This window comes from Sturnus vulgaris, chromosome 37 (genome assembly GCF_052056855.1).
Source record: "Sturnus vulgaris isolate bStuVul1 chromosome 37, bStuVul1.hap1, whole genome shotgun sequence".
Lineage (NCBI taxonomy): Eukaryota > Metazoa > Chordata > Aves > Passeriformes > Sturnidae > Sturnus > Sturnus vulgaris.
Genome location: NC_142279.1, coordinates 1246 through 71172, shown reverse-complemented (window position 1 = coordinate 71172; position 69927 = coordinate 1246). Strand labels below are relative to the sequence as shown.

General features: G+C 49.9%; 4 long non-coding RNA genes across 5 annotated transcripts; 3 read left to right on the top strand and 1 right to left on the bottom strand.

The window, feature by feature from the left end:
- The first annotated feature begins 3631 nt into the window (after positions 1–3631).
- Positions 3632–5958, top strand: LOC148220464 (uncharacterized). Its single transcript, XR_015798768.1, has 3 exons — positions 3632–4052; positions 5125–5271; positions 5526–5958. It is a non-coding gene; the product is annotated as an uncharacterized LOC148220464 (long non-coding RNA).
- Positions 5959–18464: 12506 nt separating this feature from the next.
- LOC148220463 (uncharacterized) lies at positions 18465–19031 on the top strand. The gene is made up of 3 exons (XR_015798777.1): positions 18465–18604; positions 18697–18761; positions 18837–19031. It is a non-coding gene; the product is annotated as an uncharacterized LOC148220463 (long non-coding RNA).
- A 3806-nt stretch (positions 19032–22837) lies between these two features.
- On the top strand, positions 22838–24022 carry LOC148220462 (uncharacterized). Its single transcript, XR_015798788.1, has 5 exons — positions 22838–23238; positions 23317–23358; positions 23446–23595; positions 23688–23752; positions 23828–24022. It is a non-coding gene; the product is annotated as an uncharacterized LOC148220462 (long non-coding RNA).
- A 26527-nt stretch (positions 24023–50549) lies between these two features.
- Positions 50550–58247, bottom strand: LOC148220461 (uncharacterized). Of its 2 annotated transcripts, none has more exons than XR_015798778.1 (4): positions 58029–58247; positions 53691–53919; positions 51245–51363; positions 50550–50701 (listed from the first exon to the last, which is right to left on the bottom strand). It is a non-coding gene; the product is annotated as an uncharacterized LOC148220461 (long non-coding RNA). The 2 variants fall into 2 exon arrangements; XR_015798779.1 differs by lacking the exon at positions 58029–58247 and adding an exon at positions 54688–54773.
- Between the last annotated feature and the right edge of the window lie 11680 nt (positions 58248–69927).

The window sequence follows — 69927 nt, the reverse complement described above, 5'->3', positions numbered from 1 at the left end:
CGGGCAAGCCTGGTAAGCCGAGGGGGCGCCCCGAAGTGGGGGGGGCCCGCGCCGGGCCAGCTGGGGGGGGGCGGGCCACGGGGCTGGGCAAGCCGAAGGGGCGGTCCCTGGGGCTGAACAAGATGGGGGGGCGGGCCTCGGCGCTGGGCAAGCCAGGCAATCCGAGGGGACGCTCCGGGTTGGTCATGCCGGGCAAGCCGAAGCGGGGGGGCTCCGGGCTGGGCAAGCCCCGCGGGGGCTCCGGGCTGGTCATGCCAGGCAAGCCGGGGGGAGCCCCGGGCCGGGCAAGCCTGGTAAGCCGAGGGGGCGCCCCGAAGTGGGGGGGGCCCGCGCCGGGCCAGCTGGGGGGGGGCGGGCCACGGGGCTGGGCAAGCCGAAGGGGCGGTCCCTGGGGCTGAACAAGACGGGGGGGCGGGCCTCGGCGCTGGGCAAGCCAGGCAATCCGAGGGGACGCTCCGGGCTGGTCATGCCGGGCAAGCCGAAGGGGGGGAGCTCCGGGCTGGTCATGCCAGGCAAGCCGAGGGGGAGCCCCGGGCCGGGCAAGCCTGGTAAGCCGAGGGGGCGCCGAAGTAGTGGGGCCCCGCGCCGGGCCAGCTGGGGGGGGGCGGGCCCCGGGGCTGGGCAAGACGGGGGGGCGGGCCTCGGCGCTGGGCAAGCCAGGCAATCCGAGGGGACGCTCCGGGTTGGTCATGCCGGGCAAGCCGAAGCGGGGGGGCTCCGGGCTGGGCAAGCCCCGCGGGGGCTCCGGGCTGGTCATGCCAGGCAAGCCGGGGGGAGCCCCGGGCCGGGCAAGCCTGGTAAGCCGAGGGGGCGCCCCGAAGTGGGGGGGGCCCGCGCCGGGCCAGCTGGGGGGGGGCGGGCCACGGGGCTGGGCAAGCCGAAGGGGCGGTCCCTGGGGCTGAACAAGACGGGGGGGCGGGCCTCGGCGCTGGGCAAGCCAGGCAATCCGAGGGGACGCTCCGGGTTGGTCATGCCGGGCAAGCCGAAGCGGGGGGGCTCCGGGCTGGGCAAGCCCCGCGGGGGCTCCGGGCTGGTCATGCCAGGCAAGCCGGGGGGAGCCCCGGGCCGGGCAAGCCTGGTAAGCCGAGGGGGCGCCCCGAAGTGGGGGGGGCCCGCGCCGGGCCAGCTGGGGGGGGGCGGGCCACGGGGCTGGGCAAGCCGAAGGGGCGGTCCCTGGGGCTGAACAAGACGGGGGGGCGGGCCTCGGCGCTGGGCAAGCCAGGCAATCCGAGGGGACGCTCCGGGTTGGTCATGCCGGGCAAGCCGAAGCGGGGGGGCTCCGGGCTGGGCAAGCCCCGCGGGGGCTCCGGGCTGGTCATGCCAGGCAAGCCGGGGGGAGCCCCGGGCCGGGCAAGCCTGGTAAGCCGAGGGGGCGCCCCGAAGTGGGGGGGGCCCGCGCCGGGCCAGCTGGGGGGGGGCGGGCCACGGGGCTGGGCAAGCCGAAGGGGCGGTCCCTGGGGCTGAACAAGACGGGGGGGGCGGGCCTCGGCGCTGGGCAAGCCAGGCAATCCGAGGGGACGCTCCGGGCTGGTCATGCCGGGCAAGCCGAAGGGGGGGAGCTCCGGGCTGGTCATGCCAGGCAAGCCGAGGGGGAGCCCCGGGCCGGGCAAGCCTGGTAAGCCGAGGGGGCGCCGAAGTAGTGGGGCCCCGCGCCGGGCCAGCTGGGGGGGGGCGGGCCCCGGGGCTGGGCAAGACGGGGGGGCGGGCCTCGGCGCTGGGCAAGCCAGGCAATCCGAGGGGACGCTCCGGGTTGGTCATGCCGGGCAAGCCGAAGCGGGGGGGCTCCGGGCTGGGCAAGCCCCGCGGGGGCTCCGGGCTGGTCATGCCAGGCAAGCCGGGGGGAGCCCCGGGCCGGGCAAGCCTGGTAAGCCGAGGGGGCGCCCCGAAGTGGGGGGGGCCCGCGCCGGGCCAGCTGGGGGGGGGCGGGCCACGGGGCTGGGCAAGCCGAAGGGGCGGTCCCTGGGGCTGAACAAGACGGGGGGGCGGGCCTCGGCGCTGGGCAAGCCAGGCAATCCGAGGGGACGGTCCGGGCTGGTCATGCAAGGCAAGCCGAAGGGTGGGGGGGCCCCCGTCCAGGCAAGCCGGGGGGGGGCCCTGTCCGGGCAAGCCGGGGGGGGGGGGGCTCCGGGCAGGACTTGCCAGGCAAGCAGGGCGGGGGGCCCGGTCCGGGCATTCCTAAGGGGTTTCCCCGGGCCGGGGAAGCCGGGGCGGGGGGCCCCGGGGGGGGCAAGGCGGGGGGGGAGAGCCCCAGGCCGGGCATGCCGGGTGGGGGGGGAGGTAGCCCGGGTTCGGGCAAGCCGATGGGGCGGTCCCTGGGGCTGGGCAAGACGGGGGGCAGGCCTCGGGGCTGGGCAAGCCGGGATGGGGGTCCCCAGGCTTGGCTACACGAATGGGCGGCGGGGGGACGGTCCCGGGCCGGGCATGCTGGGGGGGGACGGTCCCAGGCTGGGCAAGGCGGGGGCGGGGGACGGTCCTGGGCCGGGCAAGGCGGGGGCATGGCCCGGCCCCTCAGTGTCCTACCCGGAGCCGGCCCCCGGGTGACACTGTGGCTTTGCAGGGCTGGAGAACTTGGTGTCCGTCGCCAAGACGCTGCCGTTGCCCCACGTGTACGATGTCGTGGAAGGACACGTGAAAATTTCTGTGGAATGTGCTGAGATATTCAAACTTCTCAATGCAGAAAGGAAGCCTGAAAGTGAAATAAGTTGCATATGGGGGTTGTAATTCAGGGACTAGCAGCTGCAATCCCAACAATCTCACGCTGGAGAAGAACCAAGAAAAGGTCGCCAAGGAATGGGCACAGCCCCCAAGGCTGCCAGAGCTCCAGGAGCGTTTGGACAATACCCTCAGGGGTGCCCAGGGTGGGATTGTTGGGGTGTCTGTGCAGGGCCGATTGTTGGACTGGATGATCTTTGTGGGTCCTTTCCAGCTCAGAAAATTCAGCGGTTCTGTGAATAAATGCTTTGTGGTGTAAATAACTCTTAATAATCTAATATGGTTTTGGGTTTGTGGTTTTTTTTTTTGTTGTTGTTTTTTTTTCCTGGAAGTAGCAGTGGCAGAAGCACCTACCAAGTGCCAGATGCTCTTTTCTGTTTGTGGGTGTTACTGGCTTTAGTGACACACACAACCAATAGTCCTGTGTAAATCAGGCTGTTAGGGTTCTTGAAGTGTTATCAAAATACCTTTTAGGAAATAAGGAGATCAATAGAAGCAGTTAAAAAAGCAAAACTAAAGTAAGCTAGTGAAAGTAAATGTTTTTAGATACCTCTCTTATACATCAGTATTCCTCAGATGCCATTGGTAAAGTTGACCTCATTTTTCTCATTTCAGCTGGGCACGATTAGTCCTCATCAGAATATGATGAATGAACAAAGAGTTCAACAGCTTTTCACTGTGAATGCTGGTGCAGCATTGCTAACTGCTTGCAATGTAGTATGGCATTGCATGTCTTTTTAACCATCACTTGCTGTTCTTTGCCTTTCAGTATTGTTTCTGTCTGTGTCATGTTCAGTGACAGCCTTTGCTCAATATCCTATTGCTGACAGGGGCTGATGTTTGTAATGGGCACAGCCCCGGTGCTGTACGGTTTCTGGATTCTTCTGGAAGGAATTAATTATGAGACTGGAACAGCCCCAATGTTTTCTTCCAGCATATTTCATTTTTTTCCTCCACTTGGGAGCAACCATCACTTGAAGCATTGGTTTCTTGAAACTACATGCTCTCAGAAGTGATCTTTTCCAAGAGGAAGCATTAATTTGGGAGAGAATCTAGAAGTTAATGTCACTTTCATATGTGGAAGCTTTCCTCTTGGAGGGGGGTTATTCTTTTTATTAATGGCGGTTGTTACTGTTTGCTCAGGTAATAATTTCAAGTCAGATATTAACTTACTTTTCTGTCCTGCAGATGCTGTTAATCTTTCAAGCTCTGGAAGCCATTTTACTGAGGACAGCCAGCGACCTCTCACATTTTTCTGTTGTGGGAATGAACATTGTCAAAAAGTTGATTAATTCCTATGTGAAACTGATCTATGCTGCTTTGTATTCTGAAAATTGCAAGTAAGTCTTCTTGGTGACCTGGTGGAGGATCTCTGCCAATTGGTCTGGAGGGACTGGACATCGCAAAATTCATCTTGACTTATTGCTAATAATCTCCTTTTATTTAATAATCCTTTTCCACTTGTCATAAAATAATTGCCTGTGGCAGTCTTTGGAAAGTGGAAGCTCTGATACATCAGACAATCCAGTGCTGTAGGATACTTTCCTGAAGCTGTGGTTTTCATCAGTTGGGCCTGTCCTAGTGAGAGGTTTAAGGTAGTATCTCCAGCAAATTCTATGGAACAGAATGAACTGCTCTCAGGGAAAAGCTGAATTATTTCGTAAAGTATATTTTCGGGATAAACCAGAGCTAATCTATAGTATTCAGAAAGGACGTTTTAGGGCGGAATCTGAGGTGATTTCTGAGGGACAGAATGAAGTTGTCGCAGGGGAAAGCTGAGTTACTGTGCAGTGGATTTTGTGGGCTTCAAGATGAGGTATCCTGTGTTTCACTGAGGGAGAAGCAGGAGCTGTGAATTGTGCTGAGGGCCATGGGGACACCGAGGGAGATGCAGGTGCCGCGAGTGAGGTTCGGGTGTCTTGAGGAACACGGAGGGGCCAAGTGTCTGAGCGAGTGTGGCTGAGCGAGAGGGAGGTGCCTGACTGCGTGTGTGCTGGGTGACCTCCCTGTAAGCAGGGCTGGGTCTTTGCTTTGCTGCCCTTGGCCTTTTGCCACTGTTGCTGCTTTGACTGGCTGGAGAGCGGGGCGACCCTATAAAAGGACAGTGAGAGCCCCAGTGTGTGCAGGCCAGGGGGGAAATGGAGCTCCCCCAGGCCACCCTGTAAGCAGGGCAGGGCCTTTTGCCCACGGCCCTTGGCTTTGTGCCTTGGCCATCCCTGAAGCCCCTCAGCATTTTTAGGCCTTTATGGCCTCCCTGCAGCCCCCCTGGGGCAGGCGTGAAGCTTTGGTCTCCTGCTCAGCGGAGGCAGGGCCCCCACAGGCCCTGTGAGCAGTGACAAAAGCAGTTATCTGTGTTTAAGGTCTGAGTTTCTGGTGCAACACTGAGCATCCATTACTGTTGGTTTGTTTTAGGCTTGGACTTGTATAAAGGTGAGACTCCCCCCTCACCAATGGGCCAAGAGAGATGGTTTCCTGCAGTCCTGAGAACTTAGGAAGTATTCCAGGAGTCTGTGATGAAGCCTTGATCTTTTCCTGTTTGGACATGCCATTCAGGAAGAGGTGAGTAGCTATGGTGATTTGAGGAGGTAAGGTGGATTGGTGTGGGTCCACTCATGGTTGAGCAATGCCACATCACCTTGTCCCCCCCTCAGCCACGCATAGCCTGTGATGACGGTGTCAGGCTCTGCGTGTGGCCGAATCCTGTGGCCCGAGGGCGCAGGCATTTTCAGGAGATGGTGAGCATCAAAATTGTCAGGTTTTGGGTGATGGTGCTCCTGAGATAATGCACTAATATTTTATTTCATTAATTGCAGTTGACATCAGTGACAGCAGCGCTTTGAGAGCACGGAATTGTCAGAGGATGAGATGGCCTTCCTTCACACCTGCCATGGGCTCACATCCCCTGATGTCCGTGAGATAAGTGGAGGGCTTCCACCCACAGGGGGGATGGAAGTGGGATGTGGGGTCAGGACTCTTTGGACGGGGTTTTTGAGTCAGGTTTGGAGACGAGGATGTCTAAGCTGAGTCCCCTTTGGACATATGTAGTGTAGATCTGAAGATGCTGAGGTGCACAGGGCAGAGCGGCCCTGGTGTTTGTTGTGTCATTTGTCTATCGTGCAGTGTGTGTCTCGTGTGGCATGTCTTTTCCCTTTGCCCTTCAAGGTTCTTTTTGGAAACTCTGACATCATTCTTAGCATCTCTCATTGCTGCTTTCCTCTGCCTGGCACTGCTACAATCAAACCTTTGACCCAAGGGATTGGACAGGTATTAGAATCTGACTGGATGCTTCTCAAGAGAGATGAGATGTCTTTTTTAAAGGTCTTGTTCTGTGCACTGGAGAGATGCCTTGTACTGGATTAGGACTTGCAGGAGTGTGAAGATAGGTAGAGGATTCTGAGCGTAGGGGGTCTCGGGCATCCATCCTTTTGGGTCTTGGAATGAATCGTCCTGTTAGCGTCTTGTTCCTGCCGGCTTCTCTGAGCCTCATCAGGTCAGCGTCACTCTCATCTCGGCCGTGCCCTTCCTCGTTCTCTCGGTTCTTGCAGTCGCTCTTCTGAATGAGTTTTGTCTTGCTGTTGCGTCCCCTTGTTTGTCATCCCCTGTGTCAGAGGCGTTTGCGTGTCTGGCCTGGGATCGTTCTGCCCTGCTGCGCAGTGTGGGAGTGGGGGTAAAAGCATAAATGCTGGGGACTTGAAATTTGTAATGCAGAGTATATTTGGATTCTGGATGGTTTTCCTAGGTAGAAACAAGGCCTCTGGAGCTGTGCAGGGCTTTAACCTTTGTCATAACTTCCTTTCAGATGCAGATGGTTTAAATCAGAAGCAGAGCGCCCCATTGTGGGTGAGGGGGTTGCCCCAAGCAGGTCGGTGACTGTTTGTCCTCGTCGGGGAAGCATAAGTGGTGGCTGTGTTACAGCACTGTTCTTTCTCTTTATTTTTAGGAAGTGATGGTGGATATCAGCTGTCAGGTGGAAGTGGGCAAGGTGAGCAGTGACAGAAGCAGTTATTTGTGGTAAAGGTCTCAATTTCTGGTGCAAGTCTAAGCGTCCGTTACTGTTGGTGTGTTTTAGGCATTGCACTTTTATTAAGGTGAGACCCCTCCTCGCTAAGAAAAGTGGTTTTGCACTGTCCTGAGAACTCGGGAAGTATTCCAGGAGCCTGTGATGAAGCCTTGACCTTTTCCTGTTTGGAGATGCCATCCAGGTAACCTTCAGGAATAGGTAAGGAGCTGTGGTGAGTTGGGGAGGTAGGGTGGAGTAGTGTGGGTGCACTCAAGTTTGAGCAATGTCGCATCACCTTGTCCCCCCCTCAGCCACGCATACCCTGTGATGACGGCGTCAGGCTCTGCGTGTGGCCCTCCAGTGTTGTCAGGAGATGGTGAGCGGCAGAATTGTCATGTTTTGGCTGATGGTGCTGCTCAGATCATACACTGATGGTTGATTTCATTTATAGCGGCTGACATGAGTGACAGCAGCCTGGTGAGAACATGAAATTGCAGAGGATGAGGTGGCCTCCCTTTACAACTGCCGTGGGTTCGCATCTTCGGACGTCGGAGAGATAAGTCGAGGGCTTCCGCCCACAGGGAGGATGAAAGCGGGATGTGGATTCGGGACTCTGCGGGAGGGATTTTTGAGCCAGCTTTGGAGATGGGGGTGTCCAAGATGTGTGCCCTTTGGCCATATAAAGGGTAAGTCCTGTAATGCTGACGTGCGCAGGGCAGAGCGGCCCTGGTGTCTGTCGTGTCATTTGTCTATCGTGCAGTGTGTGTCTTTAGTGTGTCTTGTGTGGCATGTCTTTTGCCTTTGTCCTTCGAGGGGCTTATTGGGACCTCTAGCATCATTCTTAGCATCTGTATTCCCACCTTTCCTGTCCCTGCGCCGGTGCCATCAAACCTTTGAGTCGGGAGCTAGGACAGGCATCAGAATCTCATCTCTCTTTAGAAGCATCCAGTCAGAAGTGTTTTACTGTCTTATTCTGAGCTGCCATTGACAGCTGTGCACTGCAGAGATCCATTTTTAGTGGAGTAGGACTTGCAGGAGTGTGAAGATAGGTACTGGATTCTGAGCATAGGGTTCTCGTGCATCCATCTTTGCGGTTCTTGGAATGAATCGTCCTGTTAGCGTCTTGTTCCTGCCGGCTTCTCTGAGCCTCATCAGGTCAGCGTCGCTCTCATCTCGACCGTGTCCTTCCTCGTTCTCTCCGTGCTTGCAGTCGCTCTTCTGAATGAGTTTTGTCTTGCTGTTGCGTCCCCTTGTTTGTCATCCCCTGTGTCAGAGGCGTTTGCGTGTCTGGCCTGGGATCGTTCTGCCCTGCTGCGCAGTGTGGGAGTGGGGGTAAAAGCATAAATGCTGGGGACTTGAAATTTGTAATGCAGAGTATATTTGGATTCTGGATGGTTTTCCTAGGTAGAAACAAGGCCTCTGGAGCTGTGCAGGGCTTTAACCTTTGTCATAACTTCCTTTCAGATGCAGATGGTTTAAATCAGAAGCAGAGCGCCCCATTGTGGGTGAGGGGGTTGCCCCAAGCAGGTCGGTGACTGTTTGTCCTCGCCGGGGAAGCATAAGTGGTGGCTGTGTTACAGCACTGTTCTTTCTCTTTATTTTTAGGAAGTGATGGTGGATATCAGCTGTCAGGTGGAAGTGGGCAAGGTGAGCAGTGACAGAAGCAGTTATTTGTGGTAAAGGTCTCAATTTCTGGTGCAAGTCTAAGCGTCCGTTACTGTTGGTGTGTTTTAGGCATTGCACTTTTATTAAGGTGAGACCCCTCCTCGCTAAGAAAAGTGGTTTTGCACTGTCCTGAGAACTCGGGAAGTATTCCAGGAGCCTGTGATGAAGCCTTGACCTTTTCCTGTTTGGAGATGCCATCCAGGTAACCTTCAGGAATAGGTAAGGAGCTGTGGTGAGTTGGGGAGGTAGGGTGGAGTAGTGTGGGTGCACTCAAGTTTGAGCAATGTCGCATCACCTTGTCCCCCCCTCAGCCACGCATACCCTGTGATGACGGCGTCAGGCTCTGCGTGTGGCCGAAGCGTGTGGCCCGAGGGTGCTGGCATTGTCAGGAGATGGTGAGCATCAAAATTGTCGTGTTTAGGCCGATGGTGCTGCTGTGATCATGCATTGATTTCCTTTATTGCAACTGCCATCCATGACAGCAGCGCTTTGAGAGCGCAGAATTGCCAGAGGACGAGGCAGCCTACCTTCGCACCTGCTGTGGGTTCGCATCCCCACACGTCCGAGAGATAAGTGAAGGGCTTCCACGCACAGGGGGGATGGAAGTTGGATATGGGGTCAAGACCCTGCGGGAGGGATTTTTGAGTCATGTTTGGAGCCGAGGACGTCCAGGCTGTGTCCCCTTGGACCATTTCAGGTGTCGGTTTGAGGATGCCGAGGTGCACAGGGCAGAGCGGTCCTGGTGTTTGTCGTGTCACTTGTCTATCGTGCTCTGTGTATCTTTAGTGTGTCTCGTGTGGCATGTCTTTTCCCTTTGCCCTTCAAGGTTCTTTCTGGAAACTCTGGCGTCATTCTTGCCATCTCTGATTGCTTCCTTCCTCAGCCTGGCACCGGTACCCTCAAACCTTTGATTCAGGAGCTTGGACAGGCATCGTTATCTGATTGGATGCGTCTCAAGAGAGATGAGATGTCTTTTTTAAGGTCTTGTTCTCTGCGCTGCAGAGATCGATTTTCAGTGGAGTAGGACTTGCAGGAGTGTGAAGATAGGTAGAGGATTCTGAGCGTAGGATTCTCAGGCATCCATCTTTGCGGTTCTTGGAATGAATCGTCCTGTTAACGTCTTGTTCCTGCCGGCTTCTCTGAGCCTCATCAGGTCAGCGTCGCTCTCATCTCGACCGTGTCCTTCCTCGTTCTCTCCGTGCTTGCAGTCGCTCTTCTGAATGAGTTTTGTCTTGCTGTTGCGTCCCCTTGTTTGTCATCCCCTGTGTCAGAGGCGTTTGCGTGTCTGGCCTGGGATCGTTCTGCCCTGCTGCGCAGTGTGGGAGTGGGGGTAAAAGCATAAATGCTGTGGACTTGAAATTTGTAATGCAGAGTATATTTGGATTCTGGATGGTTTTCCTAGGTAGAAACAAGGCCTCTGGAGCTGTGCAGGGCTTTAACCTTTGTCATAACTTCCTTTCAGATGCAGATGGTTTAAATCAGAAGCAGAGCGCCCCATTGTGGGTGAGGGGGTTGCCCCAAGCAGGTCGGTGACTGTTTGTCCTCGTCGGGGAAGCATAAGTGGTGGCTGTGTTACAGCACTGTTCTTTCTCTTTATTTTTAGGAAGTGATGGTGGATATCAGCTGTCAGGTGGAAGTGGGCAAGGTGAGCAGTGACAGAAGCAGTTATTTGTGGTAAAGGTCTCAATTTCTGGTGCAAGTCTAAGCGTCCGTTACTGTTGGTGTGTTTTAGGCATTGCACTTTTATTAAGGTGAGACCCCTCCTCGCTAAGAAAAGTGGTTTTGCACTGTCCTGAGAACTCGGGAAGTATTCCAGGAGCCTGTGATGAAGCCTTGACCTTTTCCTGTTTGGAGATGCCATCCAGGTAACCTTCAGGAATAGGTAAGGAGCTGTGGTGAGTTGGGGAGGTAGGGTGGAGTAGTGTGGGTGCACTCAAGTTTGAGCAATGTCGCATCACCTTGTCCCCCCCTCAGCCACGCATACCCTGTGATGACGGCGTCAGGCTCTGCGTGTGGCCGAAGCGTGTGGCCCGAGGGTGCTGGCATTGTCAGGAGATGGTGAGCATCAAAATTGTCGTGTTTAGGCCGATGGTGCTGCTGTGATCATGCATTGATTTCCTTTATTGCAACTGCCATCCATGACAGCAGCGCTTTGAGAGCGCAGAATTGCCAGAGGACGAGGCAGCCTACCTTCGCACCTGCTGTGGGTTCGCATCCCCACACGTCCGAGAGATAAGTGAAGGGCTTCCACGCACAGGGGGGATGGAAGTTGGATATGGGGTCAAGACCCTGCGGGAGGGATTTTTGAGTCATGTTTGGAGCCGAGGACGTCCAGGCTGTGTCCCCTTGGACCATTTCAGGTGTCGGTTTGAGGATGCCGAGGTGCACAGGGCAGAGCGGTCCTGGTGTTTGTCGTGTCACTTGTCTATCGTGCTCTGTGTATCTTTAGTGTGTCTCGTGTGGCATGTCTTTTCCCTTTGCCCTTCAAGGTTCTTTCTGGAAACTCTGGCGTCATTCTTGCCATCTCTGATTGCTTCCTTCCTCAGCCTGGCACCGGTACCCTCAAACCTTTGATTCAGGAGCTTGGACAGGCATCGTTATCTGATTGGATGCGTCTCAAGAGAGATGAGATGTCTTTTTTAAGGTCTTGTTCTCTGCGCTGCAGAGATCGATTTTCAGTGGAGTAGGACTTGCAGGAGTGTGAAGATAGGTAGAGGATTCTGAGCGTAGGATTCTCAGGCATCCATCTTTGCGGTTCTTGGAATGAATCGTCCTGTTAGCGTCTTGTTCCTGCCGGCTTCTCTGAGCCTCATCAGGTCAGCGTCGCTCTCATCTCGACCGTGTCCTTCCTCGTTCTCTCCGTGCTTGCAGTCGCTCTTCTGAATGAGTTTTGTCTTGCTGTTGCGTCCCCTTGTTTGTCATCCCCTGTGTCAGAGGCGTTTGCGTGTCTGGCCTGGGATCGTTCTGCCCTGCTGCGCAGTGTGGGAGTGGGGGTAAAAGCATAAATGCTGGGGACTTGAAATTTGTAATGCAGAGTATATTTGGATTCTGGATGGTTTTCCTAGGTAGAAACAAGGCCTCTGGAGCTGTGCAGGGCTTTAACCTTTGTCATAACTTCCTTTCAGATGCAGATGGTTTAAATCAGAAGCAGAGCGCCCCATTGTGGGTGAGGGGGTTGCCCCAAGCAGGTCGGTGACTGTTTGTCCTCGCCGGGGAAGCATAAGTGGTGGCTGTGTTACAGCACTGTTCTTTCTCTTTATTTTTAGGAAGTGATGGTGGATATCAGCTGTCAGGTGGAAGTGGGCAAGGTGAGCAGTGACAGAAGCAGTTATTTGTGGTAAAGGTCTCAATTTCTGGTGCAAGTCTAAGCGTCCGTTACTGTTGGTGTGTTTTAGGCATTGCACTTTTATTAAGGTGAGACCCCTCCTCGCTAAGAAAAGTGGTTTTGCACTGTCCTGAGAACTCGGGAAGTATTCCAGGAGCCTGTGATGAAGCCTTGACCTTTTCCTGTTTGGAGATGCCATCCAGGTAACCTTCAGGAATAGGTAAGGAGCTGTGGTGAGTTGGGGAGGTAGGGTGGAGTAGTGTGGGTGCACTCAAGTTTGAGCAATGTCGCATCACCTTGTCCCCCCCTCAGCCACGCATACCCTGTGATGACGGCGTCAGGCTCTGCGTGTGGCCGAAGCGTGCGGCCCTCCAGTGTTGTCAGGAGATGGTGAGCGGCAGAATTGTCATGTTTTGGCTGATGGTGCTGCTCAGATCATACACTGATGGTTGATTTCATTTATAGCGGCTGACATGAGTGACAGCAGCCTGGTGAGAACATGAAATTGCAGAGGATGAGGTGGCCTCCCTTTACAACTGCCGTGGGTTCGCATCTTCGGACGTCGGAGAGATAAGTCGAGGGCTTCCGCCCACAGGGAGGATGAAAGCGGGATGTGGATTCGGGACTCTGCGGGAGGGATTTTTGAGCCAGCTTTGGAGATGGGGGTGTCCAAGATGTGTGCCCTTTGGCCATATAAAGGGTAAGTCCTGTAATGCTGACGTGCGCAGGGCAGAGCGGCCCTGGTGTCTGTCGTGTCATTTGTCTATCGTGCAGTGTGTGTCTTTAGTGTGTCTTGTGTGGCATGTCTTTTGCCTTTGTCCTTCGAGGGGCTTATTGGGACCTCTAGCATCATTCTTAGCATCTGTATTCCCACCTTTCCTGTCCCTGCGCCGGTGCCATCAAACCTTTGAGTCGGGAGCTAGGACAGGCATCAGAATCTCATCTCTCTTTAGAAGCATCCAATCAGAAGTGTTTTACTGTCTTATTCTGAGCTGCCATTGACAGCTGTGCACTGCAGAGATCCATTTTTAGTGGAGTAGGACTTGCAGGAGTGTGAAGATAGGTAGTGGATTCTGAGCGTAGGGTTCTCGTGCATCCATCTTTGCGGTTCTTGGAATGAATCGCCCTGTTAGCGTCTTGTTCCTGCCGGCTTCTCTGAGCCTCATCAGGTCAGCGTCGCTCTCATCTCGACCGTGTCCTTCCTCGTTCTCTCCGTGCTTGCAGTCGCTCTTCTGAATGAGTTTTCTCTTGCTGTTGCGTCCCCTTGTTTGTCATCCCCTGTGTCAGAGGCGTTTGCGTGTCTGGCCTGGGATCGTTCTGCCCTGCTGCGCAGTGTGGGAGTGGGGGTAAAAGCATAAATGCTGGGGACTTGAAATTTGTAATGCAGAGTATATTTGGATTCTGGATGGTTTTCCTAGGTAGAAACAAGGCCTCTGGAGCTGTGCAGGGCTTTAACCTTTGTCATAACTTCCTTTCAGATGCAGATGGTTTAAATCAGAAGCAGAGCGCCCCATTGTGGGTGAGGGGGTTGCCCCAAGCAGGTCGGTGACTGTTTGTCCTCGTCGGGGAAGCATAAGTGGTGGCTGTGTTACAGCACTGTTCTTTCTCTTTATTTTTAGGAAGTGATGGTGGATATCAGCTGTCAGGTGGAAGTGGGCAAGGTGAGCAGTGACAGAAGCAGTTATTTGTGGTAAAGGTCTCAATTTCTGGTGCAAGTCTAAGCGTCCGTTACTGTTGGTGTGTTTTAGGCATTGCACTTTTATTAAGGTGAGACCCCTCCTCGCTAAGAAAAGTGGTTTTGCACTGTCCTGAGAACTCGGGAAGTATTCCAGGAGCCTGTGATGAAGCCTTGACCTTTTCCTGTTTGGAGATGCCATCCAGGTAACCTTCAGGAATAGGTAAGGAGCTGTGGTGAGTTGGGGAGGTAGGGTGGAGTAGTGTGGGTGCACTCAAGTTTGAGCAATGTCGCATCACCTTGTCCCCCCCTCAGCCACGCATACCCTGTGATGACGGCGTCAGGCTCTGCGTGTGGCCGAAGCGTGTGGCCCGAGGGTGCTGGCATTGTCAGGAGATGGTGAGCATCAAAATTGTCGTGTTTAGGCCGATGGTGCTGCTGTGATCATGCATTGATTTCCTTTATTGCAACTGCCATCCATGACAGCAGCGCTTTGAGAGCGCAGAATTGCCAGAGGACGAGGCAGCCTACCTTCGCACCTGCTGTGGGTTCGCATCCCCACACGTCCGAGAGATAAGTGAAGGGCTTCCACGCACAGGGGGGATGGAAGTTGGATATGGGGTCAAGACCCTGCGGGAGGGATTTTTGAGTCATGTTTGGAGCCGAGGACGTCCAGGCTGTGTCCCCTTGGACCATTTCAGGTGTCGGTTTGAGGATGCCGAGGTGCACAGGGCAGAGCGGTCCTGGTGTTTGTCGTGTCACTTGTCTATCGTGCTCTGTGTATCTTTAGTGTGTCTCGTGTGGCATGTCTTTTCCCTTTGCCCTTCAAGGTTCTTTCTGGAAACTCTGGCGTCATTCTTGCCATCTCTGATTGCTTCCTTCCTCAGCCTGGCACCGGTACCCTCAAACCTTTGATTCAGGAGCTTGGACAGGCATCGTTATCTGATTGGATGCGTCTCAAGAGAGATGAGATGTCTTTTTTAAGGTCTTGTTCTCTGCGCTGCAGAGATCGATTTTCAGTGGAGTAGGACTTGCAGGAGTGTGAAGATAGGTAGAGGATTCTGAGCGTAGGATTCTCAGGCATCCATCTTTGCGGTTCTTGGAATGAATCGTCCTGTTAGCGTCTTGTTCCTGCCGGCTTCTCTGAGCCTCATCAGGTCAGCGTCGCTCTCATCTCGACCGTGTCCTTCCTCGTTCTCTCCGTGCTTGCAGTCGCTCTTCTGAATGAGTTTTGTCTTGCTGTTGCGTCCCCTTGTTTGTCATCCCCTGTGTCAGAGGCGTTTGCGTGTCTGGCCTGGGATCGTTCTGCCCTGCTGCGCAGTGTGGGAGTGGGGGTAAAAGCATAAATGCTGGGGACTTGAAATTTGTAATGCAGAGTATATTTGGATTCTGGATGGTTTTCCTAGGTAGAAACAAGGCCTCTGGAGCTGTGCAGGGCTTTAACCTTTGTCATAACTTCCTTTCAGATGCAGATGGTTTAAATCAGAAGCAGAGCGCCCCATTGTGGGTGAGGGGGTTGCCCCAAGCAGGTCGGTGACTGTTTGTCCTCGCCGGGGAAGCATAAGTGGTGGCTGTGTTACAGCACTGTTCTTTCTCTTTATTTTTAGGAAGTGATGGTGGATATCAGCTGTCAGGTGGAAGTGGGCAAGGTGAGCAGTGACAGAAGCAGTTATTTGTGGTAAAGGTCTCAATTTCTGGTGCAAGTCTAAGCGTCCGTTACTGTTGGTGTGTTTTAGGCATTGCACTTTTATTAAGGTGAGACCCCTCCTCGCTAAGAAAAGTGGTTTTGCACTGTCCTGAGAACTCGGGAAGTATTCCAGGAGCCTGTGATGAAGCCTTGACCTTTTCCTGTTTGGAGATGCCATCCAGGTAACCTTCAGGAATAGGTAAGGAGCTGTGGTGAGTTGGGGAGGTAAGGTGGAGTAGTGTGGGTGCACTCAAGTTTGAGCAATGTCGCATCACCTTGTCCCCCCCTCAGCCACGCATACCCTGTGATGACGGCGTCAGGCTCTGCGTGTGGCCGAAGCGTGCGGCCCTCCAGTGTTGTCAGGAGATGGTGAGCGGCAGAATTGTCATGTTTTGGCTGATGGTGCTGCTCAGATCATACACTGATGGTTGATTTCATTTATAGCGGCTGACATGAGTGACAGCAGCCTGGTGAGAACATGAAATTGCAGAGGATGAGGTGGCCTCCCTTTACAACTGCCGTGGGTTCGCATCTTCGGACGTCGGAGAGATAAGTCGAGGGCTTCCGCCCACAGGGAGGATGAAAGCGGGATGTGGATTCGGGACTCTGCGGGAGGGATTTTTGAGCCAGCTTTGGAGATGGGGGTGTCCAAGATGTGTGCCCTTTGGCCATATAAAGGGTAAGTCCTGTAATGCTGACGTGCGCAGGGCAGAGCGGCCCTGGTGTCTGTCGTGTCATTTGTCTATCGTGCAGTGTGTGTCTTTAGTGTGTCTTGTGTGGCATGTCTTTTGCCTTTGTCCTTCGAGGGGCTTATTGGGACCTCTAGCATCATTCTTAGCATCTGTATTCCCACCTTTCCTGTCCCTGCGCCGGTGCCATCAAACCTTTGAGTCGGGAGCTAGGACAGGCATCAGAATCTCATCTCTCTTTAGAAGCATCCAATCAGAAGTGTTTTACTGTCTTATTCTGAGCTGCCATTGACAGCTGTGCACTGCAGAGATCCATTTTTAGTGGAGTAGGACTTGCAGGAGTGTGAAGATAGGTAGTGGATTCTGAGCGTAGGGTTCTCGTGCATCCATCTTTGCGGTTCTTGGAATGAATCGCCCTGTTAGCGTCTTGTTCCTGCCGGCTTCTCTGAGCCTCATCAGGTCAGCGTCGCTCTCATCTCGACCGTGTCCTTCCTCGTTCTCTCCGTGCTTGCAGTCGCTCTTCTGAATGAGTTTTCTCTTGCTGTTGCGTCCCCTTGTTTGTCATCCCCTGTGTCAGAGGCGTTTGCGTGTCTGGCCTGGGATCGTTCTGCCCTGCTGCGCAGTGTGGGAGTGGGGGTAAAAGCATAAATGCTGGGGACTTGAAATTTGTAATGCAGAGTATATTTGGATTCTGGATGGTTTTCCTAGGTAGAAACAAGGCCTCTGGAGCTGTGCAGGGCTTTAACCTTTGTCATAACTTCCTTTCAGATGCAGATGGTTTAAATCAGAAGCAGAGCGCCCCATTGTGGGTGAGGGGGTTGCCCCAAGCAGGTCGGTGACTGTTTGTCCTCGTCGGGGAAGCATAAGTGGTGGCTGTGTTACAGCACTGTTCTTTCTCTTTATTTTTAGGAAGTGATGGTGGATATCAGCTGTCAGGTGGAAGTGGGCAAGGTGAGCAGTGACAGAAGCAGTTATTTGTGGTAAAGGTCTCAATTTCTGGTGCAAGTCTAAGCGTCCGTTACTGTTGGTGTGTTTTAGGCATTGCACTTTTATTAAGGTGAGACCCCTCCTCGCTAAGAAAAGTGGTTTTGCACTGTCCTGAGAACTCGGGAAGTATTCCAGGAGCCTGTGATGAAGCCTTGACCTTTTCCTGTTTGGAGATGCCATCCAGGTAACCTTCAGGAATAGGTAAGGAGCTGTGGTGAGTTGGGGAGGTAGGGTGGAGTAGTGTGGGTGCACTCAAGTTTGAGCAATGTCGCATCACCTTGTCCCCCCCTCAGCCACGCATACCCTGTGATGACGGCGTCAGGCTCTGCGTGTGGCCGAAGCGTGTGGCCCGAGGGTGCTGGCATTGTCAGGAGATGGTGAGCATCAAAATTGTCGTGTTTAGGCCGATGGTGCTGCTGAGATCATGCATTGATTTCCTTTATTGCAACTGCCATCCATGACAGCAGCGCTTTGAGAGCGCAGAATTGCCAGAGGACGAGGCAGCCTACCTTCGCACCTGCTGTGGGTTCGCATCCCCACACGTCCGAGAGATAAGTGAAGGGCTTCCACGCACAGGGGGGATGGAAGTTGGATATGGGGTCAAGACCCTGCGGGAGGGATTTTTGAGTCATGTTTGGAGCCGAGGACGTCCAGGCTGTGTCCCCTTGGACCATTTCAGGTGTCGGTTTGAGGATGCCGAGGTGCACAGGGCAGAGCGGTCCTGGTGTTTGTCGTGTCACTTGTCTATCGTGCTCTGTGTATCTTTAGTGTGTCTCGTGTGGCATGTCTTTTCCCTTTGCCCTTCAAGGTTCTTTCTGGAAACTCTGGCGTCATTCTTGCCATCTCTGATTGCTTCCTTCCTCAGCCTGGCACCGGTACCCTCAAACCTTTGATTCAGGAGCTTGGACAGGCATCGTTATCTGATTGGATGCGTCTCAAGAGAGATGAGATGTCTTTTTTAAGGTCTTGTTCTCTGCGCTGCAGAGATCGATTTTCAGTGGAGTAGGACTTGCAGGAGTGTGAAGATAGGTAGAGGATTCTGAGCGTAGGATTCTCAGGCATCCATCTTTGCGGTTCTTGGAATGAATCGTCCTGTTAGCGTCTTGTTCCTGCCGGCTTCTCTGAGCCTCATCAGGTCAGCGTCGCTCTCATCTCGACCGTGTCCTTCCTCGTTCTCTCCGTGCTTGCAGTCGCTCTTCTGAATGAGTTTTCTCTTGCTGTTGCGTCCCCTTGTTTGTCATCCCCTGTGTCAGAGGCGTTTGCGTGTCTGGCCTGGGATCGTTCTGCCCTGCTGCGCAGTGTGGGAGTGGGGGTAAAAGCATAAATGCTGGGGACTTGAAATTTGTAATGCAGAGTATATTTGGATTCTGGATGGTTTTCCTAGGTAGAAACAAGGCCTCTGGAGCTGTGCAGGGCTTTAACCTTTGTCATAACTTCCTTTCAGATGCAGATGGTTTAAATCAGAAGCAGAGCGCCCCATTGTGGGTGAGGGGGTTGCCCCAAGCAGGTCGGTGACTGTTTGTCCTCGTCGGGGAAGCATAAGTGGTGGCTGTGTTACAGCACTGTTCTTTCTCTTTATTTTTAGGAAGTGATGCTGGATATCAGCTGTCAGGTGGAAGTGGGCAAGGTGAGCAGTGACAGAAGCAGTTATTTGTGGTAAAGGTCTCAATTTCTGGTGCAAGTCTAAGCGTCCGTTACTGTTGGTGTGTTTTAGGCATTGCACTTTTATTAAGGTGAGACCCCTCCTCGCTAAGAAAAGTGGTTTTGCACTGTCCTGAGAACTCGGGAAGTATTCCAGGAGCCTGTGATGAAGCCTTGACCTTTTCCTGTTTGGAGATGCCATCCAGGTGACCTTCAGGAATAGGTAAGGAGCTGTGGTGAGTTGGGGAGGTAGGGTGGAGTAGTGTGGGTGCACTCAAGTTTGAGCAATGTCGCATCACCTTGTCCCCCCCTCAGCCACGCATACCCTGTGATGACGGCGTCAGGCTCTGCGTGTGGCCCTCCAGTGTTGTCAGGAGATGGTGAGCGGCAGAATTGTCATGTTTTGGCTGATGGTGCTGCTCAGATCATACACTGATGGTTGATTTCATTTATAGCGGCTGACATGAGTGACAGCAGCCTGGTGAGAACATGAAATTGCAGAGGATGAGGTGGCCTCCCTTTACAACTGCCGTGGGTTCGCATCTTCGGACGTCGGAGAGATAAGTCGAGGGCTTCCGCCCACAGGGAGGATGAAAGCGGGATGTGGATTCGGGACTCTGCGGGAGGGATTTTTGAGCCAGCTTTGGAGATGGGGGTGTCCAAGATGTGTGCCCTTTGGCCATATAAAGGGTAAGTCCTGTAATGCTGACGTGCGCAGGGCAGAGCGGCCCTGGTGTCTGTCGTGTCATTTGTCTATCGTGCAGTGTGTGTCTTTAGTGTGTCTTGTGTGGCATGTCTTTTGCCTTTGTCCTTCGAGGGGCTTATTGGGACCTCTAGCATCATTCTTAGCATCTGTATTCCCACCTTTCCTGTCCCTGCGCCGGTGCCATCAAACCTTTGAGTCGGGAGCTAGGACAGGCATCAGAATCTCATCTCTCTTTAGAAGCATCCAATCAGAAGTGTTTTACTGTCTTATTCTGAGCTGCCATTGACAGCTGTGCACTGCAGAGATCCATTTTTAGTGGAGTAGGACTTGCAGGAGTGTGAAGATAGGTAGTGGATTCTGAGCGTAGGGTTCTCGTGCATCCATCTTTGCGGTTCTTGGAATGAATCGTCCTGTTAGCGTCTTGTTCCTGCCGGCTTCTCTGAGCCTCATCAGGTCAGCGTCGCTCTCATCTCGACCGTGTCCTTCCTCGTTCTCTCCGTGCTTGCAGTCGCTCTTCTGAATGAGTTTTCTCTTGCTGTTGCGTCCCCTTGTTTGTCATCCCCTGTGTCAGAGGCGTTTGCGTGTCTGGCCTGGGATCGTTCTGCCCTGCTGCGCAGTGTGGGAGTGGGGGTAAAAGCATAAATGCTGGGGACTTGAAATTTGTAATGCAGAGTATATTTGGATTCTGGATGGTTTTCCTAGGTAGAAACAAGGCCTCTGGAGCTGTGCAGGGCTTTAACCTTTGTCATAACTTCCTTTCAGATGCAGATGGTTTAAATCAGAAGCAGAGCGCCCCATTGTGGGTGAGGGGGTTGCCCCAAGCAGGTCGGTGACTGTTTGTCCTCGTCGGGGAAGCATAAGTGGTGGCTGTGTTACAGCACTGTTCTTTCTCTTTATTTTTAGGAAGTGATGGTGGATATCAGCTGTCAGGTGGAAGTGGGCAAGGTGAGCAGTGACAGAAGCAGTTATTTGTGGTAAAGGTCTCAATTTCTGGTGCAAGTCTAAGCGTCCGTTACTGTTGGTGTGTTTTAGGCATTGCACTTTTATTAAGGTGAGACCCCTCCTCGCTAAGAAAAGTGGTTTTGCACTGTCCTGAGAACTCGGGAAGTATTCCAGGAGCCTGTGATGAAGCCTTGACCTTTTCCTGTTTGGAGATGCCATCCAGGTAACCTTCAGGAATAGGTAAGGAGCTGTGGTGAGTTGGGGAGGTAGGGTGGAGTAGTGTGGGCGCACTCAAGTTTGAGCAATGTCGCATCACCTTGTCCCCCCCTCAGCCACGCATACCCTGTGATGACGGCGTCAGGCTCTGCGTGTGGCCGAAGCGTGTGGCCCGAGGGTGCGGGCATTGTCAGGAGATGGTGAGCATCAAAATTGTCGTGTTTAGGCCGATGGTGCTGCTGTGATCATGCATTGATTTCCTTTATTGCAACTGCCATCCATGACAGCAGCGCTTTGAGAGCGCAGAATTGCCAGAGGACGAGGCAGCCTACCTTCGCACCTGCTGTGGGTTCGCATCCCCACACGTCCGAGAGATAAGTGAAGGGCTTCCACGCACAGGGGGGATGGAAGTTGGATATGGGGTCAAGACCCTGCGGGAGGGATTTTTGAGTCATGTTTGGAGCCGAGGACGTCCAGGCTGTGTCCCCTTGGACCATTTCAGGTGTCGGTTTGAGGATGCCGAGGTGCACAGGGCAGAGCGGTCCTGGTGTTTGTTGTGTCACTTGTCTATCGTGCTCTGTGTATCTTTAGTGTGTCTCGTGTGGCATGTCTTTTCCCTTTGCCCTTCAAGGTTCTTTCTGGAAACTCTGGCGTCATTCTTGCCATCTCTGATTGCTTCCTTCCTCAGCCTGGCACCGGTACCCTCAAACCTTTGATTCAGGAGCTTGGACAGGCATCGTTATCTGATTGGATGCGTCTCAAGAGAGATGAGATGTCTTTTTTAAGGTCTTGTTCTCTGCGCTGCAGAGATCGATTTTCAGTGGAGTAGGACTTGCAGGAGTGTGAAGATAGGTAGAGGATTCTGAGCGTAGGATTCTCAGGCATCCATCTTTGCGGTTCTTGGAATGAATCGTCCTGTTAGCGTCTTGTTCCTGCCGGCTTCTCTGAGCCTCATCAGGTCAGCGTCGCTCTCATCTCGACCGTGTCCTTCCTCGTTCTCTCCGTGCTTGCAGTCGCTCTTCTGAATGAGTTTTCTCTTGCTGTTGCGTCCCCTTGTTTGTCATCCCCTGTGTCAGAGGCGTTTGCGTGTCTGGCCTGGGATCGTTCTGCCCTGCTGCGCAGTGTGGGAGTGGGGGTAAAAGCATAAATGCTGGGGACTTGAAATTTGTAATGCAGAGTATATTTGGATTCTGGATGGTTTTCCTAGGTAGAAACAAGGCCTCTGGAGCTGTGCAGGGCTTTAACCTTTGTCATAACTTCCTTTCAGATGCAGATGGTTTAAATCAGAAGCAGAGCGCCCCATTGTGGGTGAGGGGGTTGCCCCAAGCAGGTCGGTGACTGTTTGTCCTCGCCGGGGAAGCATAAGTGGTGGCTGTGTTACAGCACTGTTCTTTCTCTTTATTTTTAGGAAGTGATGGTGGATATCAGCTGTCAGGTGGAAGTGGGCAAGGTGAGCAGTGACAGAAGCAGTTATTTGTGGTAAAGGTCTCAATTTCTGGTGCAAGTCTAAGCGTCCGTTACTGTTGGTGTGTTTTAGGCATTGCACTTTTATTAAGGTGAGACCCCTCCTCGCTAAGAAAAGTGGTTTTGCACTGTCCTGAGAACTCGGGAAGTATTCCAGGAGCCTGTGATGAAGCCTTGACCTTTTCCTGTTTGGAGATGCCATCCAGGTAACCTTCAGGAATAGGTAAGGAGCTGTGGTGAGTTGGGGAGGTAGGGTGGAGTAGTGTGGGTGCACTCAAGTTTGAGCAATGTCGCATCACCTTGTCCCCCCCTCAGCCACGCATACCCTGTGATGACGGCGTCAGGCTCTGCGTGTGGCCGAAGCGTGTGGCCCGAGGGTGCTGGCATTGTCAGGAGATGGTGAGCATCAAAATTGTCGTGTTTAGGCCGATGGTGCTGCTGAGATCATGCATTGATTTCCTTTATTGCAACTGCCATCCATGACAGCAGCGCTTTGAGAGCGCAGAATTGCCAGAGGACGAGGCAGCCTACCTTCGCACCTGCTGTGGGTTCGCATCCCCACACGTCCGAGAGATAAGTGAAGGGCTTCCACGCACAGGGGGGATGGAAGTTGGATATGGGGTCAAGACCCTGCGGGAGGGATTTTTGAGTCATGTTTGGAGCCGAGGACGTCCAGGCTGTGTCCCCTTGGACCATTTCAGGTGTCGGTTTGAGGATGCCGAGGTGCACAGGGCAGAGCGGTCCTGGTGTTTGTCGTGTCACTTGTCTATCGTGCTCTGTGTATCTTTAGTGTGTCTCGTGTGGCATGTCTTTTCCCTTTGCCCTTCAAGGTTCTTTCTGGAAACTCTGGCGTCATTCTTGCCATCTCTGATTGCTTCCTTCCTCAGCCTGGCACCGGTACCCTCAAACCTTTGATTCAGGAGCTTGGACAGGCATCGTTATCTGATTGGATGCGTCTCAAGAGAGATGAGATGTCTTTTTTAAGGTCTTGTTCTCTGCGCTGCAGAGATCGATTTTCAGTGGAGTAGGACTTGCAGGAGTGTGAAGATAGGTAGAGGATTCTGAGCGTAGGATTCTCAGGCATCCATCTTTGCGGTTCTTGGAATGAATCGTCCTGTTAGCGTCTTGTTCCTGCCGGCTTCTCTGAGCCTCATCAGGTCAGCGTCGCTCTCATCTCGACCGTGTCCTTCCTCGTTCTCTCCGTGCTTGCAGTCGCTCTTCTGAATGAGTTTTCTCTTGCTGTTGCGTCCCCTTGTTTGTCATCCCCTGTGTCAGAGGCGTTTGCGTGTCTGGCCTGGGATCGTTCTGCCCTGCTGCGCAGTGTGGGAGTGGGGGTAAAAGCATAAATGCTGGGGACTTGAAATTTGTAATGCAGAGTATATTTGGATTCTGGATGGTTTTCCTAGGTAGAAACAAGGCCTCTGGAGCTGTGCAGGGCTTTAACCTTTGTCATAACTTCCTTTCAGATGCAGATGGTTTAAATCAGAAGCAGAGCGCCCCATTGTGGGTGAGGGGGTTGCCCCAAGCAGGTCGGTGACTGTTTGTCCTCGCCGGGGAAGCATAAGTGGTGGCTGTGTTACAGCACTGTTCTTTCTCTTTATTTTTAGGAAGTGATGGTGGATATCAGCTGTCAGGTGGAAGTGGGCAAGGTGAGCAGTGACAGAAGCAGTTATTTGTGGTAAAGGTCTCAATTTCTGGTGCAAGTCTAAGCGTCCGTTACTGTTGGTGTGTTTTAGGCATTGCACTTTTATTAAGGTGAGACCCCTCCTCGCTAAGAAAAGTGGTTTTGCACTGTCCTGAGAACTCGGGAAGTATTCCAGGAGCCTGTGATGAAGCCTTGACCTTTTCCTGTTTGGAGATGCCATCCAGGTGACCTTCAGGAATAGGTAAGGAGCTGTGGTGAGTTGGGGAGGTAGGGTGGAGTAGTGTGGGTGCACTCAAGTTTGAGCAATGTCGCATCACCTTGTCCCCCCCTCAGCCACGCATACCCTGTGATGACGGCGTCAGGCTCTGCGTGTGGCCCTCCAGTGTTGTCAGGAGATGGTGAGCGGCAGAATTGTCATGTTTTGGCTGATGGTGCTGCTCAGATCATACACTGATGGTTGATTTCATTTATAGCGGCTGACATGAGTGACAGCAGCCTGGTGAGAACATGAAATTGCAGAGGATGAGGTGGCCTCCCTTTACAACTGCCGTGGGTTCGCATCTTCGGACGTCGGAGAGATAAGTCGAGGGCTTCCGCCCACAGGGAGGATGAAAGCGGGATGTGGATTCGGGACTCTGCGGGAGGGATTTTTGAGCCAGCTTTGGAGATGGGGGTGTCCAAGATGTGTGCCCTTTGGCCATATAAAGGGTAAGTCCTGTAATGCTGACGTGCGCAGGGCAGAGCGGCCCTGGTGTCTGTCGTGTCATTTGTCTATCGTGCAGTGTGTGTCTTTAGTGTGTCTTGTGTGGCATGTCTTTTGCCTTTGTCCTTCGAGGGGCTTATTGGGACCTCTAGCATCATTCTTAGCATCTGTATTCCCACCTTTCCTGTCCCTGCGCCGGTGCCATCAAACCTTTGAGTCGGGAGCTAGGACAGGCATCAGAATCTCATCTCTCTTTAGAAGCATCCAATCAGAAGTGTTTTACTGTCTTATTCTGAGCTGCCATTGACAGCTGTGCACTGCAGAGATCCATTTTTAGTGGAGTAGGACTTGCAGGAGTGTGAAGATAGGTAGTGGATTCTGAGCGTAGGGTTCTCGTGCATCCATCTTTGCGGTTCTTGGAATGAATCGTCCTGTTAGCGTCTTGTTCCTGCCGGCTTCTCTGAGCCTCATCAGGTCAGCGTCGCTCTCATCTCGACCGTGTCCTTCCTCGTTCTCTCCGTGCTTGCAGTCGCTCTTCTGAATGAGTTTTCTCTTGCTGTTGCGTCCCCTTGTTTGTCATCCCCTGTGTCAGAGGCGTTTGCGTGTCTGGCCTGGGATCGTTCTGCCCTGCTGCGCAGTGTGGGAGTGGGGGTAAAAGCATAAATGCTGGGGACTTGAAATTTGTAATGCAGAGTATATTTGGATTCTGGATGGTTTTCCTAGGTAGAAACAAGGCCTCTGGAGCTGTGCAGGGCTTTAACCTTTGTCATAACTTCCTTTCAGATGCAGATGGTTTAAATCAGAAGCAGAGCGCCCCATTGTGGGTGAGGGGGTTGCCCCAAGCAGGTCGGTGACTGTTTGTCCTCGTCGGGGAAGCATAAGTGGTGGCTGTGTTACAGCACTGTTCTTTCTCTTTATTTTTAGGAAGTGATGGTGGATATCAGCTGTCAGGTGGAAGTGGGCAAGGTGAGCAGTGACAGAAGCAGTTATTTGTGGTAAAGGTCTCAATTTCTGGTGCAAGTCTAAGCGTCCGTTACTGTTGGTGTGTTTTAGGCATTGCACTTTTATTAAGGTGAGACCCCTCCTCGCTAAGAAAAGTGGTTTTGCACTGTCCTGAGAACTCGGGAAGTATTCCAGGAGCCTGTGATGAAGCCTTGACCTTTTCCTGTTTGGAGATGCCATCCAGGTAACCTTCAGGAATAGGTAAGGAGCTGTGGTGAGTTGGGGAGGTAGGGTGGAGTAGTGTGGGCGCACTCAAGTTTGAGCAATGTCGCATCACCTTGTCCCCCCCTCAGCCACGCATACCCTGTGATGACGGCGTCAGGCTCTGCGTGTGGCCGAAGCGTGTGGCCCGAGGGTGCGGGCATTGTCAGGAGATGGTGAGCATCAAAATTGTCGTGTTTAGGCCGATGGTGCTGCTGTGATCATGCATTGATTTCCTTTATTGCAACTGCCATCCATGACAGCAGCGCTTTGAGAGCGCAGAATTGCCAGAGGACGAGGCAGCCTACCTTCGCACCTGCTGTGGGTTCGCATCCCCACACGTCCGAGAGATAAGTGAAGGGCTTCCACGCACAGGGGGGATGGAAGTTGGATATGGGGTCAAGACCCTGCGGGAGGGATTTTTGAGTCATGTTTGGAGCCGAGGACGTCCAGGCTGTGTCCCCTTGGACCATTTCAGGTGTCGGTTTGAGGATGCCGAGGTGCACAGGGCAGAGCGGTCCTGGTGTTTGTTGTGTCACTTGTCTATCGTGCTCTGTGTATCTTTAGTGTGTCTCGTGTGGCATGTCTTTTCCCTTTGCCCTTCAAGGTTCTTTCTGGAAACTCTGGCGTCATTCTTGCCATCTCTGATTGCTTCCTTCCTCAGCCTGGCACCGGTACCCTCAAACCTTTGATTCAGGAGCTTGGACAGGCATCGTTATCTGATTGGATGCGTCTCAAGAGAGATGAGATGTCTTTTTTAAGGTCTTGTTCTCTGCGCTGCAGAGATCGATTTTCAGTGGAGTAGGACTTGCAGGAGTGTGAAGATAGGTAGAGGATTCTGAGCGTAGGATTCTCAGGCATCCATCTTTGCGGTTCTTGGAATGAATCGTCCTGTTAGCGTCTTGTTCCTGCCGGCTTCTCTGAGCCTCATCAGGTCAGCGTCGCTCTCATCTCGACCGTGTCCTTCCTCGTTCTCTCCGTGCTTGCAGTCGCTCTTCTGAATGAGTTTTCTCTTGCTGTTGCGTCCCCTTGTTTGTCATCCCCTGTGTCAGAGGCGTTTTTGTGTCTGGCCTGGGGCTGCTCTTCCCTGCTGCGCAGTGTGCGTGTAAAAGGCTCAGTCCCGGGGACTTGAAAGTTATAATGCAGTCTGTAGTAGGATTCTGGATGGTTTTCCTAGGTTGACATAAGTTTTCTGGTGGTGCTATGTTGGCCTGCAGTGCTTTGACTTTTGTCCTGACTTCCTTTCAGCTGCAGATGATTAAATCCCGACGCAGAAGGTGAGTAAAATATGAGAAGAGTGAGGACGGACGAGATCTGAGGCGAGGCCAAGGTCCAAGAGGCATCAGCACCAAAGTCGTCGGCATCCTGTAGGAGGCTCATTACCTTCCCGTCATCCCAATGCAGACCATTAGAATGGATATAGAATTTGCAGCGGCTAAAAGGTTACTCCTCAGCATACTCACTAAGAGAGGAGAGGAGATGAAAAAGGCTTGGGAAAGCTCATTATCTGGTCAAGAGAAAATTGTTTTTTTAAATACTCCACTGTGTTGTTTATGGAAGATGAGTGGAGTGAGCTAGGGGACCGTTTGTGGGATTAAACAATTATTGGCAAGGGCACGGAGACTCTTTGTTTTGGGAGTACATGGGGAACGATTATAAACACTTGGAGAGATGAAAGCTGAATCCAAGTTTCCAGCTGCTCCTGTGCAAGCTATGTCATAACAATACACAGGGTTATCATCTCCTGTGCTGTCTCGGTTAGGCTGCCTCAGTGCATTTTTTGGGATAGGGAGCGTACAGCCAGTAAATGGAATAAGGGGAAAACAATGGAGCTCTGTTGCAGAAGTGTTAAAAACCCAAGCAAGCGTAATCTTTAAGTCTAATGCAGTAACGGAGCAAAAAGCAGAGTTATCTGCTCCGATAGCCAATGTGGAAATAAAACGGGATAAGAAAGGAGTTGCAGCCGGACTGTCAGAAGTAGGGTCTCAGAAAGAACACGGAGAGTCAGGTAGCCTGCCGAAGTCCCAGGTAAGTAAAGAACAGGGAGAGACACCTTGCCAGCCGAAGTTATATCCTGCTATCCCTCTGTCTGCTCCTCTGTGTGGTCCAGAATTAATACCCCTTCCTGGAAGAGGATGTTGATAGGGAAAAAGAAGAGGAGCAACTTACACCTGAAGAAAGAAAATTGGTTAAATCCTTTACTCCTCCAATGGAAAAGTTATAACGTCAAGTTGAACAATTAACACATCAAATGGAAAGTTGCAACACAGGGCACAAACAAAACATAACTGCCTGCCCAGAACAGCGCAGTCCTCCTACACAGTCAGTTCAGCAATTACTGCAGATGCTACGACCAGAGCCGTCAGCACCTTCAATGCAAATCCTTCCACCTCCGTATCTAGGCCCAATCCCAGGCCCAGCAGGTGCCGAAGAACATTCTGCAAAAATATCATCAGGAAACGACGGTCAGGAATAGTTTGCAATGCAATCATTGAAGGAGAGCGGCAACCAGCTGAAGCTTTAGCTTGCGCAATTCTGTATGATCAACAAGCTCCTAGGTACGAACAACATCATTGGAAAATTTTGCAACAAACCAAACAAACTATGACAGAACATGGAATTAGATCTGAGGCTGCCAGAACTACACAGGACCGCATTTTCACCGCCAATGTAAATTCACCTCACGATTGTCGGCAAATAGCACGATTACTATTGACACCATCTCAACACGTCATACAGGTAAAGGAGCGGACCAGATCGGCAGTCACCGAAGCTCGTAGACCTAGGGATCCAAATGACATCCTAAATGCACTAAATCCAGATATGCTCACCGGATCAGGGGTATTTAGTAACTGACGTTCAACTTAATTGAACGCATTGGGAACACATCATTTATCTGCACGTTTAGCCAGACAGGCTTTTAATGTCGTTCCAGATTCTCAACCACGTACTCTTTATTCAGCTGTTCAACAAGGAATAACAGAACCTTTATACCAATTTTATTCATCGCTTATGGGCAGCTTGAAGCAATCAGAATGATTTAACCGACAAGGCGTGACAAAAAACATTCAAGTTAGTGGCATTTGAAAAGGCTATTTCCAAAACAAAACCTTTGTTGATTACTTTGGGTAAAGATGCTGATGTAACAGAAACGATCTACTGTAGCAGATACGGCTACTAGAGCATCTCAGTCCCAACAAGGACAAGTTGTCGCCAATGCCGTAGCAGAGGCCATAAAACCAGCCACAAATTTACTTGCTGCTGCAGTAAGCAAAATAGGCCAAACACCAAAGTCAGGACCTTCAAAGACACGAGGCGCATGTTAGCGATGTGGGGCAAAGGGACATTTCAAAAAGACATGCCAAGCGTCAGTACGGTGCGATAGATGTCAAAAAGGCAACCGTTCCGCAGCCGCCCGTCGGTCTGCAAAAAACGGATTACAAAGCACAAAGAGCCGCCGTGCGGTGACACAAGCAGTCGGCCCAACGCTGTCCAACAACTTGACCCACCAGCGACCACAGCGAGCTTGGCAATCGATTCAGCAGCAGCAGTAGCCGTTACTCTTATCAATCAAACTGCGTGTCAAATTCCAACAGGTGTCACCAGAGCAATATACGCCTCAGACAGCGCACTTGCGGCATTATTAACTGGAAAATCTTCTGCTGGACTTGCAGGACTCATCGTCCTCCCAGGTGTAATCGATGCTGACTACACCAGAGAGATTCAAGTGCGTGCCTACACTTTATCACCACCACTTCCTATTTCCAAGGCAACCAGAATTGCACAATTGATTCTATATTTAACAATTCCTACATAAGGGCCATCTTCTGAACTCCACCACAGAGAGGAATTAAAGGCTTCGGATCCACTGGAGACACAGTAGTAAATTTAGTACAGCAAATGAAACAGAGACCAATGGTGAAAGCAACCTTACGATCTGGCATGGTTCAAAAAGAAGTCACCGTTATGCTAGATACAGGAGCTGATGTTAGCATCATTTACAAAGAACGCTGGCCCAAAGATTGGTTTCTTCAAGAAACTGTGCATGCAGTACAAGGCGTAATAGGGAATCCTATACCATAGGGAAGTGTCCATGCCATAGAAGTGAGATTTCCCGAAGGGCAAACAGCCACACAACGCCCATATGTCACGTCTTTACTTGGAAATTTAGGAGGCCTAATCGGTCGAGATGCATTAAATCAGCTAGGAGCAACTCTCACGTCGCCCGCAGCCTCTCAGTCGCCTTTTTAGTTGCAGCCGCTGCCGTTCTGCCGCCAACCCCAAAAATACAATGGAAAAACCATAGACCAGTATGGGTTGAGCAGCGGACCTTGTCCAAAGAGCGGCCGAAAATAGCCCACGAATTAGCGAAAGAACAGTTATAAGCCAAACATAGACAACATTCCATTAGTCTGCGGAACGCTCCCATTTTTTATTCCTAACAAATCAGGCAAATGGCGACGGTTACACGATCTCCAAAAAGCGAACGACCAGCCGTGTCCCATGGGAGCATTACAACCAGGAATGCTTACTCCAACTATGTTGCTTCAGAATTGGCATCTCTTGATTATTCACCTCAAAGACCATTTTTCACTATACGCTTGCGAAAGGATGATACAGTGTGATTTGCATTCACTTTATCAGCAATAAATAAAGCAAGTCCTTCACAAGGATATGAACGTGTACTACTTCCACCTGGCATGAAAGTCTTCCTACTATGTGTCAAACGTTTGTTCATTGGACATTAGAGCCTATCTGTCATAAATTTGCACAATTATTTATCGTTACATGGATGATATCCTGCTATGTCAATAAGAACCCTTTACTAATGATACTTTACAGTACATTATCACTCAGCTGTTGTCAAAAAGTTTATTAATTGCACCAGAAAAGATACAACCTACATGGTGCTACGTACAACTACTATTGCAACACTTCACCATGCTCAGAAATTAATTGGAGATTCGCAGCGGTTTAGAATTGTCGCAGGGATCCTCAACGATGAGATATCAAGTCTTACAAGTCTGCTTAAAGTGCGGACCCAAATAATCCAATCTGTCTTTCTCCTGAATGACGCGATTGCCTTAACAAGCTGAGTCAGCGTCCAGTGTCATCTGTCGCAGGTCATCCATTGTCAGATGTGCCATTAGATGTTCCTATTTTCAACCATGCCGATGCTCTATTTGCTATCTCATACCAGCGGCCTGCTTGATATTAAGAAAAAGGGGAGACCATCCTACGGGAGATTGTGCCAAGCAAACACAATCACGGGAACGACCACGCGGCCGGCAAAATCAACAGAAAGGCAAGGAGCAACAAAATCAGATAACGATTCTGGAACTGGCCTTTCCACCACATACGCTGCCCGTGAGCATTTGGCAAAGAACAGAGGTAATAGAACATCTCATTAGGAAAGCATGGGAACGGGGGCTCGACATCACCTGTACAGAGGCGGAACATATCAGTCTACCATTAAAAACTGAACTGTTTGAGTTCATGTTGAGATGCTCAGAGACCCTACAAATAGCTCTCCTAGACTACGCTGGCCACGTGCATAACAGACAACCATCCGATGCGCGATTACAAGTAATAGCAAGACAGCAATTGTTACAGCAACCAAAGGTAAAGACACAACCTGTCAAAGGTATTACGGTATACACAGATGCAGGAAGGAGAACAAAAAAGGCAGCACTTACCTGGAAAGAAAAATCGGGATGGAAAGTACATGTCCTGAACGATTTTATGGGAAAATTGTACAGCAGTTAAATTTAGCCAACAATCCCGATTTTGGATTCTACAGTACGAAACACGGCCATGAGGTGCCATAACTGTATACAGGTTCGATGAGGGACTCAGCAATTAATTTACAGGTTATTGTGACATCATCACCTTGCATTACCAGGAAAGAAGGAAGAACATTGTGTTTCTCAACCAACACCAGGGGAGCGCTTACACCACGGTGTGCAATTAGTGCGGTCAACGTTGGTTTTTCACAGCGTTTATTTTGAACCTATAGGTTAGACCTTTCAAGCCGGACCCATCTGCTGTGTCATTCTGACAGCATGTTACATAGGTTGGTCTAGTTAAAGTCAAGTTATACCAACAGTCAGAAAGTTTGTCCACACAAAGCTTTCTAATTTCCACATTGTTGGTGATGGGTTCCAAGGCATAATTATCAACCTGTTCCTGGTGACAATACAGTATAAGAGAGACTTGTTTTTCACATGACCATACTGTTGTGGGGCAAGGACTCGCTGTAACGTTGGGCTGCAAACTACCGGTTATAACCGATTTTAAAAATTGCCGGTGATCGCAATGGTAGTAGCTTTCTCGTGAAGGGATTTCTCCATTTTTCTGCATCCTACCTTAATTTTGTCACCAATCGTTCCCGTTAGTACCCTAGCCCAAATCCTTTTTGTCCCAACCCCGGTCACTCGAACGTATACCTCAGAATCGTGCAATACTACCGTCGCTGGGTTTGGGCGACGATCTCTGGGGTACGGTCCTAGAGCACCGGTATACCTGATGGAAGCTTCAGACCATGGCCACTCAGCCGAGTTTTGGCCACGGCGTTGCGGTAGGATACAGAGAAGTATCAAAAAGATTATCACTGTTTAACCGTTCTCATGTCATTCAGTGTTCTTCCGTGAAAAGCAAAGACAACAGAGTCTGCCACCAAGAGGCAGGAGGTCAAAACGATGGAACTATCCAACGGGTACTAATCCGACGCTCCTTCCCCAAAGCATCGGTGGTTACTCATGCCTATTTATTCAAAGGGGTTTTTAACGCTAACGGTACTTCTACTGTACGGAGGTTTACTAAAACAGGTTGCTCAGGTGTTGGGGGTTGAATTGTTCCCTTTTCTTTCTGTGGAATTTTCCCCATTGTTACGCTAAGTATTTGTGGCTGCACCTTAGTAGTAACAGTTTTCTTTCTCAGGAGGGTGGGGACAGGGGGAATATCGGAAAAGCAAAGGTGGGATGGGGGGGCCAGGGTGCTCTCTCACTCGCTAATGGAGTCAGAGGAAGACGGCCGGGGCATCCTAGCATCCTCCCCGCGGTCCCAACGCCGGGAGCCACGTTCCCTGCCGTCGGACATCGCACCGCCGCCTTCCCCCTTCGTCCTACTTCCTCCGGAAACTCTGCCGAGCACCACGACCGACACCGTGAGGGGGGAGTCGCTCCTCCATTCCTCTCACACCCGGGCCATCAGCCAGCCCCCTTCAGCTGCACGGGATCTGCCCTGTTCCCACGACCGGTACCTGAGCACAGGGAGAGGGAGCCTGGGGCCAAAAAAGGACTGGAACTGAGTTATAGTGTTCTGTTTTGCTGTCAATTTTTATAGCTGTTGTTTTTTCTTTTGTTTGCCACGTTAGATATATTAGTAAAGAACTGTTATTCCTATCTTCCATATCTTCTGCCTGATTTCAAACTATAATAATTGGAAGGGAGGGGGCTGCACTCTCCATCCCAGAGAAGGGTTTCTTGCATTCCCTTAGCAAATACCTGTCTTTCAAACCAAGACACCTTTTACAGCTTGCCATAATCGAAGATGCCAACTTCACTCGTGGTTTTAGGAGTCGCTTTAGGAGACCATTAGTCCTTTCTACAATTCCGTTGGCTTGTGGGTAATAGGGGGTGTGAAAAGTCCGCTTTATTCGTTCCTGCCTTGTCCCACCCTGTACTACTTTAGCAGTAAAGCGAGACCCATTATCAGATTGAATTTCCTGCGGCTTTGGGAAAGTTCCAAACAATTTTTGCAATGCCTTAACAGTGTTATCTCCTGTAGCTCTATTAAAAGTTTCAGCTCCACCTAACCCCGATATTATTTGCATTCCTACCATCACGAAATGTTTGCCACCTGAATTTTTAAAGGGACCGACATAATCTATCTGCCACGTGTTCCATAAGCCTTTACCCTTCCTTAAGCACAACGGGTCACCTTCCAAAGGATGTCTTTCAAATCGTCCACGGCATCGCTCACTAGCTGATACGCACGTTTTGCGCATTTCCCTGGTGACAGGCCAGCCACGAGCAAGGGCTTCCTTGTACAAATCTTTCGCACCTGTGTGTCGTCTTTTATAGGCAGCCATTCTAGCAGGTGCTCCCAGTCCTCTGTAATTTGTTCATTTTTCTGGGGATTCACTCTCGCTAACTCATCAGCTGCATTGTTCTACTCGCCGGCTGGATTTCCATCTGTCTGATGAGAAGCCAGCCAACCTACGTCAAAATTCCCTTGACCTGCTATATTTAGAATTTTTTGCTATACTGGGATTCTGTTGACTTCCTAATCATTTTGCTGCCAGAAAGGAAGCCACTCTGTACATCCTTTAAACGCAGCATAGGAGTCAGTGTAAATACAAACAAGAGAGGTATTATGTGCCTCACACTGGAAAACACTCCAAACAGCAATCAGCTCACCCACCTGAGCACTGCCTTCTCTCTCACTAATAATTCGCTTACCAGATGAAGTATGGAGAGCTACTGCCCTGTATTTCCACACCTTTCCCTCTCGTTTAGCAGATGCATCAGCTAACCAAGAATTTGCCAGTTTTTTGGGAGAAAAAGGAGGGGCCACTTTAATTAACGAGGCAGGTTTGTCATGGCCGCTAGCCAAGCTTTCAGTTTCTTGTATTGCCAGATTTTTTGCAGCTCCTTCTGTTACTAAGAAGATGTTACAGTAATGCTCGATCTGCGCATACCACTTCCTGACTGAGGTTCTTTGGGCTACCCCTCAGGGGGAGGGGTCCTGCTGGTAACCACTTGAATAATTTTGAAAGGGCCTCTCAATACAAGTGATTGTTGACCTGTAATTTTCTTCACTTCTGTGAGAGCTAAGCTACCAACAAAAAGTCCCTTTTCCCAAGTAGCGTACCTTTTATCGGCATGTTTAAAACCACAGGAATAGAAACCCACTGGCCTTGTAGGGCCCTCCGGGCCCCCTTGCCATATGCGCACCGACAACCCTGAGGTGGGAAATCTCCATTCTACCTGGAAAGGATCTGTGGGATGAATAGGGCCTAGAGCTTGATGCGCAGTCGCTTGAAAAATCAGCAATTGCAGCGCTTCCTCCTGAGAAGTTCAATCCCATTTCACCCCTTTCCTCAGCAAGTCATAAAGAGGCCTGGCAATTATTGAAAAATCTGGAATGTGTTTTCTCCAGAACACTAATAGTCCTGGAGCTTGTTGAAGCTCTTTCCTGGATCCAGGCATTTTAATTTGATCTAAGGAAGTTCAACTGTCAGGTGGAATACATGTCATATCTCCTTTCCACCCAATTCCCAAGAACTTCATCTCCTGAGAAGGTTTTTTAATTTTCTCCGGTGGAATTTGTAACTCAAGGCTATTCAGATGTGTTGGGAACGATAAGGATTGGACAGGAAGTTCTCACAGATACGTACGTGTCACAGAAAGATCTTTGAATGTAGAATCTGAAGAAGGAATAGAAATGACAGCATGTTTTGATATAGAAGAGAAGAACTGCTGAGCCAGCCTTACTGGGTGACTAGAAGGCAAAGAGCAAGTGAGTTGGAAGGGGATTTTTTGGCTTAGAGCAAAGGAAAAACCCTCCTCAAACAAAAGATGTTTTACCAAACAAAAGGATTTTCACAGACAAACAAGGAAGCCAATGTTGCAAGTAGAGAAGAGATCTCAGAATTTTCCACTGCAAGAAAACTGAACAACGCCTTCTAGCGTAAACTGTAACATCCTAACCTTTTGCGACTGGAAATAGCAACACGAATACTGTAATGTTAGTAGTTAGGATAGGTCATAGGTAATAGTAAAAGTATTGCTTGGTTGTCGTGCGTTAAGACGCTCTGTAATGAAAAGCGTATAACGCATCGTCACCAGAGACGGAGGGGGCTTCGGGCAAACCTACAGCTGAAAAGGCTGTGGGCTGGGCTCTTGTCACCCACGACCCGTGAATGGCTGTATCATTTGGATATAATAAACGGCGTTTTCAAGAGCTGCCCGGAGCCCCGCGTCGCTCGATTTCGGCTCTTACAATTGGCGCCCAGATTTTAAAGGGCAGAATCGGAATATTCTTCAGTAAGAGGCCTCCCGGTGAACTTGAAAGGGAAGAGGATTAGGCACGTTGAAGGAAAAGCGACCGGTGCCTGGACATCGTTGCTGCTGGACGGTACGCGGACCGGAGCTCGACGGCTTCTGCTGCAGAGGAAGACAGCAGGTGCGCACTGGGTAATCACGGGGCAGAATATATCTGCAAATCAGAGGGATGTGTATCAGCATTTTTAATCTTTAATTGAATCAAGTCTTGCCTAAGCAAGAGCTCAAACAGATTGTAACATGGACTATAACTCATGTCCCAAATGCTAACTCTGAAGAGATCTGTACTAGAGACTTCTGGGACTCTGTAGCGGTTAAATTATATAACATTTCTCACCGCAACAAAATAGCAACAGATTTACTCCCGGCTTGCCGTTTGCTTGTGGAGATCTTTGTCCCGAAACCGCTCCCCGTCCCGCATTCCACCTGAAGTCTCACCGCCGATCCCCTCCGAGCAGTCCCTGCCAGCTTCTCCAGACGCGAGAAAGGCGGGGGAAGATAACGCCGATTGCCACTGCGGTACGAGAAACTGACGAATGTAACAATACCCTGGAGGGAAAAGGGGACTTTAAAACAACACCAGGAACCCCTGGAAAGCAACCGGATTTGTTTCGCCAATGACCACTGCTGACTTGCGAATTGTCAGAGTGTGGAACTCAAGTTGATATCACAGGCGCTGATATCAAAGGAGCTGATGTTACTGTAATATCTCATTCTGTTTGGCCAAGAAATTGGAACTTTGTAAGTCCTTCAGGTGCCCTCGCAGACATCGGAGCGTCACGATCCGCTATTAATGCGGAGCGGGGGTCGTGATGGTTCTTTTGATCAGAAGGGTGCAAACAGGCAAAATGCAGGGGACAAAATCAGTTTATTCAACGGCAGAAAATCAGTTTATTCAACAACAGCAATGCATTTCATCAAATGCCGACAATTCAGTTACGGTAAAGGGGAGAGGTATAGGAAACAAAGTATAGGGAAAGGGGAAGGAAAGGAAGGGATGGGAAAATAGCTACCAACAGACGAGACGGGCGTCCTCGTGGGTCATCCGATAGACGAGTCTTCGTCCGTGGGGAGATCTCAGGGGTCTTCTCCAGGGGGTAGACGTGTCTTCCTCGGTGGAGAGATCTCAAAAGGTCTTTTCCAGAGGGTCGCTCTTTATAGTCCTTATCCAAAGCGAGCGGCCTCTGGCCAAGAGGTGGGAAGATTTATGGACCATTGTGTGGTGCTGCAGGAGACAGGTACGGTCAAGCAGTCCTCAGTTGGTACAACGCGACCTCTGGTTGGTGCCACGACAGCACAGTCCAGTGAACACAATACACCAGCACGCAGTCACGAGCATCCACCTTGGCCCGGCCGGCAAACCATTGTTGGGAGTCAGCCTGGGTGGGGGTCCTCGAGGTCTCCTTGCGACGGTCGGGAGGCAAAATCGAGGGGAACTTCGGACCGACCCTTACACCACCCCGTGACTCACGATCGTCGTCAAGAGCGCCCCTTTGTAGAGTTGTAGTGAAGTCTTCAGTTGTGGCGTCTTCAGGACTCGTCCAAGTTGGTAGCATATCCCGGAAAACAGAGACCGGAAAGTAGGAAAAAGATAAGGGACAGGATAAGGAAAAGGAGAAAAGGGAAAACAAAACAGATTAATTATATTCAATTTTTTGATTGCTAACAATTTCAAACAATTTGTTCAATTCTTTAATTTTTTTCAATTTTGTTTAGAAATAAATCAATTTTTTTAAAGCAAGTTTTTGATTAAACAATTCTAATTGCAATTAGAAGATAATCAATTCTAGTTAAAATATTTTATCCTATTTAAAACCTTGTGTCAATAACCCTAGGGATGTCAACAGTAACCGATCTGGATACATCTGTCACAGATGCCAATTGTGCTAACCGTTTCATTATTCTCCAAGTCACAATGTATAGAATTGCTGATAAAACAAAACCAAAATGAAAAGAACAATGGTGGGATGACACAATTTGTTCAGGACACCTCTAGCAGTAGGTGACCACCCAAAGAGAGTATCCCACCACCTGTGTTCAGCATCTGTCTTTACCCTTTCCAAAACACGATGTATTTTTTCCACATTGTGATGAACAGCTATTAGAGTTTTCTGTCCATTTTTCTTGATCTTCTCCAAAATTTCGATCAGATCTTGGTGGAGCAACAATTGCTTCACCAGAGAGAGGTTCATTCCAATTGGAGTGGGCAATAGATGGTGGATCAGTCAATTTGACTGCAAAAGATGGTGAGAAGTAACTGGGGCTACATAGGAAAAATCACATCATGAAATCCTAGTAAAGTTACAGACACAAAAGTTTGAATGATTTTTAGTATTCACTACTAAATTTTCTATGGAAACACTATCGCAAGCACTTCTAAAGCATGCACATCCATTTCCTACATATACCAGTACTATTTCAGGAATCTCGTTTGGATGAATTTCAAAATTGCAAACATTCTGTTCTGTATCCAAGCAAATATCTTGAGCTCTGATTGCATTACTTTCACAGATAAACCCTTGTTGTTCCCGGACAATGCAAGTTCCCAAATTGACGGTTTGCCACCTCCCACCGATTTGACGGGCCCATTCCCTATGCTCGAAAGGATAGAGAATAGCTCCATCATGGTTCAACCCTAATGCAATGATAGGGAATATCGAATGCACTGAAGCATTACGAATTGTCAGTACAAAGGCTGTGGCTGTGTTTGCGCTGGGATCGTAGGTAAAATTTACTAAGTTCCACCAGGACTGGAATTCTTTTTCAAAATCAGTGGCACTTTCCCAGAGTATTTTTCAAATTTCAGTGGGAAAAGTGCCTTCCTCACCTTCTCTTATAATTAAAGCAGCAACCGACTGCATCCACAACTGGGCCCGGATACAACTGAGAGCCAAAGAGATGTTACTTTGTGTAGTACCAAGTGCATCGATTATCAATTTGTGGTCATTTACGTCCCAACTTGGTAATATGTTTGATAACAACCACTGTTGGGTCCCCAAAGCTGTTAAGGCTGTTTGCAGGGGCCGTTGTAATTTGGTTACATCTCCAGCTGTGGTAGCCAATTTATTCATTAGTACTTCTGAATCGATGGTATTCAAAATTCCTAATCCTGTTCCCACAACACCGGTTATGTCTCTTGCCATTCATTTTTTTAGAAGGATTCCGTTTCCACAGCCAGGTTGTCCGTCCCTCAAAAGAAGTCTGTAGAAAGGGTGAACAAGCTGGCTGAACTTCTGAGACATTATTTTGCATCAGCAATTTGATTTGTTTGAGAAACCATGCCGGATTAAACGATATTTGTTGTTGGCCAGTTTTTCTAATTACATATGGTCCAAATTGAAAAATCGTAGGGCTCAACACAACCGGTGGTTGGGTAGTAGGCGTTACAACATTAACATCAAGTTCCCCCCAGTATTTTGTATCATTTTTTCCACACGTGGTTTTATAGGAAAATTGTATAGCAGTTAGATTTAGCCAACAGTCTTGAGTTTGGGTTCTACAATATAAAGTCCGGCCGTGGGGTCCTATGCCATAACCGTATGCAGGTTTGATGAGGGATCCGGCCATTAATTTACGAGTTATTGTGACATCATCACCTTGTGTCACCGTGAAGGAGGAAAAACCTTGCTTTTGCCATCCAACACTAAGGGGGTGCTTCTTCATGTCCCTCGGTGTTCTTCTGTGAAAAGTAAACACAGCAGAGTCTGCCTCCAGGAGGCAGGAGATTAAAATGATGGAACTATCCAGTGCGTAGCGTGGACTGGAATTCTGTTAACTTCCCAATCATTTTGCTGCTGAAAAGGGGGCCACTCTGTACCTCCTTTAAACACAGCATAGGAGTCAGTGTAGATGTAAACAAGAGAGATATTCTGTACCTCAAGCTGGAAAACACTCCAAACAACTGTCAGCTCACCGGCCTGAGAGCTGCCTTCTCCCTCAGTAATAATTTGTTCACCAGCAGAAGTGGGGAGGCCTACTGGCCTGTATCTCCCCACCTTTCCCTCTCGTTTGGCAGAGGCATCAGCGAACCAAGAATTTGCTGATTGTTCAGGGGAGAAAGGAGTGGCTACTTTACTTACCAAGGCAGGTTTGTCATGGCTATTAGCCAAGCTCTCAGTTTCTTGTATTGCCAGATTTTTTAGAGCTCTTTCTGTTACTGAGAAGATGTTACAGTAATGTTCTATCTGGGCATACCACTTCCCAACTGAGGATCTCTGGGCCACCCCGTCAGGGGGAGGGGTCTCAATAGTGACTGAGATGTGTTTTCTCCAGAACGCTAATAATTCTAGAGCCTGTTGGATCTCTTTCCTGGATTCAGGCAATTTAATTTGATCCAGGGAGGTTAGAGTATCAGGTGGAATACATGTCATACTTCCTTTCCACCAAATTCCCAAAAACTTTACCTCCTGAGAAGGTTTTTGAATTTTCTCTGAGGAAATTTGCAAATCAGGGTTTTCCAAATGAGAGATTATTTTTTTGTTGGGTATCCCCCACTACTTTTATTTCATCCCCTCCCACCAGAATATCATCAATGTATTGATAGACAGCTGTATTGTCAGGTTTGGGTATCTTTTCTAATTCCTGGGCTAAAGTGTGGTGGGCCGAAGTGGGGGAATGTTCAGACCCTTGGGAAAGCCCAGTGCAGGTGTACTGCTTTGGCTCAACTCCCAGAGCCTGTGGAGGAGATTGATTTGGTACATTGTTCAGAACTTGTGGAGAAGTTTGCTCGAGGGGTGCATCACTGATATAATCATATTCTATTTTAATCACAGGTTTCAAGTTGGGGCAGCAGTGTTGCCCACAATTTTTCATCAAAATTAGGTCTTTTTGAGAGTGTATTGGATTAATGTGAATAGCTTCCTTCTCCTGTGTTTCTTTTGGTGTTACACCCTAAGTTGAATTTTTGTCCCATTCTTCTTTTAAGGCAGCTTTTAACAAATTATTTTAATCTAGCAACAAATGGTTCTCATTCCTTTCTTGATATAATTCTTTTTGCAAAATTTGAACAAGATTTTGTAGAGAGTCTATAATTGTTCTTTCCTCATTTCTGCTCTCAGAGCGAGTTTCTATAGCTGCCGTAAGACAAGCTCCTAAAACCGAGCAGAGCATGGTTTTATTTTTGCCCAGTTTGAACTTTGACTCATGTTGCAAAGAATATATTCTATCAATCACATTCTCCAGATTAAACCAATTATTGTTCGCCCATTCCTCCCCACCTTGGGACGGTCTGCCCCTATATTTAGCTAATAGAGCACAAAATGCAGCTTTATCTGTTACAGTGGAATTCTCAGTCATTTTGTGAAGGGAAAAGTAAAAACCACAACGGGGAGGTCTATCTCTTAAGTTACCACACACAACGAAACAGCTTCCCCTGTGTGCCCCCCTTCGCTTCCCTGTGCGGGTGAAGAGACCAAACTACTTGGAAGGCAGTCCTTAGTTACAAAACACCGGGTTGTCTCTTAGCTACACCAAGCAGTCAAACATCATAAAAAACAACAACAACAGCGTCCCGCCTTTTGCACCAGTAGATCTTTTGTGAAATTCTGACGACAGAGCCCTCGAGCGAGTGTGGGGATGCTTTACACCAAGGTGTCTGCAGTCTGCGGGAAATCAGAAAAACCCCCCTTGCTTTCTAGACAGGCTCACCCATTCAAGGTGGCCAGCTAGGTGCGGCTGGAGTAAGACTTCCTTCCCCTGCTACAGACTACAGACAACCTCGCATCCCTTCTGTCTGCCAGAAAATCCTGTCCGTGAGGCCAATTTAATGTCACGATCCTCTATTAATGCGGAGCGGGGCTCGTGATGGTTCTTTTGATCAGAAGGGTGCAAACAGGCAAAATGCAGGGGACAAAATCAGTTTATTCAACAACAGCAATGCATTTCATCAAATGCCGACAATTCAGTTACGGTAAAGGGGAGAGGTATAGGAAACAAAGTATAGGGAAAGGGGAAGGAAAGGAAGGGATGGGAAAATAGCTACCAACAGACGAGACGGGCGTCCTCGTGGGTCATCCGATAGACGAGTCTTCGTCCGTGGGGAGATCTCAGGGGTCTTCTCCAGGGGGTAGACGTGTCTTCCTCGGTGGAGAGATCTCAAAAGGTCTTTTCCAGAGGGTCGCTCTTTATAGTCCTTATCCAAAGCGAGCGGCCTCTGGCCAAGAGGTGGGAAGATTTATGGACCATTGTGTGGTGCTGCAGGAGACAGGTACGGTCAAGCAGTCCTCAGTTGGTACAACGCGACCTCTGGTTGGTGCCACGACAGCACAGTCCAGTGAACACAATACACCAGCACGCAGTCACGAGCATCCACCTTGGCCCGGCCGGCAAACCATTGTTGGGAGTCAGCCTGGGTGGGGGTCCTCGAGGTCTCCTTGCGACGGTCGGGAGGCAAAATCGAGGGGAACTTCGGACCGACCCTTACACGGAGGTGGCACTCCTTGCTTGCAAAGTAAATCTATGATTACTGTTATAGGACCAGAAGGAAAGAAAGCATTGATTCGCCCCTATCTGGTGCAGAAACCCATCACCGTGTGGGGAAGAGATTTGCTGTGTGCCTTGTTCGATTTTCCAGCTCTTTGCTCCATTCATTATCCAGCTAGTGACCCTGTGAGTGGAAGCCAGGAGACAGGCACCTGAACACGAAACTGCGCAGAATCACCGGGAGAAAACTGACTGCCAGGAACGGATCAAGAAAAAAGATGGAGTTGTATTATTATTTGTGCAGGTGTATGGTGTTTTTAACCTTTTGTTTTTATTTTTACAAGGAAGCTTTACTCATGTAGTTGGAGTGCCTTTCCCAGAAGGTTTTGATAATGTTACTTTTGATAAATATTGGCCATATAATAATCATCACATTTTCCCCACCCCTAGCTCGAGACAACGAACTTAGATTGATAATTCTAGAGTTGATAAATCTGACCTTCAAAGAATTAGAAATTTTAGGCTCATTCACTATGGACAATTATAATTTGTTTCACTGTATAGGAAAAAATGGCTCTCATCTAAGCGTTGATCCTTATCACCCAGTTTATAGTAATATGACTTCTCGGTGTCATCAATCTAAGCTTCTTACATACGATGAACGTCACACAGATCCTTTTAACAAACTTCCTATTTGATTTCCTAAAGGAATTTGGCTCGTCTGTGGAGATAAATTTGATTAATATGAACAATTTCCTTCTCCTCTCTTTCTGTGGGTGTTTCAATCTGCCTTGATTTTTTGGCACATTCTTCTCTTAGGGCAGCTCATAACAAACGATTTTCATTCCTTTCTTCATCTAATTGTTTTTACAAAATTTCAACTAAGTTTTGTAAAGAATCTACGATTGTGTTTTCCTCGCTTCCTCGCTTAGGGCGAGTTTCTACGGCAGCTACAAGAGTGTCCTAGGGTGATGTTATGGTGTTTGTATCTCCAATCGTGTGTCCTGATTATGTTTGGTATTATGTCCTGTGCTTCCAGGACTGACTCTGAGAGTGAAGCTTTGTTTTGTCTTGTTATCAGCCGGCTCACCTCCCCCATGGTCTATGTTTAGGAGAGGTTTTAGCTCGGTTTGTCTGCTTGCTTGCCTGCTTGCTTGCCTGCTTGCTTGCCTGCTTGCTCGCTTCTGCCTCTTTTTCTTTCCTTCGCTTTGCCCTTGCTTTTTCCTTATTAGTTAGTTCAGCTAGGCAGTCCAACTTTTTCCCTGGACTGTTTTCTCTTCCACCCCGTCCCCTCCCTCTCCTGGATACCATCTGAACCTGTTCCGGACGGGGACCTGGGAAACCCCAAGAAACACCGGGAGTCTACACTCTGTCACCGGCAGCAGCCATTCCCAAGCGCCAGAGACTGATAACTGGGCGACCACTCGCCAGAGAGACTGAGTTTGTCATCCCTTCAGAACGGTGAAAGAGTTTTTTTTGTCAGCTGGTGTTGTCTTTTTTCCCTGTGCTGGGGAGTGTCTTGCTTGTTAAATAAACAGGTTTTTTCTCCCACTCTTCTCCGAGGAAATTCTTCCCGAACCCAGTGGGGTGGGGGGGAGGAGTCGTGGGGTTTGCTGTCTGGGGGCTCCTTCTGGAGGTTTTCCCCCCAAATTTGCCCAAAACCAGGACAAATAAATTGGCGCCCAACTCGAGGCTCGAGAAAGTGGGAAAAAACCCTGTTCTAATAATAATTTGGTTCAAATTCTTTTGTGTTGGTATAGAGCAGTTATTGGCTATGTTGTTGGAATTCATGTCTTTTGGGGTGGAGGCCTGCATGGGTTTTTGGTCCCTAGGGTTTTTTGAAGTCTTAATACCTTTGTGGTCCCTGGGTTTATTTGCTTATCCAGAAATAGCTCTGGTATTGTCCCTAATGCGTAATTTCTGTAGCAGAGGGGCATTGACCAAAATATCCATCGGGCTGGGCTTGATTTTAATGGCCTGCAGGAGATTTATAAAGGTGCTGGAATCTGTTCCAGGAAGGTATGGTTCTTGGTTGTGGTTGTGCACTCAGTTTGTTAGAGGAGAAGCAGGGGATGAGGCTTTTCAGCCTTTGTTCTCCTTCTTCTCCTCTGAATTTGTTACATCCTTATTAGAGAATGTTCAGTTCCCCCTGAGTGTTAAAGAGACCATCTTTCTGGTGTTTAATATAGTAAGCTTTCTCTATACAGTCTGCAGTTTCTCTAGAATGAGAGCTGAGATTTCTAGAGGGGCTGAGACCCCTGACCCCAGAGTAGAGCCAGGCGTGAGGAATCCTGAATGGTGTGGGAAATGGGAGGATATGGGCCAAATCTTAAAGGAATTTTCTGACCCTACATCCTGGGATTTTCCATGTGAACAAATTCAGAACCCAGCTGAGGTGGCAAAGTACCTGAAAGAGAAGTGCCATGGTAATTCTAAGGAGAAGATCATTGCAGTGAGCTGGGCCCTGGCATATGCTTACCGTACCCTGCTAGATACTGTAGGGCAGCAGACAGAGGAAGGGGGACAGGCAGATAAATCAGCCACTATCCCAGTCACTCAGGCTGCAGCCAACACTCCAGGCTCGAGGCCAACAACTACACCAAACAGTGAGCCTAAGCCAGCAGCTAAACCTGTCAGTAAGCCTCAACCAATGGCTGTTGCTACCAGCACGAGAAGTGGAAAGTGCACAGACAAGACTGATCGACCAGTGGATGATGATGATGATGATGATGATGCAGGAGAAGGACCCTCGACGCCTCCTGACATAAAACCAGGAGTCAAAGCAACTGGTAAAAGATCAGAGGCCAATATTGAGTCTTTTTCCCTAAAGGACCTCCGTGGCCTAAGAAAGGATTACACCTGACGACCTGATGAGTCTATAATTAGTTGGTTGGTCCGTCTTTGGGATGCTGCAGGCGAGGCTACAATTCTGGATGGCACTGAAGCCAGGCATTTGGGATCCCTGTCACATGATCCTGTCATCGACCAAGGAATGATGAGAGGGCCTAACCCTCACAGCCTCTGGGCACGGGTCCTGGACAGTGTAGCACAAAGATACCTGTGTGCAGATGATCTTTATATGCAGCAGACCCACTGGAAGACGATAGAACAAGGGATCCAACGCCTGAGAGAAATGGCAGTGGCAGAGATTATCTTCTCAGATGACATAACAACTAGGAATCCGGACTTGGTACCATGTACATCTGTGATGTGGCGAAAACTTGTACGACTTGGGCCCCATGAATACGCTTCTGCTTTAGCAATAATGAAGCGGGACGAGAGGGATGAGACCGTGCTTGATATGGCAAAGAAGCTCCGAGCATATGCAGATGCTGTGCATGGCCCAACACATGCCAGAATTGCAGCTGTGGAAACACGTCTGCAGAAATTAGAAGACAAGATAGAGGAGAATCATAAAAGACTCAGGGAGGAGATTAAAGAGGACCTTCTCCAAATCTCAGCAGTACAAATTAGAGGCCCTGGTATCCAACGCAGACGTTCCCCTGATGGGGAGAGGAGGTACACCCCACGAGCTGAGCTGTGGTTCTTCCTACGTGATTGCGGAGAAAACATGAGGAGATGGGATGGAAAATCTACTGCTGCTCTGGCACAACGGGTGCGTGAATTGAAGGAAGGCAAGACCCAAAGAGGAAGTTCCACCAAAAGGAGAGCAGCTCCAGTTGCCCGTAGCCAAGCTGCCAGGTATGATGATGATGATATATCTGATCCCCTTGAAGGAACCTCTAAGACATATGCCCAAGGAAAGAAGGATAAACAGGCTTAGAGGGGCCCTGCCTCTAGCCAGGGAGAGGCGAGGGAAAATCGTGTCTTCTGGACTGTGTGGATTCGTTGGCCTGGCACATCGGAACCACAAAAGTATAAAGCTTTGGTTGATACTGGTGCCCAATGCACATTAGTCCCATCAAGATATGTGGGGGCAGAATCTGTTTCTATTGCTGGTGTGACAGGTGGATCACAGGACTTTACCTTGGTGGAAGCTGATGTGAGCTTGACTGGACATGAATGGAAAAAACATCCTATTGTGACTGGCCCAGAGGCCCCATGCATTTTGGGCATAGATTACCTCCGAAGGGGGTATTTTAAAGATCCAAAAGGATTCAGGTGGGCATTTGGGATAGCAGCTGTGGTGACAGAGGGCATCCAGCAATTGAACACCTTGTCTGGACTGTCTGAGAATCCAAGTACTGTAGGACTTCTGAAAGGAGAAGAGCAAAAGGTACCAATTGCCACTTCCATAGTGCATCGCCGACAATACAGAACAACTCGAGATGCTGTGGTTCCCATCCATAAAATGATCCGTGAGCTGGAGAGCCAAGGGGTGGTCAGCAAAACCCACTCACCCTTCAACAGCCCCATCTGGCCTGTGCGTAAATCTGAAGGAGAATGGAGATTGACCGTAGACTATCGTGCATTGAATGAGGTGACTCCACCACTGAGCGCTGCCGTGCCGGACATGCTGGAACTGCAGTACGAGCTGGAGTCCAAGGCAGCAAAGTGGTACGCCACTATCGATATCGCCAATGCATTTTTCTCCATTCCTCTGGCAGCAGAGTGCAGGCCTCAGTTCGCTTTCACATGGAGGGGAGTGCAGTACACCTGGAATCGACTGCCCCAGGGGTGGAAGCACAGTCCTACTATCTGCCATGGACTGATCCAGACTACACTAGAAAAAGGTGAGGCTCCAGAACATTTACAATATATTGATGATATCATTGCGTGGGGGAACACAGCAGCAGAAGTGTTCAAGAAAGGAGAGAGAATCATCCAAATCCTCCTGGAAGCCGGCTTCGCCATCAAGAAGAGTAAAGTTAAGGGACCTGCTCGAGAGATCCAGTTCCTGGGAGTGAAGTGGCAAGATGGACGACGTCAGATTCCTACTGATGTCATCAACAAAATCACAGCTATGTCCCCACCAACCAACAAGAAGGAGACACAAGCTTTCTTAGGCGCCATAGGTTTTTGGAGGATGCACATTCCTGAGTACAGTCAGATCGTGAGCCCTCTTTACCTGGTCACCCGCAAGAAGAACGATTTCCATTGGGGCCCTGAGCAGCAACAAGCTTTTGCCCAGATAAAGCAGGAAATTGCTCATGCAGTAGCCCTTGGCCCAGTCAGGACGGGACCAGATGTGAAGAACGTGCTCTACTCTGCAGCCGGGAACCATGGTCTGTCCTGAAGCCTGTGGCAGAAGGTGCCTGGTGAGACTCGAGGCCGACCATTAGGATTTTGGAGTCGGAGCTACAGAGGGTCTGAAGCTAACTACACCCCAACAGAGAAGGAGATCTTGGCCGCCTACGAAGGGGTCCAAGCAGCCTCAGAGGTGGTTGGCACAGAAGCACAACTCCTTCTGGCACCCCGACTACCAGTGCTGGGGTGGATGTTCAGAGGAAAGGTTCCCTCAACCCACCATGCCACCAGTGCTACATGGAGCAAGTGGATTGCCCTCATTACACAGCGCACCCGGATTGGAAAACTGAATCGCCCTGGGATTTTGGAAGTAATTACAAATTGGCCTGAAGGTGAAAGTTTTGGTGTCACAGATGAGGAACAAGAACCAGTGACACGGGCTGAAGAAGCCCCACCATATAACCAACTGCCAGCAGAGGAAACACGCTATGCTCTATTCACCGACGGTTCCTGTCGCATTGTGGGGATGAATCGGAGGTGGAAAGCAGCCGTATGGAGCCCCACGCGACGGGTAGCAGAGGCCACTGAAGGAGAGGGTGGATCCAGTCAACTTGCTGAACTCAAAGCGGTTCAACTGGCCTTAGACATTGCAGGAAGAGAGAAGTGGCCAAAGCTTTACCTTTATACCGATTCATGGATGGTAGCCAATGCTCTGTGGGGATGGTTGGAGAGATGGAAAGAGGCTAACTGGCAGCGTAGAGGAAAACCAATTTGGGCTGCTGAAGAGTGGAAAGATATCGCTACCCGGTTAGAGAAATTACCTGTGAAGGTTCGCCATGTAGATGCCCATGTTCCCAGAAGTAGGGCTAATGAAGAGCAGAAAAACAATCAGCAGGTAGATCAGGCTGCAAAGATAGGGGTGTCGAAGATAGACCTTGATTGGGAACACAAGGGAGAGTTGTTCCTGGCTCGATGGGCCCATGATGCCTCAGGTCATCAGGGCAGAGATGCCACATATAAGTGGGCACGAGACCGAGGGGTGGATCTAACCATGGACAGTATTTCTCAAGTTATCCATGACTGTGAGACATGCGCTGCCATCAAGCAAGCCAAGCGGATGAAGCCCCTCTGGTATGGGGGGCGGTGGTCCAAGTACAAATATGGAGAGGCCTGGCAGATTGACTACATCACACTGCCCCAGACACGCCAAGGCAAGCGCTATGTACTGACCATGGTGGAAGCCACCACTGGATGGTTGGAGACCTACCCTGTGTCTCACGCTACAGCCCGTAACACCATCCTGGGCCTTGAAAAGCAGGTCCTTTGGAGGCATGGCACCCCTGAGAGGATTGAGTCAGACAATGGGACTCATTTCAAGAATAGCCTTATCAACACTTGGGCTAGGGAACATGGCATTGAGTGGGTGTACCATATCCCCTACCATGCACCAGCTGCAGGGAAAGTGGAAAGGTACAATGGACTGTTAAAAACCACCTTGAGAGCATTGGGTGGGGGATCATTCAAAAACTGGGAGCAGCATTTAGCAAAGGCCACTTGGTTAGTTAACACCCGGGGTTCCACCAACCGAGCGGGCCCTGCCCAGTCTGAGCCCCTGAATATGGTAGATGGAGACAAAGTCCCAGTGGCACATATCAGAGGTTTGTTAGGGAAGGCAGTTTGGATCAATTCTGCCCCGAGTACAGACAAACCCATTCGTGGGATTGTCTTTGCTCAAGGACCAGGTTGTACATGGTGGGTAATGCAGAGAGATGGAACAACACGATGTGTGCCTCAGGGAGATCTGATTGTGGGGTGAGGCAGCATGAGACAGAAGCAAATATGTAAGTGTCAAAGGTCTGAGCAAGTGAGATAGAAGGAAATGTGTAAGTGTCGAAGGTTTGAGCAAGTGAGATGGAAGAAAATGTGTCCGAGTAAGTGAAAGATGGAAATTTCTACTTGCTGAAGTTTTTACATGCTGTTTAGTATGTTCACGATATGGAGATAAGGGGTGGAATGTCCTAGGGTGATGTTATGGTGTTTGTATCTCCAATCGTGTGTCCTGATTATGTTTGGTATTATGTCCTGTGCTTCCAGGACTGACTCTGAGAGTGAAGCTTTGTTTTGTCTTGTTATCAGCCGGCTCACCTCCCCCATGGTCTATGTTTAGGAGAGGTTTTAGCTCGGTTTGTCTGCTTGCTTGCCTGCTTGCTTGCCTGCTTGCTTGCCTGCTTGCTCGCTTCTGCCTCTTTTTCTTTCCTTCGCTTTGCCCTTGCTTTTTCCTTATTAGTTAGTTCAGCTAGGCAGTCCAACTTTTTCCCTGGACTGTTTTCTCTTCCACCCCGTCCCCTCCCTCTCCTGGATACCATCTGAACCTGTTCCGGACGGGGACCTGGGAAACCCCAAGAAACACCGGGAGTCTACACTCTGTCACCGGCAGCAGTCATCCCCAGCGCCAGAGACTGATAACTGAGCGACCACTCGCCAGAGAGACTGAGTTTGTCATCCCTTCAGAACGGTGAAAGAGTTTTTTTTGTCAGCTGGTGTTGTCTTTTTTCCCTGTGCTGGGGAGTGTCTTGCTTGTTAAATAAACAGGTTTTTTCTCCCACTCTTCTCCGAGGAAATTCTTCCCGAACCCGGTGGGGTGGGGGGGAGGAGTCGTGGGGTTTGCTGTCTGGGGGCTCCTTCTGGAGGTTTTCCCCCCAAATTTGCCCAAAACCAGGACAAAGAGAAGCTCCCAAAACCGAGCAGAGTACGGTTATCTTGTTGCCCCGTCTGAACTTTGATTCATGTTGCAAAAGAACATATTCTATCAATGGTATTTTCTAGATTAAACCAATTTTTGTTGGCCCATTTTTACCCACCTTGGGACGGTCTGCCCCTATATTTAGCTAATAGAGCACAAAATGCAGCTTTATCTGTTACAGTGGAATTCTCAGTCATTTTGTGAAGGGAAAAGTAAAAACCACAACGGGGAGGTCTATCTCTTAAGTTACCACACACAACGAAACAGCTTCCCCTGTGTGCCCCCCTTCGCTTCCCTGTGCGGGTGAAGAGACCAAACTACTTGGAAGGCAGTCCTTAGTTACAAAACACCGGGTTGTCTCTTAGCTACACCAAGCAGTCAAACATCATAAAAAACAACAACAACAGCGTCCCGCCTTTTGCACCAGTAGATCTTTTGTGAAATTCTGACGACAGAGCCCTCGAGCGAGTGTGGGGATGCTTTACACCAAGGTGTCTGCAGTCTGCGGGAAATCAGAAAAACCCCCCTTGCTTTCTAGACAGGCTCACCCTTTCAAGGTGGCCAGCTAGGTGCGGCTGGAGTAAGACTTCCTTCCCCTGCTACAGACTACAGACAACCTCGCATCCCTTCTGTCTGCCAGAAAATCCTGTCCGTGACACCAATTTACCCTCACGATCCGCTTGATACGGGGCGGGGCTCGTGATGGTTCTTTTGATCTCAAAGGTGCTAACAGGCAAATGGCAGGGGACAAAATGAGTTTTTTCACAGCAATGCATTTTTTTTAGATGGCAACAACTCAGTTGCGATCGAGTAGAGACATATAAGAAACAAAGTACAGAGAGAAAAAGAGAGAGGGAAGGGAAAATAGCTACCAGCAGAGGAGACGGACGTCCTCGTGGTCCTTGGCCAATAGACGGGTCTTCATCCGTGGGGAGTGTAACGAGTTTCTGGAAACCTCCGGGTGCCTTTAAGGGCTCCTACGCTGTTGGGCTTGTTCTCCTTTTTAAAAAAGCGAAGCAGCTAACGGTTGCTGTAAAGTTATTTCTTGTAGAACTGCATCAGTCTCAAAGGCAAAAACAGAGCAAAGCAAAGGCATTAAAGCAATGGCATAAAGCCACGGCATGAAGCCCCGGCTCTCCCCGAGGCGTGTTCTTTTATAGAAACTTCCAAGCAAGCTAAGACACAAACTCGGACCGCTACTCCTTAACCTATTAGAATTGTAGTTTTTTAGCACGCTAGGCTACGTATAAACTACGCACGTGGCCTATCTTGTTTTAACTGAAAAATGTAAGCAATATTCTTGACTATTGTATCTGAAGCTAGGTTCTTGGAGCCCTTAAGGAAACACTAGCATGTTTTTTAACCTTCACTAGAGCATGTGCTACTTCTCAGGCATCTAAGATCTTTTACTCTCTAAAAGCACTTAAAACTTATTTTATTTACTTACTTATTTACTCGCTCCATCTATTCATTTACTCATCCCATTTACTCACTTTATTCATTCCAATGAGCCTTTTGTCCCTTTTATTGTATCCTGGCTTACCTTTCATAGAAATTTGCCCATCTAGAATTAAAGATGCCTCAGTTGTTTTAATAATTACCTTACCTTTAGCTGTTTCTTTTGCCTTTCTGTCCATGTCTTGAGTTTGAGTTGCTAATTTGAATAAACTTATTTTTCTTGTTGTGAGACAGAACCAGGAGTAAGAGAGCAAGGCAGGCCTAAAACTTGAGAGAGTATAAAAGAAAATTTATTAACTACACAAACAAAAAGAGAGGAAAAAAAATTTTTTTCAGAATAAGAGTTTTTAGATCACTCCTTCCCTCCCTCTCCCAATCTTCATAACAACAAAACAAGCATATAACAAATACTTCGGTCAGTGCCCAATTTAGTCTTTCTCAGTTCACTTCTGGAGAAAGAAGCTTCTTCTTGTGGAAGTTGTAGGGATTTTTCCCACAAGAAGGAAAAAACCAGTTCTCTTGTGGTTTTATCTTTCACGATTTGCATCCGCCCGGGAACCTGCAACCGTGACGCTCCTCCCAACTCTACAACCGTCCCAAAGTTGTAGATGTGGGCCATGTCTGTCTCATGGGGTATTACTTTTAAGAATGAAATGTTTGACAGCAAAGATTCTCTTTGTCTCCTTTTTCTCTGCTCAGGCTTCATCTTCAGAAAACCAAAATCCCCTTCTTTTCTCAGGACAGAAATTCTCAACACAGGTGCTTTTTAGTCAAATCATCTATTAAATGGAACATTTCCATCCCCCCATGTCTCTTTCCATGGTTTATAGGAATATTCAGTACATCAGTTCATTCCTACGATTTCACAAAAAGATTTTCAGCCATTTCAGCATCTTCTCATTCTCTTTCCATCTTAAAAACTTAGCTCTTACATCACTGACTTCAGAAATCTTCTTATTCCCTTTCATATTCAAAGGAAAGGCTGGAGGCTTTGCAAATCTTATCTGAGCACTAAAGAGTTAAAGTTTAACACAACTACAAGAGTTGGGCCAGGCTCAGGCCGAGCTGGGAGGCAGCTGAGGTGTTAATCAGCCTTTCTGGGGCTGGGCTGCAGCCCCCACACTGCTCATGGCCACCCGGGCAGGCCCGGCCCGTCCGGCGGCAGCAAGAGTCAGCCTCCCCCCACGCCAGAGCCGCAGGCCCGTGGAGGAGGAAGCCGTGAAGGTCTTATCACACAACTTTTTCTCCCCCTGGCCATCGGGTCCCCCTCGTTGGCAAACGGGGCCCAAGCGGCCTCCCGAGCCTCCCCCCCCCCACATGAGGGAGAGGGAAGCTCGGGTTGATGTTACCTGCTCAGCCGCCGGAAGACAAAGAGGGTCGGTTCCAGATTACCTTCCTCAAAATGTGTGTTCACGGGGCGAACTAACTTTCTCTAATTGGCTGTTGCAGGTATCCCAACCCCCACAGAGGAAATTCCCTTAGGAAGAATGTCTTCTGAGTTTCTTCTTCCTAAGTCAACCTATCACAGTCCACCAGCTCATTTCCTTTTTCCAATTCAGAGCTCACTTTTTGGTGTATACATGTTGTTTTTTTCCTTCAGCTAGCTCTAAGGCCCGGGTTAAGGTGATTATTTCAGCCTTCTGTGCAGAGGTATTTGTTGGCAATGGTCCGGACTCTATCACCTCTCTATTGTGGTAACTGCATACCTAGCATGTCTTTTTCCACTGATGCTGTAGCTGCTCCCATCAGTGAACCAGGTCTCGGCGTCCCCGAGAGGGGTGTCCTTCAGATCCGGGCGACTGGAGTAAGCGGCTTCAGTGGTCTCCAGGCAGTCATGGATCACTGGTTCTCCCATACTCCTGCTGAGGAAAGAAGCTGCATTGACGGTGTTAGTTACCACAATTTCAACATCATCTTATTCTGTTAGTATGGCCTGGTACTTTAGAAATTTTTGTGGGGAAAGCCAACGTCTTCCTTTCACCTCTGGGACTGCAGACGCCGTGTGGGATACTGCCACGGTCATCTTCTGGCCTAGGGTGAATTTGCGTGCCTCTCGGATGTTCAGTGCTACCGCTGCAACAGCTCTCAGGCACCCTGGCCACCCCTTGGCTGCCGCGTCCAGCTGTTTGGAGAGGTAGGCGACTGCCCTCCGGTACGGGCCCGGGTCTTGCGCTGGTATTCCCAGAGCAATCCCCTGCTATTCGTGAGAAAACAGAAAGAGCTGTTTACTCACATCTGGAAGTCCCAGGGCCGGAGCTGACATGAGAGCCCTCTTTAGTTGGTCAAAGGCTCGTGTTGCTTCTTTCATCCACTGGAGATCTCTGCTTCCTTTTGTAATCAAGGTATATAGGAGTTTGACTAACAGCCCATAATTGTAAATCCACAGTCTGCACCACCCTGTCATGCCCAAGAAGGTTCTCAGTTCTTTCACCGCTTGGGGTGTTGCGGTCTGGCGTATTGTTTCCTTGTGATCCCGTCCCAAGGTTCTTTGTCCAGCACTAATCTCATAACTCAAATAGACAACTGTTCATGTCACCATCTGGGCTTTCTTCTGGGATACCCCTGTAGACCCCCAAAAAATTTAGGAGGCTTACCGTCCACTCCATACATGCTTCTTGAGTTTCAGTAGCTATCAGGAGGTCGTCCACATACTGTAGCAGCTGTCCCTCTTCTGATGGAGCTTCCCAGGATTCTAGATCTTTTACCAGCTGTTCTCCAAATATGGTAGGGGAGTTCTTGAGCCCCTGGGGTAGTACGCACCACGTGAGCCGAGTTTTACGTCCAGTTTTGGGATTTTCCCATTCAAATGCAAAAATTTTCTGGCTGGTTTCATGGAGAGAAAGGTAAAAGAAAGCATCCTTTAAATCTAAAAAAGTAAACCGGGTTAGTTTGGATGTTAAACGAGTTAACAAGGTGTAGGGGTTGGCTACCGCCGGTAACAGCTCGCAAATCTTGTACTAACCTGTACGATCCATCGGGCTTTTTTACAGACAAAATAGGAGTATTAAAATCAGATTGACATTTTTTAGTAGTCCTATTTGCAAAAAGTTCTTAATTACTGGACCAATCCCTTCCCTACTTTCCTTTTTTAAGGGGTATTGTCTAATTTTAACCGGTTGTTTTCCTTCTTTAAGCCAGATTTGTACAGGCAGAGCATTCTTTGCTCTCGCCGGTATATTGGAGGCCCACACCCCAGGGAGCAGCTGATCTATTATTTTCTTAATAATTTCTTCTTTGTTTTCAGCCGCAATATCTTTGGTTATTAGCATTAAATTTAACAGTCCCACGTATTGCTGATCATTTACCTCCAAACTAATTTCCCCAGTTTTGAATATTATTTTTGCTTTTAATAGTTCCAATAGATTCTTACCCAAAAGCGCTAATGGAGCATAGGGCGTACGTAAAAACCTGTGAATTCCCCATTGTTTCCCAAACTTATATTTCAATGGGCTACAAAAATAAGCCCTTTCAGATTGGCCAGTTGCCCCCTTTACCGTGACATAATCATCTGTTATTGGTATTAAGGCTTTATTTAGCATTGAATATGTTGCTCCCGTGTTTATCAAAAGTTTTTTTTTCTTTGTTCCCTACTTTTATTGCATCCGGAGGGTCTCCTAGGGTAAGATCCTCTGCTCCGTTCCTCTTTTCAGTCTCCTCTTCTTTGATCATCACCTTTTCTTCCTTCTGGATACCGAAGTTGAAATAGAAATTGCTTTGACTAGAGCAGGGGATGGAACATATGCCGGAGTCGGGATAGAAGAAGAAATCTCAGGAGGTGGAGTGGGACCGGAGCAGGGGATGGGACATAGAAATTTCAGGAGGTGGAATGAGGGAATAGGAGCTGAAGCAACTCTAGCTGGCTTTTTTTTTTTTCAGAAGTAGAAGGTAAAGCAGGAGTTGAGGTTAATAACCGTCTTAAATTTGCTTCCCCTCTCACCCCCCTTTGCCTTTTAGCGGGTGGTTCAAACAAATTCCCCGGTTCTTATTCCAGAGGGTTAGCTGGATACACCTTATCAGGGCGTGCGCAGCGTCGGTTTACAGAGCACGTACTGCAACATTATTTTAATTTAGTCTCGTTGTCTTTTTCTAAGACCGATACCAAGGGGTCAGAGGGGGCTCTGGGTCCACAATCTTTCTGTCACTCAGGGTGATTCAGGAGAGAAAAAACCAAAAAAACCCCCAAACGCTCAGCGTAAGTCGCCTCCTCCCATTTCCGTGTCTCAAAAATAACATAAGCCGTAACAAAGTTTCATTATGTAAATGTCCAGCTGAGGGCCACCTGGCTCCCCCCTCAAGTTATAAAGCGGCCACCATTGTGTACAAAACCTTTCAAGGGTCTTTTGGTTCTCTGAGCCTCCGTGCCCCGCTAGCTCCTTCCCATGTGCCAAAACGCACCCCAAAGGACTGGTTTTAGGGATCTCTTTACTCTGGTTAGTTCCCGTCATCCCTCCTTAACAAAACCGGTACCTCTGCTTTAGTTCTTATTATCTTGTCCTTTGCTTCTTGTCCTGCTTTTCACTCAGCAAGACAAGATCCTTGCAATCCTTTCCTAGACTTTTTCTTACAGCCCACAGCTCGGGTACTAAATGTAACTTTCCACTTACCAGCTCCATCAAGGAGCTGTTGTTTACATTTACTGTGCTGGTTAGCAGAAGAACGATAGTAATAGCACCCAGGCACGAGGCCAACCTCTAGATGCACCAAAAACTGCAGGAAAATTCTTACAAATACAAGCTATTTCATTCACTCTTTCTTAACTCTCTAAATTTTCCACAGCTCCCAATCCAAAGCCACAAGTCCTCCAGCAGATGTCCGATATAAACTTTTAAAATATGTTCTCTTATTCCTCCTGTCTGTCCACTAGTTCACTGAATTCACAAACTCCCGTGGGTCAAGCCCAAACCACTGAGGTAAAGGAATTGCTTCTATTCATCCGGTTAGATTGGATCCTTACACTGACGCTGCTCTTATTCTGATTTCAACAATCTGCAAACACAGCCTCTGTACTTAAAATCATATTCATGCCTCATTTCCTAATAAACTCTTTCACTCGGGCTGTGCTTCCCTTATAACTTTTTGCACAAGTCAAAAGGCAGTATTGCCTCAGAAATACAGTTAGAGTGAATATACTGTCTTTGGTAACCACAACGCACGCACCACGGTAACAGCAGGGAGGGAGTTTTTAAGGGTTTCACGCACCCCACTCGCCTCGTTTTTCCCCGGCCGTTTCAGTCGCCCGAGAACTGAACCGCGGGTCCAAACTCCCACTCGCTTCCTGCTAAAAGCACATCTCAAACAAGCTCTCTTTCCCACTCGCTCTCACGATCAGGACACACTCACACGGTTCAAGAACCGTACGCCAGGATTTTGCCTTTACGAGCGCTAGCCCCGCAACGCTAGGGAACAAAGCCCTCTACGGCACAACGAATGGCAAAATCTACTGCCGGACAGAATCGGAGATAGATAAGGATTTGACCGATGTGTCCCAAACCGAGCTGCAGGAGCTATTGGTCAGAGAGCTGAGCAACCTGAACTTTCAAGCAATCGCAAGCGCTTGCCTGTGAACATTTATAACGGTATTTAAGGCGCAGTCAGAACAAGAAAGTGCTTTTTATCACTCGGATCATAGAGTCCCGCGTCTCGGTCTCGGGCACGGCCTCCGTCAAGATGACGGGAGGGATTTTTGTTTCACGGGGAAAAGGGCTACCATTTGGGCCCGGCGCTCCGCGCACAAGACCGAGATTCCGCCCGCCAAAATGCCGAACGGATCGGGATTTCTGCCGGACACAAGCTGCGGCCACTTAGAACCCCGGCTCCCTTTGGAGCCACCAAAGCCTTCTCAAAACCGATACCGGGAGACTGGGGAAGCGAGGATTTTTTCACAGGGAAAAGGACCGCCATTCGTCTCCAGCTCTCCGTGCCCAGGACCGAGATGTTTCACGCTACAATGCCGATCGGACCGGCATTTCTCCGACGCAAAGTGCCACCGCTTAAAACCCCGGCTATTCCTCGAGTGCCGAAAGCCTCCTCTAAATAGGCGTTACGAAACCGGTGAAGCGAGGTTTATTTCACAGACAAATAGGCCACCGTTCGCGTCCGGGGCCCTGCCCCCCGAGACCGAGCTAAAACGCCGCACGGATCGGGATTCGTGCCGGACCCGAGCTGCCGCCGATTAGAAACTCGGCCGTCTTTGGTGTGACGAACACCTCCTCCAAACTCGCATCGGGAAACTGGGAACGTGAGTTTTGTTTCAGAGAGAAAAGCGCCGATGTTCTCGTCCAGGGCCCGTGCCCGAGACCGGGCTTCCGCCCGCTAAAATTTCAAACCGATCGGGATTTCTCTCTGACTCGTTTAGCCACCGTTTAGAACCCTCGATGACTTTGGAGCGACAAACGACTCCCCCAAACTCATATTAGCAAACCGGGAGGATGAGTTTAGTTTCACGGGGAAAAGGCCCACAGTCGCCATTTACGGCTTTGCTTCCGCTTGCTAAAATTCTGAAGGAATCGGCATTTCTCTCACGCCCGAGCCGCCGTCACTTACGAGCCTTGCTGCCTTTGGAACGTGAAACAACTGTTCCCAACTGAAGACTGGGGAACTGGGGGTGAGTTTTGCTTCACAGAGAATTTTCATTTTTACTGTTTCTATTTATAATATAGATAACCCTAAATGGAGGTGTCTGTGAGACTTAGGCCATTCATCTCATTCCTTTCTAGTCCCAACTGCTTAGTCACATTTGCTGCACTGCTTAGCAATTGCTAAGGGGCAATTATGCAGCTTAATAAATTACCTGAGTTATTTAGCTATGCTGATGAAACACAAAGTTTTATTTCTGACCTGATTTCTGCCCTTTTTCTCAAAGCAGTTGTTGCCCAAAGGAAAGTGCTTTCATTTCCCTGAAAACTTTTCTTTTATATTGAGAAAAGACTCACCTTTTTCTCCTTGAATTTCCTCCTCTTGAATTCAAGTCAGGAGAGCCAAACAGCTGCAGCTCTTCTGAGGCCTTTTATCCCTGGTGGGATTTGCTCCTCCTCTTCCTGGGTGTGCCAGGCGGGGCCCAATCAGGGGTATATTAACCCCAGGTTTTGCTGAGGGCCTTCATTCCCTCTCAGGGATCAGCTAGGATAAGGGCTCTCCTGCCACTTCTGTGAAGAGGCTGTTTTTCCTTATCTCAGCTTGTTTTCAGGAAATGCTTTTAGGTATCTAAAACAGCAAAGGCTTTGAAGATTTAGTGAAGAAAACAGCATCAAAAACAGTGAGTATTTGCATCAATGATTTTGGGTTGTGTGTTCAGAGGTGGTAAAGAGCTTTCGGTTTTGTTTTTTTAGGAGGAACACAACTTCCGGAAATTCCAGGTAGCGTCCGGTACTGCACTTGAGATTTTTTCGACTCACTTGAAGCTGACACCTCCTCGGGAACCGGCTGCCAGACCTGGTTCAGTGCTCTGAAGACCCCTCTAAAAGCATTACAGGAGTCCGTGATGAAGCCTTCACCTTCTCCTTTTTGAGGGTGCCATCCAGCGTGCCTTCCACAAAGGCAGAGGACTTGCGGTGAGACCGGGATGTCGGGAGGAGGAGGGTGGGTCAACTCCATTTTCAGCCACGCCTCATCACTTTCTCTCTTCTTAAGCCAGGCATACCCTCTGACGGTGGCTTCAGCCTCTGAGAGCTGTTGAAGCTTATGTCCCGAAGTCCTGGGCTTTCTCGGGACACGGTGACTAACGGAATTGTCAGGTTTTGGCCAATGAGTTTCTTAGCACAAGCAGTGATGTTTCCTTTTCTTTATTCTAGCTGATTCGGAAACATCAGCCCGGTGACCGCAGGAACCTCCCAGAGGGCGGGGCCTCCTTCCTTCCCAGCAGACCCGGATTCTCATCCCCGGACTTCGGAGAGATAAGTGGAGGGCTGCCAACACATAGGGGGTGGGAGCGAGGTGGTGGGTGTGGACATTTTAGGGGGGATCTCGGAGGCAGATTTGCAGATGGGGACGTCCAGGAAGCGGCCCCTTAGGCCCCCTAAAGATGATCTGTTTGATCGCAGCGCCGAGGCACGCAGGGCAGAGCATTCTCCGTGGGTGTTGCGTCACTTGTCTCTCGTGCTTTTCGTGTCTTTTGTCTGTCTTATGTCGCACCTGTTTTTCTCTAGCCCTTTGAGGGGCATCCCGGAATCCCCGGGGTCCCTCTTAACCTCTCCGATCTCTGTATTCATCGGCCAGGTGCCAGCGCCTTTTAATTTTCGGCCGGGGAGCTCAGATATCAGAATCTTATCTCTCAATAGTAGCATCCGGTCTGTCTTTTCAGGTCTTGTTCTGAGCTGTATTGACAGCCCTAGCCCTCACAGATCCATTACAAGGAATTAGGACTTTGAAAACATAGGGGGAGCATCGTGACCCCAGGATTCTCAGGCATCCATCTTTGCTCTCGTTGCGATAAATCATCGTGCTAGCATCTTCTTCCAGGCTCATCGGCTGGCTCTCGGTCTCCTCTCGGTCATCTTCTTTTGCATCCTCTCGGTCCTCGGGGTCATTCTTCCCCCCGAGTGTCTTTTCCTCCCCGTGTCGTCCCCTCGTTCGTCCAGTCCCGTGTCACGGGTGCCTGCACATATTCGGCCCGGAGCTGCTCTGCCCTGCCGCCTTGTTCGGGCATAGATCCCGGAGGACGAGTCCCGGGTACTCGCAATCTGAGAAGGGGGGTGTAGTTGTGCTCTAGGTGTTATCTGTAGAGTGAGCCAGGATGTGTAGTGGTCTTAATGTCTCCTGCAGGGCTCTGACTTTTGTCCTTACTTCCTTTCAGATGCAGATGGATTAAATCGGAGTCAGAGGGCCCATCCTCTGGGAGGGGGCTCCCCCTGGAGGTCAGTCACTGTATTTGCAGTGGAAGCATAAAAGGTGACTGTGTTACAGTATTGTTCTTAGTGCTTTTTTCAGCAGTTCAAGATGGATATCAGCAGACAAGTTCATGTGGACGAGGTGAGCTGTGACCTGTGGGCAGAGTAGTTTCTTTTAGTCAGGTCTCAATTTCAGGTGCAGCTCTCACTATCCATTACTTTATTTGTGTTTTTTAGCAGTGCACTCACTTGAAGCTGACACCTCCTCGGGAGCTGGCTGCCAGACCTGGTTCAGTGCTCTGAAGACCCCTCTAAAAGCATTACAGGAGTCTGTGATGAAGCCTTCACCTTCTCCTTTTTGAGGGTGCCATCCGGCGTGCCTTCCACAAAGGCAGAGGACTTGCGGTGAGACCGGGATGTCGGGAGGAGGAGGGTGGGTCAACTCCATTTTCAGCCACGCCTCATCACTTTCTCTCTTCTTAAGCCAGGCATACCCTCTGACGGTGGCTTCAGCCTCTGAGAGCTGTCGAAGCTTATGTCCCGAAGACCCGGGCTTTCTCGGGACACGGTGAGTAAGGGAATTGTCAGGTTTTGGCCAATGAGTTTCTTAGCACCAGCTGTGATGTTTCCTTTTCTTTATTCTAGCTGACTCGGAAACATCAGCCCGGTGACCGCAGGAATCTCCCAGAGGGCGGGGCCTCCTTCCTTCCCAGCAGACCCGGATTCTCATCCCAGGACTTCGGAGAGATAAGTGGAGGGCTGCCAACACATAGGGGGTGGGAGCGAGGTGGTGGGTGTGGACATTTTAGGGGGGATCTCGGAGGCAGATTTGCAGATGGGGACGTCCAGGAAGCGGCCCCTTAGGCCCCCTAAAGATGATCTGTTTGATCGCAGCGCCGAGGCACGCAGGGCAGAGCAGTCTCCGTGGGTGTTGCGTCACTTGTCCCTCGTGCTTTTCGTGTCTTTTGTCTGTCTTATGTCGCACCTGTTTTTCTCTAGCCCTTTGAGGGGCATCCCGGAATCCCCGGGGTCCCTCTTAACCTCTCCGATCTCTGTATTCATCGGCCAGGTGCCAGCGCCTTTTAATTTTCGGCCGGGGAGCTCAGATATCAGAATCTTATTTCTCAATAGTAGCATCCGGTCTGTCTTTTCAGGTCTTGTTCTGAGCTGTATTGACAGCCCTAGCCCTCACAGATCCATTACAAGGAATTAGGATTTTGAAAACATAGGGGGAGCATCGTGACCCCAGGATTCTCAGGCATCCATCTTTGCTCTCGTTGCGATAAATCATCGTGCTAGCATCTTCTTCCAGGCTCATCGGCTGGCTCTCGGTCTCCTCTCGGTCATCTTCTTTTGCATCCTCTCGGTCCTCGGGGTCATTCTTCCCCCCGAGTGTCTTTTCCTCCCCGTGTCGTCCCCTCGTTCGTCCAGTCCCGTGTCACGGGTGCCTGCACATATTCGGCCCGGAGCTGCTCTGCCCTGCCGCCTAGTTCGGGCATAGATCCCGGAGGACGAGTCCCGGGGACTCGCAATCTGAGATGGGGGGTGTAGTTGTGCTCTAGGTGTTATCTGTAGAGTGAGCCAGGATGTGTAGTGGTCTTAATGTCTCCTGCAGGGCTCTGACTTTTGTCCTTACTTCCTTTCAGATGCAGATGGATTAAATCGGAGTCAGAGGGCCCATCCTCTGGGAGGGGGCTCCCCCTGGAGGTCAGTCACTGTATTTGCAGTGGAAGAATAAAAGGTGACTGTGTTACAGTATTGTTCTTAGTGCTTTCTTCAGCAGTTCAAGATGGATATCAGCAGACAAGTTCATGTGGACGAGGTGAGCTGTGACCTGTGGGCAGAGTAGTTTCTTTTAGTCAGGTCTCAATTTCAGGTGCAGCTCTCACTATCCATTACTTTATTTGTGTTTTTTAGCAGTGCACTCACTTGAAGCTGACACCTCCTCGGGAGCTGGCTGCCAGACCTGGTTCAGTGCTCTGAAGACCCCTCTAAAAGCATTACAGGAGTCTGTGATGAAGCCTTCACCTTCTCCTTTTTGAGGGTGCCATCCGGCGTGCCTTCCACAAAGGCAGAGGACTTGCGGTGAGACCGGGATGTCGGGAGGAGGAGGGTGGGTCAACTCCATTTTCAGCCACGCCTCATCACTTTCTCTCTTCTTAAGCCAGGCATACCCTCTGACGGTGGCTTCAGCCTCTGAGAGCTGTCGAAGCTTATGTCCCGAAGACCCGGGCTTTCTCTGGACACGGTGAGTAAGGGAATTGTCAGGTTTTGGCCAATGAGTTTCTTAGCACAAGCAGTGATGTTTCCTTTTCTTTATTCTAGCTGACTCGGAAACATCAGCCCGGTGACCGCAGGAACCTCCCAGAGGGCGGGGCCTCCTTCCTTCCCAGCAGACCCGGATTCTCATCCCCGGACTTCGGAGAGATAAGTGGAGGGCTGCCAACACATAGGGGGTGGGAGCGAGGTGGTGGGTGTGGACATTTTAGGGGGGATCTCGGAGGCAGATTTGCAGATGGGGACGTCCAGGAAGCGGCCCCTTAGGCCCCCTAAAGATGATCTGTTTGATCGCAGCGCCGAGGCACGCAGGGCAGAGCAGTCTCCGTGGGTGTTGCGTCACTTGTCTCTCGTGCTTTTCGTGTCTTTTGTCTGTCTTATGTCGCACCTGTTTTTCTCTAGCCCTTTGAGGGGCATCCCGGAATCCCCGGGGTCCCTCTTAACATCTCCGATCTCTGTATTCATCGGCCAGGTGCCAGCGCCTTTTAATTTTCGGCCGGGGAGCTCAGATATCAGAATCTTATCTCTCAATAGTAGCATCCGGTCTGTCTTTTCAGGTCTTGTTCTGAGCTGTATTGACAGCCCTAGCCCTCACAGATCCATTACAAGGAATTAGGACTTTGAAAACATAGGGGGAGCATCGTGACCCCAGGATTCTCAGGCATCCATCTTTGCTCTCGTTGCGATAAATCATCGTGCTAGCATCTTCTTCCAGGCTCATCGGCTGGCTCTCGGTCTCCTCTCGGTCATCTTCTTTTGCATCCTCTCGGTCCTCGGGGTCATTCTTCCCCCCGAGTGTTTTTTCCTCCCCGTGTCGTCCCCTCGTTCGTCCAGTCCCGTGTCACGGGTGCCTGCACATATTCGGCCCGGAGCTGCTCTGCCCTGCCGCCTAGTTCGGGCATAGATCCCGGAGGACGAGTCCCGGGTACTCGCAATCTGAGAAGGGGGGTGTAGTTGTGCTCTAGGTGTTATCTGTAGAGTGAGCCAGGATGTGTAGTGGTCTTAATGTCTCCTGCAGGGCTCTGACTTTTGTCCTTACTTCCTTTCAGATGCAGATGGATTAAATCGGAGTCAGAGGGCCCATCCTCTGGGAGGGGGCTCCCCCTGGAGGTCAGTCACTGTATTTGCAGTGGAAGCATAAAAGGTGACTGTGTTACAGTATTGTTCTTAGTGCTTTCTTCAGCAGTTCAAGATGGATATCAGCAGACAAGTTCATGTGGACGAGGTGAGCAGTGACCTGTGGGCAGTGTAGTTTCTTTTAGTCAGGTCTCAATTTCAGGTGCAGCTCTCACTATCCATTACTTTATTTGTGTTTTTTAGCAGTGCACTCACTTGAAGCTGACACCTCCTCGGGAGCTGGCTGCCAGACCTGGTTCAGTGCTCTGAAGACCCCTCTAAAAGCATTACAGGAGTCTGTGATGAAGCCTTCACCTTCTCCTTTTTGAGGGTGCCATCCGGCGTGCCTTCCACAAAGGCAGAGGACTTGCGGTGAGACCGGGATGTCGGGAGGAGGAGGGTGGGTCAACTCCATTTTCAGCCACGCCTCATCACTTTCTCTCTTCTTAAGCCAGGCATACCCTCTGACGGTGGCTTCAGCCTCTGAGAGCTGTCGAAGCTTATGTCCCGAAGACCCGGGCTTTCTCGGGACACGGTGAGTAAGGGAATTGTCAGGTTTTGGCCAATGAGTTTCTTAGCACCAGCTGTGATGTTTCCTTTTCTTTATTCTAGCTGACTCGGAAACATCAGCCCGGTGACCGCAGGAACCTCCCAGAGGGCGGGGCCTCCTTCCTTCCCAGCAGACCCGGATTCTCATCCCCGGACTTCGGAGAGATAAGTGGAGGGCTGCCAACACATAGGGGGTGGGAGCGAGGTGGTGGGTGTGGACATTTTAGGGGGGATCTCGGAGGCAGATTTGCAGATGGGGACGTCCAGGAAGCGGCCCCTTAGGCCCCCTAAAGATGATCTGTTTGATCGCAGCGCCGAGGCACGCCGGGCAGAGCAGTCTCCGTGGGTGTTGCGTCACTTGTCCCTCGTGCTTTTCGTGTCTTTTGTCTGTCTTATGTCGCACCTGTTTTTCTCTAGCCCTTTGAGGGGCATCCCGGAATCCCCGGGGTCCCTCTTAACCTCTCCGATCTCTGTATTCATCGGCCAGGTGCCAGCGCCTTTTAATTTTCGGCCGGGGAGCTCAGATATCAGAATCTTATCTCTCAATAGTAGCATCCGGTCTGTCTTTTCAGGTCTTGTTCTGAGCTGTATTGACAGCCCTAGCCCTCACAGATCCATTACAAGGAATTAGGACTTTGAAAACATAGGGGGAGCATCGTGACCCCAGGATTCTCAGGCATCCATCTTTGCTCTCGTTGCGATAAATCATCGTGCTAGCATCTTCTTCCAGGCTCATCGGCTGGCTCTCGGTCTCCTCTCGGTCATCTTCTTTTGCATCCTCTCGGTCCTCGGGGTCATTCTTCCCCCCGAGTGTTTTTTCCTCCCCGTGTCGTCCCCTCGTTCGTCCAGTCCCGTGTCACGGGTGCCTGCACATATTCGGCCCGGAGCTGCTCTGCCCTGCCGCCTAGTTCGGGCATAGATCCCGGAGGACGAGTCCCGGGTACTCGCAATCTGAGAAGGGGGGTGTAGTTGTGCTCTAGGTGTTATCTGTAGAGTGAGCCAGGATGTGTAGTGGTCTTAATGTCTCCTGCAGGGCTCTGACTTTTGTCCTTACTTCCTTTCAGATGCAGATGGATTAAATCGGAGTCAGAGGGCCCATCCTCTGGGAGGGGGCTCCCCCTGGAGGTCAGTCACTGTATTTGCAGTGGAAGCATAAAAGGTGACTGTGTTACAGTATTGTTCTTAGTGCTTTCTTCAGCAGTTCAAGATGGATATCAGCAGACAAGTTCATGTGGACGAGGTGAGCAGTGACCTGTGGGCAGTGTAGTTTCTTTTAGTCAGGTCTCAATTTCAGGTGCAGCTCTCACTATCCATTACTTTATTTGTGTTTTTTAGCAGTGCACTCACTTGAAGCTGACACCTCCTCGGGAGCTGGCTGCCAGACCTGGTTCAGTGCTCTGAAGACCCCTCTAAAAGCATTACAGGAGTCTGTGATGAAGCCTTCACCTTCTCCTTTTTGAGGGTGCCATCCGGCGTGCCTTCCACAAAGGCAGAGGACTTGCGGTGAGACCGGGATGTCGGGAGGAGGAGGGTGGGTCAACTCCATTTTCAGCCACGCCTCATCACTTTCTCTCTTCTTAAGCCAGGCATACCCTCTGACGGTGGCTTCAGCCTCTGAGAGCTGTCGAAGCTTATGACCCGAAGTCCCGGGCTTTCTCTGGACACGGTGAGTAAGGGAATTGTCAGGTTTTGGCCAATGAGTTTCTTAGCACAAGCAGTGATGTTTCCTTTTCTTTATTCTAGCTGACTCGGAAACATCAGCCCGGTGACCGCAGGAACCTCCCAGAGGGCGGGGCCTCCTTCCTTCCCAGCAGACCCGGATTCTCATCCCCGGACTTCGGAGAGATAAGTGGAGGGCTGCCAACACATAGGGGGTGGGAGCGAGGTGGTGGGTGTGGACATTTTAGGGGGGATCTCGGAGGCAGATTTGCAGATGGGGACGTCCAGGAAGCGGCCCCTTAGGCCCCCTAAAGATGATCTGTTTGATCGCAGCGCCGAGGCACGCCGGGCAGAGCAGTCTCCGTGGGTGTTGCGTCACTTGTCCCTCGTGCTTTTCGTGTCTTTTGTCTGTCTTATGTCGCACCTGTTTTTCTCTAGCCCTTTGAGGGGCATCCCGGAATCCCCGGGGTCCCTCTTAACATCTCCGATCTCTGTATTCATCGGCCAGGTGCCAGCGCCTTTTAATTTTCGGCCGGGGAGCTCAGATATCAGAATCTTATCTCTCAATAGTAGCATCCGGTCTGTCTTTTCAGGTCTTGTTCTGAGCTGTATTGACAGCCCTAGCCCTCACAGGTCCATTACAAGGAATTAGGACTTTGAAAACATAGGGGGAGCATCGTGACCCCAGGATTCTCAGGCATCCATCTTTGCTCTTTTTGCGATAAATCATCGTGCTAGCATCTTCCTCCAGGCTCATCGGCTGGCTCTCGGTCTCCTCTCGGTCATCTTCTTTTGCATCCTTTCGGTCCTCGGGGTCATTCTTCCCCCCGAGTGTCTTTTCCTCCCCGTGTCGTCCCCTCGTTCGTCCAGTCCCGTGTCACGGGTGCCTGCACATATTCGGCCCGGAGCTGCTCTGCCCTGCCGCCTAGTTCGGGAATAGATCCTGGAGGACGAGTCCCGGGGACTCGCAATTTGGGACGCCGGGTGTAGTTGTGCTTTAGGCTATATCTGCAGACCGACCCGGGATGTTGGGAGCCGTAGAGCTCTCTTGCGGGGCTTTGACTTTTGTTTTAACTTCATTTTAGATGCGGCCGGATCCGGTCCGTGGCCAGGGACCCCTTACGGGAGCCGAAAGAAGATGTGAGGTGAGCCGGGGAAGCTGCGCAAAGTATTCCCGGGGATTACTCCGCTCGAGCGAGAGAGTCATATTTACTGTTTTGTCATCTTAGGCACTCGGAGGAGGCAGTTTGGAAACGGCCGCACCGAAGAGGACGCGGAGGAGGTCTCGACTTCCACGGCGCCCACGCGTACCGAGGATGGATTTTGTCCCCTCATCTTTCTAAAGATAAGTGTCGGGGCCGGTGGTGGGGAGAAAGGGAAAAGCCTTTAAGGTGACAGGAGGAAATTTGAAGTTAGCTTAGAGGAGAGGGCTGTAGCGGGATGTTCCCTTTGGAGGTAAAGGCAGAGGGTTTATCCTCATCTTCATCGAAGCCTTTGCCGGGCAGGGCAGTTCCGAACCCCGTCCGCTTTCTAGCTCGTTTCGTGTCGTCGGTCTTTTCCTCGTCTCGACGTCGTCGTGGGTCTACCGGCGCCGGGAGCCCGCCTTCCATCTCGTCCCTATCTCCACGTCGACTCGGCGGTCGTCTCTTCATTTCGTCGGTTTACGATCTTCTCGAGTGTCCTCTTAATAGCTTTTGCTTTACCTTTCTGTAAGGAGTTACATGTCATCATCACTCGCCCATCTAGGGCTGTATCCGCCCGTATCGCATCGCGTCTCCTTCGCCCGCGTCGTAATCCATTGCATTTCCTTTGCCCGTGTTGTAAATCACTGCATTTCCTTGCCTGTGTTGTAATCCACTGCATTTCCTTGCATGTGTTGTAAATCAATGCATTTCCTTTGCCTGTGTTGTAATCCATTGCATTTCCTTGCCTGTGTTGTAAATCACTGCATTTCCTTGCCTGTGTTGCAATCCATTGCATTTCCTTTGCCTGTGTTGTAATTCACTGCATTTCCTTTGCCTGTGTTGTAAATCACTGCATTTCCTTGCCTGCGTTGCAATCCATTGCATTTCCTTTGCCTGTGTTGTAATTCACTGCATTTCCTTTGCCTGCGTTGTAATTCACTGCATTTCCTTTGCCTGCGTTGTAAATCACTGCATTTCCTTGCCTGTGTTACAATCCATTGCATTTCCTTTGCCTGTGTTGTAAATCACTGCATTTCCTTGCCTGTGTTGTAATCCATTGCATTTCCTTTGCCTGTGTTGTAAATAACTGCATTTCCTTGCCGGTGTTGTAAATCACTGCATTTCCTTTGCCTGTGTTGTAATCCACTGCATTTCCTTTCTCTGTGTTGTAAATCACTGCATTTCCTTGCCTGTGTTGTAATCCATTGCATTTCCTTTTCCTGTGTTGTAAATCACTGCATTTCCTTTGCCTGTGTTGTAATCCACTGCATTTCCTTTGCCTGTGTTGCAATCCATTGCCTTTCCTTTGCCTGTCTTGTAAATCACTGCATTTCCTTTGCCTGTGTTGCAATCCATTGCATTTCCTTTGCCTGCGTTGTAAATCACTGCATTTCTTTGCCTGTGTTGTAATCCATTGCATTTCCTTTTGCCTGTGTTGTAAATAACTGCATTTCCTTGCCTGTGGTGTAAATCACTGCTTTTCTTTGCCTGTGTTGTAATCCATTGCATTTTCCTTTGCCTGTGTTGTAAATAACTGCATTTCCTTGCCTGTGGTGTAAATCACTGCATTTCCTTTGCCTGTGTTGTAATCCATTGCATTTCCTTTGCCTGTGTTGTAAATAACTGCATTTCCTTGCCTGTGGTGTAAATCACTGCTTTTCTTTGCCTGTGTTGTAAATCACTGCATTTCCTTTGCACTGTGTTGTAATCCATTGCATTTCCTTTGCCTGTGTTGTAAATAACTGCATTCCCTTGCCTGTGGTGTAAATCACTGCATTTCCTTTGCCTGTGTTGTAATCCATTGCATTTCCTTTGCCTGTGTTGTAAATAACTGCATTTCCTTGCCTGTGGTGTAAATCACTGCTTTTCCTTTGCCTGTGTTGTAATCCATTGCATTTCCTTTGCCTGTGTTGTAAATCACTGCATTTCCTTGCCTGTGTTGTAATCCATTGCATTTCCTTTGCCTGTGTTGTAAATCACTGCTTTTCCTTTGCCTGTGTTGTAAATCACTGCATTTCCTTTGCCTGTGTTGTAATCCATTGCATTTCCTTTGCCTGTGTTGTAATCCACTGCATTTCCTTTCTCTGTGTTGTAAATCACTGCATTTCCTTTGCCTGTGCTGTATTGTATCGTACTGTATTGCATTGTATCGCTTGTCGCTGTGATTATGCTTGGAGCTGCCCTGCCCTGGCACATAGTTGCTTTTAGGTAGATCAGTTAGAAAACTTTATTGTTCCTCTCTTTTCTCTGGGGCTCTTGGTAGACAATATGTGGGGATAACTCTGGCTCTCAAGTAAGTAACCACTTGGCCACCGCCTCTTGTCTCGTAGGTCCCCGAGGCGGATCGGTCTCGGCGATCTCCGACGCCACCGTTCTTTCCCGGAATATAGCGTCCGATGTCGAAGAGCGGCGGATGAAGATCGCCGGCGGCATCCTCTTTAGCGTGCCATTTCAAGTAAGGGTTCCGGTCGGCAGGTAAGTCGAAAAGAGCGCGGCCACGTCCGCACGTGAGAGTTTGCGAGCGTGCGTGCGTGGAGCGTGCGTGATGACGTGTTCTAACCTATCGCGTGTGACTTTTGCCTTTCAGGATTTCAACTCATTTTTAAATTTAGAATAAAAAATCCCCAGCCGGGGGTTTTTTTTTTTTTTCCCCCCGGCTGGGTTTTTTTTTCCTCGGTCCCGGCCGGTCCGCGAGGCGAAGTTCATCGCCAAAGTTAGGGCGCGGACCGTCCAGGGACCGGGGTTTCGTCAGGCAGGACGATTTTTGAGACTCCCGGGAACCACGTTCCCGAGGACACCGATGGCCACGGTGCACCGTAGGCGTGGAGAGGAAAGCGAGCGCGAGTTTGAGTCCGAGTCGAAAGAGTCACGGGTTTTTAGCGTGCCGCTTCTGTTGTGGGTTTCTGTATAAACAAATCTAGCCATAATCGATACTTTAGCAATGCTTGTCTCGTAGGTCCCCGAGGCGGATCGTCTCGGCGATCTCCGACGCCACCGTTCTTTCCCGGAATATAGCGTCCGATGTCGAAGAGCGGCGGATGAAGATCGCCGGCGGCATCCTCTTTAGCGTGCATTTCAAGTAAGGGTTCCGGTCGGCAGGTAAGTCGAAAAGAGCGCGGCCACGTCCGCACGTGAGAGTTTGCGAGCGTGCGTGCGTGGAGCGTGCGTGATGACGTGTTCTAACCTATCGCGTGTGACTTTTGCCTTTCAGGATTTTCAAC